The sequence below is a fragment of the Centruroides vittatus genome, unplaced genomic scaffold (genome assembly GCF_030686945.1).
Source record: "Centruroides vittatus isolate TY-2023 unplaced genomic scaffold, ASM3068694v2 scaffold_1152, whole genome shotgun sequence".
In the NCBI taxonomy this organism is placed as follows: domain Eukaryota; kingdom Metazoa; phylum Arthropoda; class Arachnida; order Scorpiones; family Buthidae; genus Centruroides; species Centruroides vittatus.
In genome coordinates, this window is record NW_027122670.1 from 2944779 (window position 1) to 3008938 (window position 64160).

Below are 64160 nucleotides of genomic sequence, written 5' to 3' on the forward strand. Positions count from 1 at the left end.
ATTGTACAATATATTAAAAATAAAACTACGTTTTTGTCTGTTTTAGTCAAATAATTCTTCATTTTTATATACAAAACATTGATGAAATTTTGAATTTATTTGATTAAACTTTATATAAGAAAAATAAAATGATAAATAATGACTATAAATATAAAGTTAATAATAAATTTCTTACAAGAGTAAAGACCATCTTACAATTCAGCCAAGACCGTGTTTCTTCTTGATTAATAATACCATGATGTAAGATGTCATATATCAACTCACTAATGACTATCCTCAAATTCAAAGTTGCTTACTTGCTGATGAAAATTTCAATTTATAAAAGTTTTATCGATCAGAAGAACGTTTTTGTTATTATTATTATTATTAATTTCAATGATGAAATGTTGTCAAGCAAATATGTTTTATTTTTGTATCAATTTAATAAAACAGTTAACCACGACATAAAACAATCTACGGTCCTATATGTTGAACAAAATAATAAATTTCTTTATTCTAAAATTTTATTTCAAATAGTCATTAATGTATGTCTACAAAGATTATATAAATTTCGACTTTTTAAAGGCAATTAACACGTTAAATATTTAACGAATAAAATTAGATGGAATCACATTATTGTAAAAAATTTGCAGACTTTGCTCTTCTGTATATATTTTGAAAACAATGAAGAAACCTTATATTTAATTATATATTTATTTTAAATGTAAACAAGCTACAATGAGGAATCGTGAGCAGAGATATACTGTAGATACATATTCAGTGTATTTTCCGGAATTATCTTATATTCTGAGATCGCAACTGTAGATAAAGGAATCGAAGTTCTGATCATAGAAAAAATACGTCCTGCAGATTTATCTAGCCAGCAGCCCACCAGTGGTGGAATGGATAAAATCACTGAACACTGGTTTGCGTCTATCAGCGTGGAGTTTTCCGAGTTTTCTTTACGTGTTTAACACTTAAATACAGATCTTTTTCTCATAAAGATCCTCCTTAACACATTGCTCGTGTGTTGTATTATCTTATCCCATCAATCCAATCCAATCCTAGGTAACATTTGACTATTTCCTACACGTCTTTGTTGAATGATATTTTTCGAAACTAGTTCTTTATTTTAGGAAATATTTTTCATCCTGTAAGAAGTGGGAATACTGTATGTTCCAATCTTTGTTAATCCATCTTCCAACCTGTACACTGCTGTGCATACGTTGCGCAGTCAATACACCAAGGTTCGTCGAGAATTCACGGCAGTTTATGATAGATCCTAACGGATTAGATGTTTTTTCCCTAGAAAAATCAAATAAGAGGTGTGACTTATTTGTTTGTTCGTACATTCAGCGTTACTGTCATTGTTAAACTGCCACAGCTCTAACATATGTCTTCGTGGATGCCCCTGTCATGTAAAAATTACTGACACTAACGCCACTAATGCTGTGGAATTTAGATTAACGGAGATTATAATTTTGCTTTTATTTTTTACATTCTCTCATATTAACTACGCTTTCTATGACATAACTATATTTTATATTGAAAAACCTATAACTTGAGGCGTTTTACGGCACATATCACAGATTATAATATACAGAAACCAAACTTCACGTAACTGAAGATTACTACGATCATCTGTCGATTGCAGCGCCGCGAAACTAGGTCATATAGCTTATAGGCCTATACATATACACGTGACATTACGTTAGATTTTGAGTAAATTAATTTACTTTTTAAATACAGTGATTGCGTTACAGTAATTAGAGTCAATATATTGTGTTAATTTTAAAATAATTCGAATCAAAAACATTTAAATTCAATCACTTTTAATTAATTAAAGTAAATATTAAGAAAATATAATTAATGATATTTTCGTTTATAATTTGTTAATGTTAATAAGAAGGAGCTCTAAAATTGGGAAAAAAATCAATAGAAATAAGTTTGTTTCTCAGCATTTCAATTGCTGAATGAACGTTTAATTCTAAAATAATTCAATATAATTAAGTTAATTGCGTTTATTTTTATTATTAACAAACATTAACATTTGTCATATTAATTATTTATAAATTCATTGCATTTATAATTTCATATTCTTGTTTGCTTTATTTAAATTTATAATCATTTTTTTTTATTCAAAAATTTTATCATTACTTTATTGCAAATTTATTTTATAAAATAAACATTAAATTAATAATAATTAATTATAATAATAAAATAAAAGCAGAACAAATAATCTTTTTTATCATTTTAAGTAATTTTTTTGGTATTAATTTTTGTAAATAAATTTAAATCTGTATTATAACGGTCACTTAACATGAATTAATATGATTTGTAGTAGGATTTATATTGTTTAATTAGGGTTTTGGGGTTATATGTAATAAGGTATTATGTAATTATATTGTTACTAAGTATGGACTTTATGATATATGATCAATTTTGAAGTAAAAATAGCCTGTTTATTATGTTTCCACAATGCCTTACAGCATTACCAGTTTATGTTATGTGGAAAGTGGATAGAAAATATTAATTTCACTTAAAAGTAGTTAAGACGAATACAGATACATTATATATTATTTTATCACTACATAAATATTTACAGTAAAAATTTAAAATAAAAATTAAACAAGGAATCAAAGTAATCTCAAATTTTATATAAAATATAAGAAATCAAAAATTTTTTTTTTGTTATATTTTATGATTGAATCATTTTTAAAAACTTTTTCCAAAAGTACATTTTTATATTTAAGAATAACCTTGAGATCAATCAGACATAAACAAACGAAATAATACAACAAGAAATAAAAAGAAAGCCATTAGAAAGATACTCGATTGTGAAGAGTTGGTTTTTAAAAAGAAAATAAAACTGAAATAATTATATATTTGATAGAAATCAACTTTTCTTAAGAGCAAAAATTATTATAGTTACAATTGAAAATAACCAGTTTGATGAACTTTTTATTATTTTATCAATATTAAATAATTGAAAACTGGAAATTGCGTGCCATTATAAATATTTATCTATTTGTTTGGCTTCTCAAAGTTTCTTCTAATATCAAATAAAAAATAAAAGATCATTATTGTAGTCAAATCGAAAATAATGAATCATGAGATTAAAATGAAACTATTTTCAATAAATAACTATTTAAAATGTTTTTATCTATTGTTAAACATGAATAAATTGTCTTCTCATTTAAAAAATTAATTTTACATATAAGTAGAGAAGATAGAACTTTGTATTTCCTGATGAATTTGTTATTTAAATCGATGACTTCTGGACATTTGGAGTAAACTAGAAAATATTTTTTTTGAGTTTAATTCATGAATCCATTATAATTTTAATGCAGATCTTGAAATTTGCGAAAATATTGCATATAAAACACATTGTAACATATTGTCGACGAGTTCTCACGATGCAACGAAAGGAAGGTTATTAATTTTTCTGATAATTCTTGTTTTCTTATTGTAAGAAATTATATTATTAATATGGGTAGAGACTACTGAAGGGTCTACTGAAAGGAAGAAAGTGTGGGGATGAGAAAGAGAATAAGAAAGAGGAGAGAAGGTTCGAATAGGGTACTGTGTAGATATAGCGAATGAGAAAGTATAAAAATAAATATAAGTTTTGTTCGGAAATGTTTACGTAAAACTGTAATTACCTCAAGCAGCAGCTTCACTATAAACTTGTTTATAATACGTTCCAATTTATAATTTAAAAGATTCTTTAAAGATTATCAAAACTTTTTGAATATTTTCACTTCATTTCAATAATAACATATTAACTAAATTTCCCATTTTATCTCTGGAATTATCAAAACACTATCCTATTACATTTTGTAAAATCTTTAATAATTAATAATAATTATTATATTTATTCAATGCTGATAATGTCGAGAGCCTTCTAATAAATTCTTAATATATATTTTTCGTTTTGAAATCCGATAAATTTTATTCATTAAAATGAAATACAAACTCCGATATTCTAAACTAATTCATTGAAGTGCTCTGTTAATGAATAAATAATAGTTTAAAATTATATAAATTATTTTATTTAAAACTAAATCTTATTCTCTTATTCTATAACACAAAAATATAACTTTATAATATTATTAAAATTGATACTATTTATAAAATAAATATCTTCTTTAATTAATTTAATAATAATAAATTAACGAAATAAAATGGAATATTAAATTTAACGTAAGTAAATTAAAAATTAATAACTTAACACACAGCCTATATTTGTTATATAAATTAATGAATATAAATATAATAAATAATACAAATGTTCAAATTAATAATAAGTACACTTCCGCATCAGTAAAGTTATGTACAGTACAAAAATATTTTTCCTATTTTAATAAATATTTGATTTGTATCATCCTTTCTTATTTATATATTTACGTAATGAAAGACATGTTTATATAAATCTTTAATAAATATTTTTTTTTATTATTATTATCTTTGCTTTAGTTAAGTGAACTATCTGTTTTCATATATCTGCAGCGATTTTCATCTATTACTTTTATCTACGATCTTAATTTGCGAGCATTAAAATCTTAAATAATTAATACTTTTACGCGCTTAATAAAGTTTATTTAAAAACGTATAAGATAAAATAACAATGTCATGAAAAATACAAAAAATTTACTTTTAATTTCTTAAAATTTTAAATAGTAGGGATTGAGGATTTATGAAAACTCAGAGATACAATGTAAAGGTAATAAATATGGTAAAATACTACAACTATTAATGTTTTTGAATAATTACTCCTAAATAATATTCCTTTGATTAATAATGTTTTTATTACAGTAAAACAATTTTTATTTTATAAAAAGAACAAACAAATATACGTATTAAATGAGCAGAACTTTAAAATATATGAGATTAAAGGCAAAGTCAAATTGATCATACTTCTTTTTCATATCCTTAGTTATATCAGGATGTTATCTATAAAACTTAATTGGAATATTCTCTATTTAGACAAGCTAAAAATACATGGAAAGTAATAAAAAAGTTTATAAGCAATCTTTAGTAATAAAAAGTTAAATTATCGCTAAATAAAAATTACACATTCTCCAATTTTTTAGTATATAACAAAGTTTCTCCGTTAGTATTCTACCGTATTTTTTCCTAGTTGACTTGAAAAGCCCCCATTTTGGGGAAAATCTTCAATCTCTGGTTTAATTTGCCACAAGAAAAGAACAGACTAGATCCCAAACGTGTTCGAGTGCTTGTTTTCGTAAATAAAAACATCCGCAGTAGGTAAAAATAAGGACAATTATTGATTAATCCATTGTAGTTAAGATGACAGTAGGGAAAAAAGTTACTATAAAACACAAAATCAAAAGTTTAAAGTTTCATTTCTTAGAGTTTAGTAGATTGTTTTTCTTTATCAATTTATTAATTTATAGAAATAAATATTCCTTTTTTCTTAATTGTTATTTATCTGCATAAACTTATTAAAAACTATTATTAGAGGAATATATTCTTTCGAGTTTTAATATTGCTAAGGAGAGAGAATCTTCGTGAGAATCTTTGTTTACTTAGGCGCTCCAAGGAACTAAACGCATCAATAATTCTCTATTACACCATTTTATTTTCCTATTTTATGTTGCAACTTGTGATATTAGTTAAATGCTATGTATCATAATAAAAATATTTGAAAAAAATAATATACTTTTTATTACAAAGGTTTCCATGGGCGCTAGTGACCCGCAGGGGTTGAATCGATTTATCTAGGAAGTGTCGAGTATAACGCATCCTTTGGGGATACGAAGGCAAGTTTATTTTATTTCTTTTATCATATTTAGAAATAATATAAAAATATAATAATTGAATATACCTTTAAATATCTGGTTGAATAAAAAGAAATATTGTTTATTTCTACTTGTTTTTTTTATTTAAACGTATTTGTAATTTATTCTTATTTTATATCAAAGTAGAAAGAGGTTGGCAAATTGAGTCTAAGCTTGAAAGTGGTTAACAAGCAAACCAGGTTAAAAATCCCTGATTTATAAAAATTTAGGTCTCACAATTTTAATGACTAAAATTATAATTATGGACATTAATATAATATTTTTAATAAATTACAAAAAAACAACAATATGAATCCTTTCAATTTGTCAACATTTTTCTCTTAAACTTGGTTCCTAAAGTTGGAATTCTTTTAATTAAAAACAGATTTTCTTTCGTTCAATATGATTATCTCCATCGTCGTCATCTTTTCCTTCGTCTTAAATCATCTCTTTTCTCATTAGGATAAATATAAGTTACCAACAATCATCATACAGCATGCAACTAAATTTCGTTTCATTTGTTATAATAATATAAGCGATATTTATTTAATAATTGAAGAACCCATTTCCAAAACGACTTTATCTCCAGAGATGACACAATGTAAAGTAATGGCACTTTCATATTTTGCTTTAACAGAAGTGTATAATATCGTGTTATTTCGTTTTCTAAAAGACTTATTTGCTATTGTTAGCGTATAGCTAATCCCCATGTTTATACCAAAACCTGGTATTCTTATACACCAATCAAGTAACCTCTTTCAAGTCATGTGACAAGAATTTTAATGTTAAAATAAAGCAGATACATTTATTTTCAGCAAATTTTTAACTAAAAAAAATCTAGAAATGTTAGTTTGTGAAGATCTAGTAAAGAAGAAGAAGGAAACAAATGCCAGTTAATCGGTTAACAGTGATAAGAGTTGTGTACTGAACAGTACATTAAATTTGGTTTCGAAGTGTTAGTCATTCAGTTATTTATAATTGCCTGGGGGTAGTATTATTAAAAATCAAGTGACGATAGACTCATAACATTACAATTATTTAAAAAAAACCTTATTTTTTCATAACTAGTAGTAGATTTCCCCAAATTAACGTACTATTCGATGCATTTGATTATAATATTACATATTCGTTAAAAGATACTGCTTTCTATTGCTACAGTACATCTACTGTTTGTTCCAAAAGGACTTATCTTCAATCAAACTTTTCAAAAATAATAAATTCTATTAGAGATAGAATTTTTTAAATTTCTAGTGTAGATAACATACAAGTATAATAGTTTTTAAGCACAAGAAATAATGATAAATGAGCTTAAAAACTGTTTTCTTGTTTTCTCAAAAATACCTCATGGAGATAAAGTCGTTTCGGAAATAGGTTCTTCGATTATATTAAATTTATATAACAACTTCTTTGGAAATCTTTATAAAAGTCAAATCCATTACTGTTAAAAATAAACATTTTTTAATGATAACTGATTTGCTATTTTTTTAGGCATTTTTTAAAAAAAAATTTAACGTTTTCTTGCAATTTTATTTTTCCACGAAATCAAGCATTTTATAATCAGTTTTTTAGTTTTTTTACCCTACTATTGAAGACTAGTAATTGGTTGCGGTTTTGTGAAACATCCAGCTAGTGGAATTTGCCGGGTGTTTTTTCACGCCTCTCTAACAGTTAAATAGAAATCAATTCCTCATAGAAAGTCCTCCCTGGAGGTATTTTTCCTTGGCAGATCGCCCATGTGTTGCCTTATTCCATTCATGTTAAATTTTAATCAAACAACTAAAACAACTTTTTTATTGTTATTACCATGTTCTTATTTACAAAATCAAAATTGCACTTTATTCGGCTGCAATTTTCGGATTGTAAACCAATACATTCTCACTGTCTGCTGTCTGTCCGTCTGTCCTTCGTTAACCTCGAGAAAGGAGTTAGATAGATGAAAATCAGCTTAGGGACAGGAGGCCCCGATTAACTATATACAAACTTCTGGTCTGGACCGGCATCACGCGATTTTTTAAAATTAAAATATGATTAACAGTTGTATCAATATGTTTTACAATAATATAAATTCGATTTTTCAGTAAGATTTACGTCCGTTCAATGGCCATTCTCATCTTATAACGATTTTTAAAAATTACATTTGCTGTTAAATTTATAATATTTATAATTAAAATAATTATTTTGCTTATTTCAGTCTGAAAATATTGTCTATTTTTCTGAAAATAAAAAATAAAATTCGGTAAAAAACAATTTCGGTAAAAATATGAATTAAAAAATTTAAAAAACTTTGATTTATTCGGATCAATATGCAGCATTTTTTCCAATTTTTTCAGTTGTTTGTGAGTTTTTGATGGGTAAGAAGTAAGAATCAATGTAAAACGCGATATTTCAAATAAGATACAGAAAGGCCAAAACATATTAGTTAAAATAACTGAATAGGGGATAATACACGCAAATATTCCAAACTGTTCTTAAAATAACGATAAAAATATACAAGGCAACAATAATGTCAACATAGATTTTTATCTCTCTAGGGACAAAACAAATCTTTCTAGCATTGCACGAGTGTATGCATGTGATGCATGCTTATTCCAGCGCTAAAATAACCGAAGGGAATCAATTTAAGACGATTTAGTATAACATACAAATAATCTCTGACTGAAAAAAATAAAGAAAGTGATACAAAATATGAGTTTTATTTTGTTAGAGAATACTTCAAAACGACCGCCTTCAGTGACAATACAAAGATGTAGACCAGACCGATGTTGATCCCTTAAGAATCTTTGCAAATATAAAAGTTTATTTTAAAATATTAAAGATTTTACATAATTTTTTTGTGTTCTCAATTTAGGAAGATACATTTTAAAAATATGTAGAATGACTTTTTCAAATCAAATATATATATATATATATATATATATTATTAGACCTCAATTTGAAAAAATTGTAGACATAAATTCCCACTGTCATCTGTTGTCTGTCTCCCACACAAACCTAAAGTCAAGTTATTTTAATTCAAAATTTTCACCTGAAAGGAGTGAATAGGTGACCGGCACGACTCTACTGCTAATAGGAAAAGTATGATGTACAGGGGCAAGAAACTACTAATTGGAGATGGAGAGCATATTTTAAATTAAATAAATTAAAAATACGATTAAAAATTGCAACCCGGCATTGTGACGATGTCACAATAAAATAATTACTCATTATATAAAGATGTAAATTTATAGTAATAAGAAATATTATGATAAATTTAATGTTTACGTATTGCATACTTAGGTACAGTACATTTATCCTCAGGTAAATTGTTTTTCGCGAACATTCTACACTAAACAACAGGTTTCATAGAATAGATTAATAGACAAACCTGTTTGAAGGGTCAATAAAAAAACAAGATCAATATTTTGTAAACGATCAAGAGTGGTAAAGACGTTGACAAATATTTACCATAAATCACATTAATCTCGCTTTATTAACACAATGTAATAAAAAGATCTGTACAGGATTCTGTAGAGAGGCTGTTCTATACAATATAATCGATCTTAATTTTGGTTATTGCGGGTAAGTTCGATACGAAATTAGTCGGCTAACATATGAGAATAATGGAGATAAAAATTTCAATTTAAATTATACAGGATGACTGAAAATTCTATTAATAGAAATATATTTTAAGTGGGGGTTAAAACCGGTTTGGATAATTTAGTTAATTTCAATAATATAATTCGGTTTACTGATTTTTTGGATCACTCTCTATTTAAATTATTGAAGCACCCAGATCGTATTTAAAATCCGAATTCTTTTTTCAAATGGAAAAATGAGCCAAATAACCTCACAGTGCATAAAAATCACCTCGAAAATTAACATCAGAATAAATTCATTAATAATTATTTAAACAATAATATCAGTGGCGTGCCGTGACATTTGATAGGGAAGCTGTGTTTCTGTAAGAAGCCGACTTTCAGGGGCAATCAGTTAATTGCGCGTCAGTGATGGTCTAGGGTCCATTCGTACGTGCGAATGACAAAAATAAACAATTTATGTACTTTAATTCTAAAATACAAATAATACATACATAATACAATTATAGAAAAACTTGTTTCTTTTTTTTTATTTTCTATAAATTAACTCTATTCGGCGATGTTTTCCCGCAAAGTCGTTAATTACTTTATCATAAAAGTCACTCGTCGTTGATTCCATCAACGTATTTAAAAGTTCTTTTTCTATAGAAAGCAACGCTAGCGACGACAATCTTTCCTCCGACTGAGTGTTCCTGGCGAATGTATGAATTCGCTTCATTGTTGAAAAACTACGCTCAACAGACGCACTGGTAGATGGTATTGTAAAAATTAATGATATTAAACCATATAATTCTATTAGTATTTGTTTAGGTCATCATTAATTATAATATTTCTTATGTCTAAGAGTGACTTGCCAATATAGTCCAGACACGAATATAAATATTGCAATTCACTACGTAATTTACATAAATCAAAAAATTCTCCATAAAATTTACGTAAAGCATTAAAACTCTCTTCGGGAAATTGTTTTTCATAATATTTAAAATTATTAAAATCTAAAAGTGATAAAAATTCTAGAGATTTTATGTCGACAAATCTGTCAATACAATGTTGTATCAATGTATCCATTATTTCAAAAAACAGACGTCTATATAAATCCTTTTTAGACTCAATATCAGTATGTCTCATTCCTCTTTTTGGTTAAATTTCTAAAAAAGTTTCGTCTTTTTTCAAAGCGTCCCAAATCAAATCAAAATCATTTCTTTCTGTGGTAAAAAATCAACAAAGTGATTCATTCTAGTAATACAATATGCTATATTAAAATTTTTTTTGTAATATATCAAAAAGGATATCTGAATGTGCAAATATTTGATGAAAAACTAGTAATAAAAAGTGAAAATCAAAATCTATTAAATAATGGTATAATCCTCTTGCGGCAATTGTAGTATCAGAATCCCATTGTTCTGGACTTTCAACCATATTCAACAACAAAAGTTTTAATTCTTCTTTATACTCCATAACGCAGTTTACAATCCTGCTATTGTAATTCCATCTAATAGGTGTGGCTGAAGGAAAACGCTTATTGACTTCTAGGTCTAAGGCGTGAGATCTTTTAGAAGATTTAGAAAAAAATGAAGAAAATCCTGTCATAGTTTGAAAAAATATTTTACATTCTTTTATATATCCAACAGACTGAGAGAAAACTAGGTTCAATCTGTGAGCATAACAGTGTACGAAAATAGCATGTTTGGATATTTCTTTAATTTTAGCTCGGACACCATTATGTTGTCCGGCCATTACGGCAGCACCGTCGTATGTTTGTGCCACTAATTTTTTAGTGCATCGAAATTCGTCTAAGTAACTCTTAATGTGAGTGAATAACGAATTTGCGTCTCTGTTCTCACTCGCATCAGTAAAGCCCACAAATCTTTCTTCGACGTTACCGTTTTCTTTCACGTAACGAAATACAGTCGACATCTGGGCTCTGTGGCTAATGTCCGTTGTTTCATCTACAATTATAGCAACAAATTTTGCGTTTTCAATTTCTTTTTTAATTTCTTGCAATAAAACGTTTCCTAACGAATTAACGAGCTCATTTTGAATTTTGTTCGATAAGCCAGTAAAAACTGTAGACTTCTCTAAATGCATTTTTAATTGATTATCTGACGTACTTAATAAAGAAACGAGTTCAATATAATTACCTCTGTTATTAGATTCAATACATTCCCTATGCCCTCTAAATGCCAAATCTTGCTTTGCTAAAAAGCATGTAATATCTATTAATTTAGATACAATATATCTATTAGCCGTAACTATCTTGTTATAATTTTCAATATTAATTTTATATTGTTTACTAATGTTAAATTCTATTCTATTTTGATTTCCAAATTGCTTCAATTTTACGAAAGAATCGATGTGACATTTACGATTTTCGTGTCTTTTTCTAGCTTTACTCAAATTATTTAAATCGTCAAAGCCATTCTTATTCCACACACTAATTTCATTTGAAAATAATAGGCAAGGCCAACAAAACAATTTTTGCATTTTTATGCATCCACAAAGCCATTTTACGTCTTGATAAATTTTATCGTGAAAATGTCGAACAAATTTTTTTGTCGAAGTACTTATATTTAATTTAGGCGTTGGTCTTTCTCTTTTAATAATGGTTTCTTTTTCATTATATGGTCTTGAGCCAAAACTTTTTTAAAGTAAATTTTCAATATCACAATTACAGTTTAAATCGCTAGCCATGATATAAGGGCTAAAATTAAAAATAAAATTATTAAAACTTACTTAGTAAAATAAAATTTGTGATAGATATACAATTATACATACCTGGTACAAAATATTCAATTGTATGAATATACTTTTGCGAAGAAACGTATATAAAAATAACATAAAATATTGTTTATTTTTAAATATTTAAACAATCCACTGAGTTAAAATTGCTCCCTGCGAGTGGCTCACGAATGGAAACAGAAACGATTTTGGTAGGTGTACAGTGAATGCATGCATGACAAATCCCGAGGGTGCCGATACCGGTCAATGTCAAATGCCTCTTTTGTCGCATCACTAGTATATCTCAAAGGACGCGACAGGGCCGTTGTAAATTTTAAACGTTTCTCACCATAGATGTAAATATGTTAATAGTCATTTGTTTTCTAACTACTGCAATTTGTTTTAGTACCAGGTGTACACGGAAATCAGTTTCCCACTGTACTGAGCAAGTTACTGGTTCGGTTAAGCTTTTGTTTAAGTAAAATTCTGGCTCTTTCAGTAGGGTTTTATTTATGTCCCCATTCCCTAATCTCTTAATTATTTAACTACTTCTTAGTAGAAATAAGTCAAAACCAGTTACTTTGTACTTGAATATCTGTAATCTTGGGAAAACATTGGAAAGACAAATTTTTATGACAACCGATACTTAGATCGTACATTTAAGGAAAATAAATTCTAGAGCTTTTTTTGTACCATTGTACGTCTCATTCATTAAATTTGGTTGTAAATGATGATGCCAAAGTAACAGTTAATTTTTTAACATTATACAAGAATTGTACACGTTTTTTCTGCATTCCCTTACAGATGGGACATACTATAATCGTAATATCACCGGTTTAACATTGAAACCCGTAAGTAATATAAGATGGGAGAGCAGACTAAATACAGAATAAATATATCAAATATTTTAATGGATTTTTTAAAACTCCTGTCAACTATACAGAACTATCATAAAAACATGCCAGTAAACTCCTATCGGTTGGGTTAAGTTATAAATCTAATCTAGGGTGGGCAACCTTTTTTATAACACGGGCCAGAATAAATTTTACGTTTTTCCGCGGGACGTAGTAGTTAATTGACGCCTTTTTGTGACTCGTAATTTTTTTAGTCTGCAAATATGAAATAAATAAATAAAAAGTTTATACTACATTTATTTCTCTTATCGTTTTCGAAAATTACAAAGAATTGGAAAATTAACTATTAATTAGTTATTTTTCCAATTTAATAATCTATTAAAGATCTTGCGGGCCGGATAGAAACTTTTCGCGAGCCGTAGCTGGCCCGCGGGCCGGGGTTGCCCGCCGTTGATCTAGTCTACTCGTGATTCACGTAATCGGGCGAGGGCGGCCGAATATCTAGGAGGCAGGCGGCTAAACAGCCCACAACCGGTCCGGGATATAAAATTAGAAGCTTTATGTGTGAAGCATCCACCAGCTAAACCGGGTGACGTTGGTGCTCTGTAAAGCGCATGCGCCAATGCCTATAATCTGGCTGCTTGGAAGTTGACAGGCAGGTGGCTAACAGCCCACAACCGCTCCGGAATATAAAGCTGTACTCTTTACTAGTAATGTAACGAATATTCGGTTACTACCCAGTATTCGGCCTATTCGGCCTATTTTTCGCTATTCGGCCGAATACCGAATATTTAAATCACTATTCGGCCGAATACCGAATATTTAATCACTATTCGGCCGAATACCGAATACCTAAAAACAGGAGTAAGAAATAACAAAAACACAGTAAGTTAATCATTTTGGAAACTTTTATTAATGTTAAACATTAAATTATAATTATTAAAGTTAATAAGAAATAGCGTCTAACTCTAGTAAATTATTTCGTAATTAAATAATAATATAGCCTTTATCTAGCCCGATATCTTATGGCATTGATGGCATGTAGGTTAGAACGTATCGGTCATCAGTGTTATTGTTTAGTTAATTATGTTATGTTATATTCGTATTCCTGTATATTTTAATATTTTTTACGATATTTTAAAATGATTTACGAAACGTTTTATTGAAACTTATCGTATTTAATGAAATAATTATTTATTTCTAGAAGATGAGTAACTACTACAGTATATAATTTATCTTATATATAAAGCAAAGAATGAGCATTTCTTATTATATGCAAAAGATAACATTTGAAATCATGTTAATTTTAAAAATATTGACAAAAACAATAGCAACAAAATATCACAAAACTTCACAAATAGAAACCCCCCAATAATATACTTGAACTGTTTCACATCTGGGGAGAAACTGGACCATATGTTCCCACTAAAGTATATATCCTTAGGGTACAATTCAGTCTACAAATACGTAGTAAAAATAAAATTTTACTGCTTAATTAAAGAGTTAAAATGATCGATTGCAAATAAAATAACTTATAAGTTATAACTTACATCTAAATACCAACAACTGCCTAATCATATCGGGCTATTTACGGCTATTACATAAATTATAAACTATTTTGGTACTAGAGGTAGACATTAGGTTCCATCTCATATTAACTTTAATAATTATAATTTAATTAATACATTTAAATAATTTAGACCTACTGGAAGAAAAAATCATAGTGACATCGGACCAATAGAGAGCAGGGTGCGCGATCCTTGCATAATGAGGTTTGCGCGCTAATTTTTATATGTGCGTTAATCAAGCCGAATAGTTTGGCCGAATATTCGGTATTCGGCTGAGGCCGAATATACTATTCGTTACATCACTACTCTTTACGAGTGTGTCGCTTCTACCAGCTAAACCGGGTGAGGTTGGTGCACTGTAAACCGCATGTGCTAATGCCTATATAATCTGGCTGATTGGAGACTGACCCGGTTTCGACATTCCTTCTGCCACCGAATTATTCGAATATACAATAGCAATCTTATCGTTTTTTTTCACATGTAGTATAGAAATTTGTAAAAGATACATAATGCAGTTATAATAAAATATTAATTTTAATTAATTCAAAGTACGTTAAAATATGAAAATTTATATTTTATAAAATTCAAGGGAAGGTCATTGGAAGGTGGAATCGGCGCTTCCATCGCTTCCAATGACGGCACGCCAATGAATAATATATAAACGAGCAATTATTTATTGAAACATGGTCACAATGCCGGGCTGCAATTTTTAATCATATTTTAATTTTTTTAAATTTAAAATATGTGCTCTCCACCTCAGGTTAGTAGAGGCTTACCTCTGTACATCATACTTTTCCTTTAATAACAGAGTCGTGCCTGTCATCTATATAACACCTTCCAGGGGAAGTTTTTAATTGAAATAACGTAATTTCCGGTTTTTATCGGAAGTTCGTATATAGTTAATAGAGACCTCCTGCCCCTAATCTTTCATATCTGTTTTCAACATTCATCTATCTAACTCCGTTCTCGAGATTAAGGAAAGACAGTCAGACAGAAGGGTGACAGTGGAAATTTATAGGTCTACAATTTTTCCAAATTGTAGCCCAATAATATATAAATTAATACTTAGAGTAATATCATATCAATTGAGGAAAAATAATTTACATATAGACTTTTACAGGAGTGTGTAGTGGTACGAATTGCTGGAAAATTAAAGTGATAACTTTTTCTATGACTAAAGATAATCTCATTTATTCTTTAAGTCTTTTCGTGTATATCGTATAAAGTATGGCCTATTTTGTTTAGCTATCAAAAAAAAGTAGAACTGAAATCAAAAGAGCTTTTTATATTATTATTATTATTATATAGTGTTTAAATTAGATTCCAATTCTTATAAAATATACCTACTTTATTTTATTTAGAAATTTTTATTTATACATATAATTTTATTAGAATATAATAAATAATACTTTTATATAGTTCTCGTATAAAAAAGTTATGACATGATAGAAAAAATAATTAGAATTTTCTTCTTTGATGTTGCTGAAAATGTAAATATACAATAGAAAAATTCTATTTAATGGAATGTAAATCTTAAAATATTCAATGTTTTGCTTGAAATTTTCTTCCATCTTCATACGCGCATAAGATTGAATATATATCAAGTAATACATTTGTTATATTACACGTGTAAGATATAAATATTGCTTTTTTGTTTTTAGTTGTAGTTTTTATAAAAGTTTTCAGTGAAATTGTTCAATCACTTTAAAATACATTATTCAGTTTGTTGTTACTCTGTTAACTACGTGTTATATTACGTATACATAGATTATTAATCTAAGAGACACTCGTATATATGTGAAACTTATCCCACAAATCTTATTTATTGTTGGTTATTATAAGAACTAAGAACATTTATGATAAATTTTATCTAAATTTTAGAAAAACGATTCGAAAGCGAAATCTCATATATCACTTGCTCTGCAGATTTAAAAATACTTCGGCAAGATTTTTATTCATAAAAAGGAAAGTTGTAATTTATCAATTGTATCAACAATTTGATTAGCTATATAAATAAATATTTGTTTATTTATAGCAATAGACAAATTGTCAAGCATCCACTTCAACTGTAAATAACCACAAATAAGAACAAATTTTGTTTTAATATTGAAAAGTCAGATGAGATTAGATAATAAAATATCTTTCACAATTTTTAATAGAATTCAAGCTCTAGGAAACATCTAAGTGATAAAAATAAATAAATATTATATAGTTTGACTAGTTTGACAAGCAGATATCAAAACAAAAGAGGTCAGAGGATTAAGAAAATATTTAATGGTGAAGCATTTATGTAAACGATTTCTACTCTGTTTCTTAGTAAATGGAGATAATAAAGTCTACTTTTGTTTACGTGTTGTTAAATAGATGTGAGATGTGAATAGCAATACACTTTACGTAACAGCTTTCTCCTTGATAAAAATTTAGTTTATGTAATGCTTTAAATATGCAAAGCATTTAAGTAACACTTAATGTAATCTTCTATATCTAATTTATTTTTCTGAAAGTGCAGATAAAATATACTAATTTGAACTATCTTACGTCAGTATTAAAGATGATAAAAATTAAGAAAATAGAATTGAAAACTTTCAACAGAAGTAAACAGGGAAGTTTAGAGCTCCGTGTACAAAGAACTAATAGACCAAATTCAACCAAATTTTGTGCACATACTTTTCGGACCATAGGATTTTGATTTCCCAAATAAAAAGTTTACTTTTAAATATTCCCAATGGGGAAATTTGGCGTTTATATCCCTGTAAGTTACGTGCTAGATAGGTTTTCGAAGGAATTCAGGCAATACGATGAAGTTGAGACACAAATTGAAATGAGTTTATTGCAATTCAGTGTGGCGATTACAGATTCCGTAAGTTGTAACTGTCTTTAGGCTACAATGTCACATATGGTAATTTTACACATGAAATTAACACACATGGAAATACTCATGTGATCAATAAATTAGAATAAAGGTTCTACTATACGTGTCCTCCTCGTCTCCCTGTTTAAAGCATGCATTCGATGAACAATGCACTCGATGGCAAAGTGTAACTGACTTGGATGCAATTGTTTCACGTGTAGCGAAATTCTGTCTTTTAAAACAGCTAAGTTAGGTGCAACAACCTGATAAACAAGGCTCTTCAAGTAACCCATAACCAAAAATCACAAACAGTAGCCTCGTGATCGTTGTGGCAATATCGTTAGAAACAATCAGATAATCATTCTTTTATTCGTGAAGTGCTGAGGCCAAATCTTTGCACGTTGATGTCCATATTAGGAGATGCTCCATCTTGCGTAAATATTGTGGTGTCTAAACAATTTCGTCGCTGAATTGCAGGGATGACAAAGTTTTGAAGCATGTCTCCTTACTTAATGACGTTGACAGAACACATCACTGGCCCAATTTCAATATTCCCTTTAAAAAATGGCGAATGATGCTGTAAACTCGTACTATACTGTAATTTGTGGATTTTCTCCATATCAAACACGGTAGCTATGAGTGTTCACCATGCAATCGAGTAAAAACGGGCTTCATCGGTCCATAGAATTTACCAGGGTCATTGATCATCTATTATCAGCTGAGCTATTAATGACTTGGCAAATAATTTCCGGCGAGCTTAATCGCTAGAGTAATTCGTGACTACAGGACATCTTATAGAGATTTAACTGAAATATTCATCATAAAATTTTCCGTACCGTAGGACAGGACATATCAAATTATCGTGATATCGCACACGCACTACAGCTGTCTTGAGAATTCTGCATTGCTGCTTCACCAAGGCGGTTGAAACTTTATCCGTTTTCTCCAGTTCCACCAGTTTTCTCTCTTCCCGGTTTACCTTAAATATTTTCCACATAAACCGATTACATAGATACAATAGTAAGATTTATTAATTACCAGCAGTTCAATATAAATATGAATACGAAAGTATAAATTTATTTAAAAGATAATAATTCTTCACTAAATTCATTTAAACGATTTTAAAAGATTTTTAAGAGATTGAGAGCTGCATCTCACTATAATGCATTTAAACACACACATCTGAATTATTATTTACAAATATGATTGATTATTAAATTACTTGATTATATTTTCGAGATTGGATAGTGGAGTGAAGTTACAGCCAATATACAAATCACTACAATGTCTTTACGTACACACACCTAAAATATCCATGTTCAACTGATACTACTAATTAAATTCTACATTTGGTTATGTTTATCGAGCTTCGTGGTGAAAAGGATAGTGGGCCACCCACTAAAACATCATAAAAATGCATTACGATTGGATTTAGTATGTGCTCTAAGTTCAACCCTCTATTTTATTTCGAAGTGGATGAAATTTCAATTGCATGATTTGAGGACATAAAACAAGGCAAGTTAAACATTAAAAATTTTTTAATAAAAAGTGTTTAATAATTAATAATTAAAAAATGGAAAGTACTGAATATCTGAATATAGCTTGTTTTATAAACAATTTATATTTCTTTTCTTGTTAATTTAATTAATCTTGTTACTTCATTTCTTATTAGTTAATATTGTTTAATAGTTGTTCATAAAACACAGATTAATTAATGACAAATTTTTCAAAAAACAAATCTCCTCCACTAATTAATGCCGACTCTTATGAAGGAAGACAGAAAAATTTTAACAAATTAAATATAAGATGCATCCGAACAAAATCAAACACTGATGACAATAATTCTTTTCTTTGTTCCTTCATAAGTTTTCATTATTTTAATTTAGTTATTTAAACTAAAATTTTTTAAATAAACATTCCTAATAATAATTTTCACCGAAAGTTATATACGAAACTTTATATAAAATATGTTTACTTAATGTCAAATTTACTTAATTAATAAGAAAACTTATATTTAATGTTGTAATTATTTAATCTTTCCTGAGATTTATGATAAGATCTTTTAATTTATTATATTTTTTATAAAATTATGTTGAACTATATCTAATGATCAAGACGTATTCAGGAGAAGAAGGAACAAAGATCACATATGACCTTCCTTAAGCAAACATTAAATAAATAAATATACTATAAGAAAAATAATTACGGCATGTTTCTGAAATATTTTTTATTTCTAGAATGCTTTTACACTTATCTACAAAGAAAAAATTAGTTACAAACCTATCCGAAACGTATCATAACAAAGATGGCATCAATCCCTTTTAAATACGTTACTGGTAAGAATAAATCTAAATTTTTAAAAAATTTATTATATAAGTATAAAATATATAATAACGAAGATAATATTAACACTTTCTGCAATTTATAAGCTTAAAAAATCTATTTAAAAATTCTTGAATTTTAAATGAATGCAAGCTTTTCTAGGTCGCATATACCATTCATCTATAGGTTATTATTATTTAAAGAATATTTATGTCAAGAAAATGTAGAAGAAATCTCATTATAAACCCTTTAATTTAATTGTTTAGATACGATAATTGAACTAAAAATCAATTTCTGAAGAAGGTTTTATAAAACAAACAAACTGACACTTGATCCTAAGTACTGCTGCACATTAGAAGCCACCTTATTACAGTAAATTGTAAATTTATAAATATATTAAATCATAAATTACATTTTAAAGAGATGACGTTGATTATATTATAAAAAGTGTTATATTAAATATAAGTTACTGTATTTTGATTTTAAAAGCTAATGATAAGCTACTACAGTTAATAACCATACCATTGATTAGAGAAAAGTTAAGAGTAAAAATACATAAACTTTAAAATTACTTAGTTATTTAAATATATATATATACTGTATAATTTACATATTAAAACAGGAAAACAATTAAATTACTGAAGATTGTGCATTACAATAATGACCAAAATTGGTTATAATTGACAAGTTCCTAACAAATATTGTAGATAATTATTTAAACTAAAATTCTGATTATAAAATGATGGAAACTGTCAATAGATTGACACTATTTAATTGATAAATATATTGTATTCAATACAAAGAGCAAATATTTATCTTACAAGATCAACTGGTTATATTATCCAGTTGAGAAATAGTCGATTATCAGGAAGCGATATTGAGGAGTTTTAAAAGTAAAAATCAATTTTCTCTTCCTAATTTTTACAAAAAAAAATATATCGAAAATCTCATCATACACTGTATAAATATATAAAATATGTGTGTAAAGGTAACCATCTTTTCTATCGATTATATATTTATATATACTAAAATCCAATAAATACTTTTATATTAGATAATGCATTATTTCAATTTATAAAACTATAGATAGAATTGTATAATTTAATCATTTTTTTTCTAAAGTTTAATATATGTATTTTCTATCAAAATATTTATCACACAAGAAAAAAAAGGAGGAAGAGAGAATCAATGACCTTTAAAGTTATTGGAAAACTTATTATAGTAAACAAGTTCGTGTTCAGTGTTCGTAAGAATTGTTTCCCCTGTGACCATTGAAATCGATCGATTTAATACTTTCTACTCTACTACAAGGAGCTTTGATACGTTATTATATATACTTATAATTAGATTTGATTATATTGTATAATACAGCGCTATGATTAAGATTCAATAGGGCGATGTGCTGCAGTCATTATGATATTTTCTCGAAAAAAATCAGATTTGTATCGAATGAAAGAAAAGAAAACCACGTTCCAATGTCATTGCCAACTGTTTTCCCAGGTGATATGTGTCTTCTCGTTTAGACATAGGATACGCGTTCGTTCCTCTTGGGAGCACAGACTAATTTTGTCATCAGGTTGTCAGCTTTCCTCGACCCCGGAGATGTATTCGAGTCCCTAGTCGATAAGCAATAGTATTTTTAGTCATACGGCAGAATAGTTTTCTTGTTTAGTCATTCGATAACATTATGTAAAGGCTGGATAGAATTACATTTCGAATTTTTCAATTGATAGAAAAATCTTAATTACTTTCACTGTAAAAACGACAAGACAACAGAAAAATTCAAATTGATTTTGTTTTACACTTTTCAAAAGATTCTCTGATTGCAAAATTTCTTGTTTTTAGAAAATTGCTCTTCAGTTTTACAATTTTTGTTTTGTAAATCTGCAGAATTCCTGGGACAATTTTTTGTACGCGGACAAAATATTATTGATTTCTACGAAAGTATGATTGTAAAGATATTGCAACGTCTGAAATTATTTCTTTAAGACCATTTGGCAAATGACCAGTTTTTCTGAATATTACTCAAGTAGAGCATTTTCCTAGAATTCTTGTATGCGAGCTTGAAAATTCCTGTAACACGTCACCAAACTTTACAATTCTACATTACATTTTACAACACTTTTCTTACGTTGTTAACTTTAAAACATTACAATATAATCTATTTATATTTTTATAAAACCAGAAACTGATCTGGGGTCGATTGTCCTCGTGTGATTTTTCCTATTGCTAACACGAGTTTCGTTGTTTCTGTTTAATATATTTTTGTCATTATTTTTTCAATTTTGTTTTATTATACGTTTCTATTGTTTATTTTAAGTAATTATTAAAGAAATAAAACATATACTGTTTATTTTATTGCACGAGTAAAAAAAGATCTCCTCTCCCAAATCTTCCTGCATGAAAAATGCTTTTATTAACATGAAATTTATCACTCTTTTATCAGCTAAATTTTATATTTGAAAATTTATAAATTAATTATTTTTATAAATTTAATAAAGTTCATTTATGAATCAATGTAGAAAAAACAAAGGAACAAATCAATATTTCTGTCTTGTGGTATCAGATTGCGACTCCATTAAGTGTATTACATACACACAAATAGGGAACATAACATATTTTTGATACGAAAAGTTTTAAGTTTCTGTACAAGGCTAACAGCAATCAAAAACAATCAATTTTACAGTAACGGACAGATACAAGCTCATTATGGATGTTTGTACCTGTAACTATTATCCATGACATAAACTTCCGATTCTAAAATTAGAAATAGATTTATTTAAAACAAAAGAAGATAAAAAAGATATCGATGACACGAAATAAAATGTAGGATAGGATCATTGTGTACTGTACAGTACATCTTTGAACATTGGAATAAGAAGAGAGATGGAGCTGCAATCGCTATTGGATATCCTCACGGTATAGTTTATCACTTCCTCTCATACTATTTCAAGCTGAGACGTGGCTTGGTGTGCACTACACCTATGGCAGGTGTTCCTCTTTTATTTCACTTTTAATCAACAATCATGGGGGAATTCCATTTAAATAACGATACAGGTGAATAATTATTTTTATAAATGATTTATTATATGTATTTAATATACTTTATTATTTTAAATATATATATTTTACATAAAGTAAAATAAAAACATTTATTTTATAATATTTTTTATGAATTATTAGCATTTTTTTGTCTTGGTATTTGCAATTTTTTTTTTAAATTTCTTTTCTTATTTTTAAGTTTTAAATCATCGATTTCTTTATTTTAAACATTTTATTAATTAAAAGTTATTTATTAACTTAATTTTTCAAATCCCTTAATTAATTAAGTAAAAATTAAACGATTTTAACGTTATTTTAATTATATATAAACTTATATAATTAATCTTATTCTTCTCTTCTTGCTATGAAATAGCATTATAATTAGCTAATGGGATATTTATGTAATTTTATTTCTATGCCAATAAACATAATAAATTAATTAATGCATTAAATATTTGAAATAAAAAAAAGAATGCTAAATTTTATCGAAATAGTTACTTAATATTCAATTATTTTAAATCAAAGGAAAGAGTTTGTCAATACAGGAAGATTTTTCTGCCTTTAAACACTTCGAAACACTTCCTCTATATTTCTTAATTATACTTCCTATTTACGTTTCCATAGACAAATATAGCCACAAAAGATATTACATTCATATTAAGCATAAACAAAATTTTTAAAAATTTTATTAATAATTTATTAGATATTCAAATTTTACCTTTTGTCTACTATATTTTTTTTTACTGTAAACTATTATGTAAATATATTATATAGGTCTATCACGTGTTATGAATAAAGTAGAAAGGTTAATTAGTTTATTTGAACGTGAGCGATATGTTAGAGAGCAGAGTAAATATGACTTTTTTTAATATATTTTTATGTTGATTTTTACCATAAACACTTCATTGATTAGACCTTGACTTTTTAAAATAATTATGTCAATAAACTATTATAACTTTTCAAAACATTAAAGGACTTGGTAAGTTATAAAAGATATTTTAGTAAGTGAAATCAGGTGTTCTCTCTGTGATTTTTCAGCTGTTATATAAAGAAGTGTAAACACAAACTCCTCCATACCGAAACTATGACATAAAAAATGACTTTTTTTTAACCAACTTTTAAAAAATCTATTGTTTATATAAAAAAAGTAGCTAAAAGTACAAAAGTACCGCTGTGTCTAGCAAGAACACCGCACTAACTTGGTCTTCTTACTGCATTGAAGGCAGTGACAGATAACACACGGTGCTTTGACACTTAATATGTAAACCAGCTGTTGCTAATGGTAGATCTTTTAGAATTCTGATAAAGTAATAATTATATTTATATAAAATGAACTGTCTTCATTACAAAATGTATCACAAATTTTTACAATTATATAAGCTTGCATGTAAACAACATTTAACTGTGGATTTTCATTTATAAAATTATGCCATTATTACATATATAAATTTTCTATACTTGGAATCTCAAATACAAATAAACGTCTGGATTGATAGTGTGCTATAATTAATTTTAAAGGAAGCATTTAACTGATTTGGAATTTAATTCAAAATATTAATTACTGTAAAATGATTTTATAAACATTTATTGTACTTCCTGTAAACACTTGCAATGTATTCAATAATCGTTGCATGTAATTATTTATTCAGATAAATGATAACTTTGAATTGTTATTCACTAGATAAATTTATATAGAAAGCAAAAACGACATCTCAATGATTATACGTCCTAATGACTTAGTAAACCTTTGTTATTTATTTAAAATTAAAATTATTGACTGACTCGCAGGCAACACAATAGATTACCTACGAATGAAATTACATTACAATTTAAAAGTTTTACGTAAAAGTATTAAAAAGACCGCTATATAATTCAACATAAAACATCAAATTTTCTATAATTCTACACAAAAGGAAAATAATGGCAGCTTATAATTGAAAATCAATTATTTAATATTAATTATTTTACTTAGTAACGTTAATTTTTACTAATTTTATCTGATTAGTTTTATTTAATCAATATTCTAGAACTTAATTTTATTTTAATTAAATAAAGTCTATACTTTTGACCTTATAATTATACATTAAACATTATGCAAATTCATTACTTAGAGAATTTGTATTATTTGTTAATAGTTCACAGAACAATCTACAGGTATTAATTTTTATACAGATTTTTAAAATAACTTTTTAAATATTTTATTATAGAAAGGAGCATCGAAATACTTAGTTTTAGCCAATTTAAAGTTTTTGACACGTATAAATTATTAAGAATTTAATAATGGAAAGGTGGTGAAGCGTTCATAGTTTGTTCCTTTCATCAATCATAAATTTATTAAAAAAATAAAAAAAAAAGATTAATCGTAAACTATTTTAAATTTTATTCTCTTTTATTCAAGCTTAAAAGGTTCGAGATGATAATCACAATTTATAAGTTAAATCATAATATGTTTACTTTTTTTTAACTTCTAATATATATATAACTCTGTATACTGTATTTTTTTTCAATATTACTGAATATATAGTTTATATATAATTCAGAAATAGCAGTATTTAAATGGAAAATTAAGTACAAAAGCCAATTTTTGTACACTAATTAGTAGAATGAATGTGGATTTAAAAGTACACATCAGTCAGCCCAATTCAAACTACTTCCATTTAAAAACTTATACTAAAAATGTACAGCTTTAAAATAATAATTTGTTGAATCTAATTCAAGTTTATGCTTAGGACGAACTATAAAAAATTAGAGTAAATGCACCCAGACTTAGAATTCATAACAAAGACACACTCTATTGTAAACAATAAATTATAATGTAAACAATACTTCTTTATTTAGATATGAAGTGTTTTCGGCATATTTCGGTCCACGTTTATTTTAAACCAAACTCCTTAATGCACGTTAAAACTATACAATTTCAATGAGAGAATTATATTTAAAATAAAATATTTTAAGAGATAAATTCGTGTCTTTTATATAGACATAAATGGCTCGGTTTGGAATTGATTTCAAATATTTATTTCTTAATAATTGATTAAATTTGGAGCAGATTTGAAATATTTGTGTGATTTAAATTTTTTCAATAAGAAAATAGCATTAATCTTATTCAATAATTATCAATTTATTTCTCTTAAAAATAAAATATCTCAATAATCCATTCGACATGCTTGCGATAATACTTTGGAGATTTAGCTTAATGAGAATTGTTGGGCTCATGTAAAATTTGTTAGAAATGTAGTAGATAATTACATTTAATATTCATCCTCATTCTAATATTTTACATTTCATTTCAGTCATATTCATACTATGTTATTATTATTTGAATAAATACAGATAATATTATGATGTAAAAGTGTACATTTCTTTATATTTTTTCATTTAAATCGTTTGATAAAAAATTATAACGAATTGTATGTTTATAAATAATATAAATAAAAATATATTTTGCATTTAAAACATTTCTTTAATATTTAACACGAAATGCAAAGAATCTAAAGTATTTCGTTAAAGAGATATGTAGTCATGATAAATTATATAAAAAATAATTAACTTATTAATTATCAACGAAATTCTGTTTACAAAAGTAAATATATTAACAGATTAAATTATTAAAAATATAGAAATTTGCTTAATTTTACATCAAGTAGGTAAAAACTTGAGAAACTCTTTTTGTAAAATTCACTTACATTATTAATTTATTGTAAAATTTACGAAAATCGAACGTTCTGTATCGTTGATATATTATTAAAAGTCGTGTTTGCAGTCGTATATAAACTTTTGAAATTTGAGAATTATTTTAATATCGTTCTAAGACGAGAGATTTTTATAAGTAAAGAGTTATGATTGATTACAAATAACGACTTATTCGAAATCTCTCAACTTAACTTTTAAGTTTTGTCAAAGTATTAAAGATGTTACTCTTGTGAATTTTTTTATCTCCATTCGTTTTCCTACGTTATTAAAAAAGTATAGTAACTAAATATAACTTTCTCAACTTTTTTTACGGGGTCATTACGTTAGAGTGACGTTAAAATTGTCATTTAATGAAAATTTATATGAATTTTGTACAAATTTTACTTTAAATATTTTATAAACTATTATAAAAGCATTTCATTTTTTTATAACACTGGATATTAAATTAGTTAAATACAATTATATTAAGATAATATATAATTAATTAATTTTTATTTCATTTGAAATTATGAAATATAATTTATCATCGATAATCCATTTATTTCTAACGATCATTTTTCTTTAATTATTATTCTATAAATAAAAGTTAAAAATACTTTTTAAGTAATTAATAATGTTTTTTTGTTTTTCCTCTGCAAAAATATTGGATTTATTGTTTAAGATCTGGATAAAGCCAATATGTTTTTCCTGGAAGGATACCTGAGATACAGTACAATAATTGGTCTGTATCATAAACAATTGATGATTTTAATAGAAAATAAATATCTACTTATGTAGTTATATATCTAATTAGTAGAATATTATTTATAAACATTAATCTACTTATGTAATTATATATCTATATAATGTTTACTTATATAATTATTTATTAATTATTATAATAAAGCGTAAAAACGGTTTCATTAATAATAAAAATTTCCGGTAAAATAGATAATTATAACATAAAATTTGATCATAGAAAGGTTTAGATATAAATTTATAAATTCAGATTTTATTAATTAAAATTAGTTAATAACTTTATACTTTTTACTCATTTAATTGTATTCAGATATGTAGTTTAAATATATTGTACTGTACATTAATGATACAGCATAACAAAAGAACTTGTATGTGACTCAGATAGAAGACATAACAGAAGACGTATTGTTTATATCTCGAGTATCCTTTCAGGAGAAACGTATTGGTTCTATCCAGAGTTAGATAAAGCCAATATTTTTTGTAGAAGAGAAAAGTTTATTTTTTATTATTTTATTTACTCTTCTACATAAAATTACTTATTTAAATTTTATTTATAAATAATTAAAGAAAATAATGGCTAGTAATAAGTGGGTTATTGAAGATAAACTATAAATTTGATAACTTCTTTCATAAAATAAAAAAGTAATATTTTATTAATTAATTTAAATGATAATTTAATATTTGAATAAAATTTAAATAATCAATATTAAATGTAGTGTCTGTTCGTTACTTTAACAGATACCTGATTTACTGAATTACATCTGAGAGTGATGTTTCTATTGATTTCTCCAATTCTCCACTAGTCATTTGAAATGAGATATCCCTGAATTTATATATACATTTGTATATCTTTATATTAATAATATATATTCATTACTTTTTATATAAAGATTGTTATAAAACAACCGTAGAAAGTAATGTACATATATTTTTATTTTGGCAATTTTTTAACAGTCTAAACAGTTCTCTACAGCCTAAAAGTTTTAAATTTACAAGATAAAATAAACTAAATTCAAAGATTTCTAGGTTCTAACTCTTAACTATATCTTGTCAAATTGCTTTTCTTTAAACAGAAAGTTATTATTATATCATCTATTTAATGCAAAAATAAAATGATTTCATTAAAAATCGAATCATAAACTTCATCTGTAACATCTTACACCTGCTTAATGTTTACTATGTATAACATGTGTTGAAGCAGATACGTGGAAAATATCAATATTACAAGCGTTACAATTTAATCAGCGTATTTATTACTACTCTATGACAAATACATTAATTAATGCAGAAAGTACGTTAGTGTACGCATACAACAATAAACGGTTAGTTTGGTAATTAATACGACAAGCTTTTACAAATACAGTAGAATCTACCAACGTGGGCGGGAGTGATATGGATAAGTGTGTGTGAGAATTTATAAATAAGACTGTATATATAAAACATGTTTATTTTGACTTTGACGCTTATTTTTGACAATTATCATTACAGTTAATTATCAAAGTTGTTTGTTTTGTTCTACTCAATTCGCTGACGAGTTGCTACATGCTCACACCAATGCATCAACATGTCAGAGTGGTTGATGCATTGTGCTCTTCTACAAACTTTAAGGCAACTTTAATTTTAAAAATTTTAAAATGTACACACTGCAGTATGTATGGAATGGTAAGATTCCGAGTAGTGTACAATATTTTATAAAATTTTTGATTGCCTTTGATTGCTCCGGATAAGGGAGAGTTCGGATGTGGAAGAGTCTATTGTAATTTAAAAGCTGATAGAGTTTTGCAATAAATTAAAATTACTTATCAAAATTTGAGCCAACTTTGAATCTAGAATAATAGAAATGTTCTAAAATCTTGTAAAATATATAAGAAATCACCCGATTAAGTTATCTGGTAAAGTTCTATGCGTTCAGCATTATAATGGATCTTCTTTTATAAGATATTATACATCTTATTGAAATATATGATAAATCAAATTTATATAAAGCTTTACACAGAGATTTCTACAGCATTACATGTATAGATAAAGAATTTTTCTGAAATCTAATGGAACTTAATTACAATTGGATAAAAGTAATATTGGTCACGTATTAAATCAGAATTGATCTAAAACTGAACTAATCGGATTTAAATGTTGATTTTAAACAGTCGACAAATTTAAATTAATATATACATTTGTTTTCATTATTTTCTTTATATGTATGATATATAATTGATAAATGGTAAAGAGTCACGCTATTATCACATTTTAGCATTATTTTTCTTCAAATAAGGCCCACCCCTAAAGGAGACGTCCATATTTATATAGATACGCGTAAATATTTTATTTACGAGCATGTACAGTACGTTATAGTTAGTGTATACATAACTTATAACAAAGAGAATCGTGTTCATGCATAATGCAACAATCATTAGTATGCTGTCGACACAGAAAATACGTAAATAATGCTCTACAACTTATTTATTAATTGAGAATTCTGAAAATTTTTTAAATGTTTACCTTAATTGGCATCTAGTAATTAAGTGGGGGTTGTTTATTCTTAAAGTTAAGGATAATAGCGAATGTTTTACAGAGTTTTATTATAAGAAATGTATTCAAATATATATATATATATATGTAGAAAAAGAGTTAAATAGACAGTTTAAGAAATATTCTAAAAAAAACGAGAAATAATAATAATATTTTTTCATCTTTTAGAATTTTAGGAAGTAATTAAAATGAGGTGATTATATATACTAAATCCACATATTTTGCAAAAGATCTTCTGATGCGGAAACGTGAAATTACTCGATTTCTTCTCGTGGAGAAATAAATATTCTGAGACTCTAATTAACTGAACTCTTTGTGGATACTCAGTATCATTTTTTCTCACGATGCATGTATTTAATAACTTTCTTGGAATGATAAAAAAAAAAGTTTGGCGTAACTTAATTGAAAACTGTTGACTGTCATGTTGCTCGCTACAATCATTTTGATTGCAGAATCATATTTCAAATGGCTTTTTAAGTTATAAACCAGTATTTTCTAAACTTTTCGGATTATTGTTTCCCTTTTAGTGTATTTAATTCTTATATATATATATATTTCAACTCAAAAATTCAAAATGACCACCCCTACAGATCTTTGTTTTCCAGAGCCTCTTTGAATCTTCTAGGGGACGATAGCGCCCATTTTGGTAATCACTGCTATAAACTAATAATAAATATGTTTTCTAATATAACATTTTGAAATAATTTATTTATCAATGGTTCTTCGCAATTGTATTAAAATAAACGTACTTGTATGCACGTGTATAGAAATATTCAGCAATTCGCTTCTTTATTTACGTTAATACAGAAAATGAAGATCACGAAACTATCCATGGGCAGAGGGTACTCGATATAATAAGTTCAAGTTAAAAGTACTGGCAATGTAGAATTAACAAGACCGTATTGTTTGGATAATTGTACATACCTGGGACCTGTAGACAACTCCGAGTTAACGCAATTAGACTTAGCGAGGTTTTAATGTATTAATAAACTAATAAAGTAAAAAAAGTAAACTCTATTTTGAGTTTTTAAGTTACTTTTTTTAAATACTCAAGTACAATAGATTAACAAATAATTTTTCTCATTCACCTACTGCAGTTGCCAAGCGGGACGGGCTGGCCATGTGGAGTTTTCCGGGTTTTTTCCACGTCTGTAACGCCTGAATAGGGTTCAGTTGCCCTTAAAAAGACCTCGAGGAAGGCATCTCCTAGGCAGATCGCCCAAGTTTTGCGTTACCGTAACTAAAGCTACCGCAGATTCAAATATTCGCAGATAGTATTCGTTTATCTCCAGTGAAAACAATGAGAATGAGGTAACACAATTATGCCAGTTTGCCTTTGTACAGATTATTTAGTAACTACAGTAGTACGTACTGTACCTAGTATACGAAAACAAGTTGATTAACATGTTGATAATTAGAGATTGAAGTAAACGATTAATTAGAGGATTAAAATTTCCCTGGAAGTCAGATCACGGAACAATTTTGTGTCTATTACTGTAATGTGATTAGTTAAAATCACTTTGAATTAACTTAGATTAAAGTTTTTTAAGCCTAGTAATAAACGTTCTTACGTATCTGAAAGTGATTTTGTTGTGAAAGAATGAATGTAACTGTACGGCATTTAGGCCTATCTAATGTAGTATACAGATGAATAAAATAAATTAAACTTTATTTTAAAAATTTCTCTAAATTATGAGATGAAACTTCTAAATTTGCCCTTTAAAATCTCTTTTGTGAACTATATTTAGTTTAAATTTGAAAGCTCTTAACATAACGTAAACGATAGTAAGAGAATTATGTAGGAAAATATTCGTTTCAGAAATTAATTATTTGAAAACGAGCTCAATTTATAAAAGGTTAAACTTATAAATATTCATAATGTACTGTACAGTACACTATAGACATATAATATTCATTTCATATACGAGAATTTATAATATAATTCGAATATCTTTCTATACAACGACACTGAATGTTGTGTAAAAATTATAACAATGTATTTCTATACTAAAGTAGTAAGTTCTGCTGTATCCATTTGCATTTCACGCAACATATTACCTTGATTTATTCTGTTAATCTTTCTCTAAAATCTCCCTGTAGTAAGAATCTCACTGTACACATTCTGCTGAAATAAATCACCGTAGCTATTTATCTTAGTAGAATGTGTGCCTTTTTTAGGACTCCCAAAGCTAAAAAGTTCTTAAATTAGATGATTGTGTAGTTTATCTCAGAGGAAACTGTAACGATTATATAATACACATGACTTTTATTAGTCATAAGTTCTTAATAAATATGTACTGTTGATTTTATAAAATGTCAACTTTCAAAAATTTTAATAAAAAGTTATTTTTACAATAAATAAATTTCGTTTTTAGTGGATATTTCTTAATGAGCAAACATTATTTTTCTTCGTGTTTTTGAAATAGTCAAAGAAACATTTTAAATATTTTGTACTTCATTATATAATTTATCTTAAAAATAATTTATTTATTTTTAAGATAAATATTTGTGTAAAATTGCTATGAATAAAGAAAGGCCAAAAAGAAACAAGACTTATTGCTTAGTGGTGTCTCACTAATGGGGTATATCGACAAAATTCTTATCCTAATGCGACTTGTTTCAATCAGCTAACTTTTGATAGAATTGTGTCCTTGAACAGAATCAATGATTTGGCTCCTTAATAGAAAAACTTGTTATTCCTTTATCACAGTGATAGGATTTTTAACAAAGATATTACAACGCTGAAGCACATATTTTATTTGTCAGACGTTGCGCTGTGATTTTTTCAGTTTGTAAATATTGAAATTTAAGTGAAAAGAAATTGATTCGAGGATACAGCGGATATTCAGAACACAATGATGCAATTAAAGAAATATCTTTTAAGGATTTCTGTTGTTATTTCTAATCTTAGAAAGCACAAAACAACATAGCAAATATTTTGAAGAGGGATAAATATTAAAACTGTTATATCTAAAAGAATAAATCATTTTAAAAATAATTTTTTCGTTTCATTTTCAGCTACTTCTTGCATTATTGTTTATTTTATAGCTACAGTAATAGTTATTTCCTAAGAAAAACAATAATATATTTTTTTTAATAAACCAAGTGATCTTGGGTTTGCGCCTCACCAACGTGGAGTTTTTCGGATTTTCTTCACATTTAGGTAGGGTATCACGAGTAATTTTAAAGTATCGATACTGGCCAATATCGTCATGTGACTGTTTAGTCTGTGGCATCGTCTTCCAGTTGTTTTTGATGCTGAGAAGGTACTTTTTTAACTCTTTTCTGTGGGCACTAAGAGAGCCTCTTTTAGCAAGCCCATTATGGGTTCGGCCAGGCCCACAATGAAGTGGCCGGATTATGGAACGGGTTCCGATGTATCCGGAAAATTCCTAGAGCTTTTTTGACTTGTCCGGATTCTACAGTATACTGGGTTTCCCAGAGCAGTAGGCTGCCACCTTGACTGCTCGGTCATCCGGCCGTCGCCGAGAAGGTACTGTACTCATTACAATGAAGGCCCCAGAGCAGCAATTAATATTTTATAATCACGACTATCTGGTTCAGAAATCATTACGTAAGTCAGTGCTAAAGTTTACACTCGTACGATGTCTTATGTATACGAAAGAAGCCCCAGATTTACAGTCCTGCTAATGGGCTCTATGGGTACTACTATACGTGGGGCAGGGGTGAACAAGAAATCGTTGTTGAAAAGGTAAAACAGTGTCTTTACATTAAAGTTCTTTATCATGTTCAAATTCTACAAATATCAGTGCAAACACCTATATACAAACTGTAGTTCATTTTAAACATCACCGATTATCCAAGTTGATTAAGAAACAAAAGTACTGTACTAAGGCTCTGGCCAAGTGGAATGCGAATATTTTTGTCACACGATCTGTTAAATTACTGTTGAAAATAAAAGAAAATTAGTCAATTTTTATCAAGTTTTGAGAATATTTATGATTTTCCTAAATTTGAAGCTAATCTCTAGACTTTTTGAGATTTATACTGACAAGTGACAAACAAAAATCTTAATAAAATCATTAAATAATTAATGATTTTATTAAGATTTTTGTTTGTCACTTGTCAGTATATATATATATATAAATTCTTGTTTCCTTTGTTGAATGTTTTCACGTACTGTACAATGTAAATCTAATTTGGTCACATCATAACTTTCTTCATACATTCGAATGCATCAGGACGTGACGAATTAAAGGTGACATTATCGGACTCATAACAAATGTAAATACGATAAACTTGATAGAAAAACTGAAGAAAAAGGGACGATAATTTCAGTTTTTCAGTTCAGATTTTTATTTTATAAAAATCGATAAATATTTTCATTTGAAATTCGAGAATTTTTAATAGCAAAATCATTTACAAAGCCCAGAAGCGCATCAAAACCATACCAAATCATGCTTATAATACTGTATATACTTCAATGAAATTTTTCTTATTGTCTTTTTCATAAGACGATTACAAAGCGATTATTTTATGGAAAAGATAAGATCAAATATAATATATATATTTTAAATAAAACCCATCCCTACCCTCAAAATTAAGCTTTTTGCCGTTTTATAATAGTTAAAAATATGAAAATTTTTAGAATAAAATATGATAACAGATGGCGCTACAAAAATTTTAAATGTTGCCGGGAAATTTGAGCAACTCGTTGCTGTTTTTATTTATTTATTTTAAAGCGGACACGAAATGTGATTTTTTTTTTCAATTAACTTTATCAATAGATTGAAGCGCCTTTAAAACTATTCCATTCGTTTTATTTAATTTTTCTGCGATTATTTTCAATTTTTACAATTTATTCCTTAAAATATGTTTAATAATGCAATTATTGTTTGAAACTTTTTATACGAATGTTCTATCTCAGGGATCGGGGATTCGTATATAAAGCGTATGAATGCAAGCGCATATATATACTTGTAATTTTATTTAATTTGATTTAGTGTTACTTTATGTACTGTACGTATTTTTAGTTTTCATTTTTTAGCTAAGACATGCTTGTTTAATCTTTGTTTTGTATAAATATACTGTACATATTTCAAAACGTAATTATTTTGTTTATATATTACAACATTGTGATTTTTTTTTTCATAAATAAAACAATGGTTTTTAAAATTTGCTGACCCCTCTTCTGTCTTATAAAATAAGAATTAATTCTACATTTCTTCATAATAAAACTTGACAAACTATAAATTATTATAAATGGTTTTAATCTAAAAAACCGAAGAGACTCGTATGAGTAAAGTATGTTTTAAATCGTTTTTAATTTAAATATTTAAAGATGTGTAAAAAGAAGAAGATCAAAATTTATCAAGAATCAGCATTTACTGAACTTTTTTTAATTTGAATTGTAACTAATTTGTTTGTAGAACTACATTAATTAATAAGGGAAATATTTAGCGATAAAAAAAACGTTTGATAGTATCAGAAATATTTTAGAAAGTTTTATAAACGAAACAGCTGTTACCTGGAATTATCACTCATATACAGTACACATAATCAACAATATAAGTTATGTGTATATAAAAACTTTAGCTAAAAATAAGTTTAAAGTTTTACTTTTAAGCAAAATTATAAACAATTAGAGGATTTTTCTACGATCATTACACATTAGAAAAATGTTGCAAGCAACTTTTATTTTTAGAAGAAAATTAAACAATCAATTCTGCACAGATTTCATAGCGATTAACTCAACAGAATATCAAATTTATTTTATTTTTTATAGAAAATATTGAATTCTAGATCGAGAGAAACCAAACTCGTTAACTAGTAGAGTAATCATCCTTAATCGTGAACCAGAAATCAGTGTATCTACTACAGTAAATACAGATCGTTTCTATAATTTATATATCATTAATATTATATATTATATAATATTCGATATAATTGAGACTATAATTTGTAATAATTTGTTATATAAGTTATAATTCATATTTTATAGATAGAAATTTCGATTTCTCTATATGCAAGCTCCCTTTAGGAAGTAAGAAAGGAGTAAGATACTATACGTTTGAATTCTATCCTGTAAACTCTCTAGACATTGATTTAAAAAAATTATACGATATCATTATTCCCATAGGAGTAATTAGTCACGGTTAGTAACTTCTCTCTATTGATTTGCCTTCAATATCAACTGCATTATAGTTTTTTACGTGAGTGATATCGTGTTCAGTGCCGTTCGTGTAAACAACAATCTTATAAAAAATATTCTAAATGACGATGATTAATTTTAAAATATTTTCTTAACGCATTTAATTTCGAAATGGAAGACTGCAGATTCTTTATTACAAGAAATGAGAAGTAATATGAGATTCTATATTCAATGAAAATGGGATGAATTAATTGCTGATCCTGTTTTGATGAGTTCTTTGTTACAAATCTGCTTCATCTTCTGATGGTATGCGAATCTATCCTGAGCAAATCCTTCATTCTAACCTTCAATAATGAGGATGAATCAATACGATAATGTTCAGGCAGAGTACTTCCCTTTCTTTCACAGATATAGCTACTGATATAGTGAAAATTTATATCACTATTTCCTAACTATCACGTTTATCTGATTTGGCTTTAGAGCTTTAAGAACATTGCCATTTAAGGATATTACAACATATCAATGAGAATTTATTTATTAATCTGACTTTTTATTAAATTCATTGAAGGTGTGTTTATAAAATTAAACGTCGTTTATAGTCTAACGTTTAGTAATTTCAGACTTGCTATACAATATTTAATAGGAATCGAAACGAATAATAATAAAGACCTTTTATTTTAAAAAAAACGGCACGAAAATATAAAATTTAAACTTGGTGGTATATATTTTCAATGAAATATGATGACAACGTTACTGGGGTCATACAGTTTTTGAGCCATTTTTGACCCCTCCGTGTTGTGTACAATGATGTACAGGATGGAAAAGAAAGTCATTTAACACCCCTGCTACAGGATATAGAATGTACCCAAAGTTAATTTCGTTATGTCAGGAATACATTAGATCAAGGGGGAAACAGATTGATGTGTGTTATACGCACGGCCGCCTTCTTATGACGGCCATATTGAATGCAACACCGAAACTGTAAATGAGAATGGAGTCATGTAACATCATTTAGGGTCAGAGTTTCACAAGGAATTGATTGCTGAAAGATTTTATTGACCTACCTCGAACGGTTAGCAGGAGTGTTAAGTGACTTTCTTTCTCATCCTCTACCTTTGACAAAACCCTTCCACGAACTGTTATATAACAGTTCGTGAACCCTGAACCCTATATTGAAGAAATGACTCTGAAAACTGCAAATGTTTTTCTGATACTTTATTCATTTGACCAGTAAATAGGCTTATAAGAACAAATTAGCACGCCACTAATACCGTTGAAAGTTTTCACATAGACAATGACTCGACTCCCTACCTCACCTTAGTATACAATGATGTACTTTTCTCAGCTCCCTTCTCTCTTAAACTATACATGTAATTAATGGACGGGAATTTTCTGAATCTCTAAGCTTAGAAATTGTAAAATTCTACAATTTTTAAAAATTTTAGTTAAAGGATTCTGTTTGTGTAGGCTATTTTGTATTATAAGTGAAATGATATTTTCGCTTCGATGCTGTTTATAAGCCTTTACATGAATATTTTTCATTATGAAATCGTTACATAAATATATTTTCAAATTTTATTTTTCAGAATTTTATCTGAAATTCATTATTTTCAATAAAGACATTTTAAAATCATTTACACTTGCCTAATTACGCAAGAAAGTAATCTAAAACTTGTTCATAAGCTTCAATTTATAAACTCTAATTAAAATACATTAACTTCATAAATCTTAAAAATGTAATAAAGATTTTAATAAATAAAACTTACTTTAGTAGGAAGTTCACTGACTTATAGATTACGTGGAGTCATGTTCAGAATATAAAGTCAAAAACCGCGTATCTATTCAAGTTGAAAGTCATCATACCATAAAATATGAAAACCTGAGATAAATATAAATAAACCAATTTAATAAATATATTTACAGTATATAATACTGTCTCTTACGTTTCTTATTTTCATACCGTGTTATTTATTATGGATATTTCCGTGCCAAATAAGAACATTGCAACAGAAACAGTAAAAGTTTTATTTAATTTTATTTTAAGAATATTTTAAAATATGCTTCTTTGTGGAATTTATTCGAGTATTAATTTAATTATTATTTTTCGAAATATTTAATTAAATAAATGATTTTATATATCTTTATGGATTCTAATCATTTTTATTCTGTAGGTGTTTATGCCACAAACAATAAAAGTACAAATAAACTTCGATTTAGCGCTACCATTCGTCTACTCCCGAAATTAGTGTGGTGCTAAACTGAGGTACTTCATAAAGTAACGAATTATAATGAATGCCATACAGTTTTAATGTTTGAAAATTGCGCAATTTAATGATATCAATGTCATTTACAATGTAAAATCGTAAATTTAGTAATTCATAGATACTGAAGGGTTCTCTATTAATAGTGAAGTAGAAAGGCGCTATATCGAGTTTAGTAAGTATTGGTCTTTTCTAAAAAAACGATCGATAGAGGTTACAAAACTTATATTTTGAAAAATATAATAGAAATAAAACATACAAAAGAATTAAAAAAAGGTTAGAGTCTGATAATGCATATCAATTTAAGTAATTTCTATAAGTGGTTTAATATTACATATATTTCCTGTTATTCTTTGCTACAAAAACATGATTAATAAATGATATATATATATTTTTTATCATTATTATAGAGTAAATTTTATTTATATTATATAAGTCCACTTCTTTTATCAGATTTATTTGTTCCGTTCTTCTTGTATGCTTTCTCGTAATTATACTTGATCTCTATAAATCGTTTTCTAAAACAGGTTATGTAATATAAACATACAATCGCTATAAACTCATACTCAATTGAATTAATGATAATGATTAAGATATATTTTGCCACAAGTACTTATTTTCAATGTTTAGTATCTAAAATGAAGTCCTAATCATGTAGCTTCATCATTGTAACCTTGAATTAGGAAGAATATAATGTAGATTATAACGTACTTTTTCACTATATTTTAAAAAGTAGCGTTTAAATAATGATTTCTTGAACATTTTTATCATGTTGAAATTCGACTTCTTCAACAGAAAAGCACATCTCGACTGAATCTTAACTCGATTGTTGTTTATGTCCTTTGTAAATACCTCTTGAATCAAATGGAATGTTGTTTTTTTCTTTGTCTTCTCGTTTGAAATCTCTTATCACTGACAGAAAAAAACGAATTTTACTTTCATTACATGAAACAAATATAGTAAATCCTTGTTTAAATTATGAGAAAATTAATTTTCTTGTTTTTTTAATTGTGTGTGCTGGTGATAAAGTTTAAATTTCACACTTAAACTATATTAAATGTCGAGTTTCTTTATAAATACGTTGACATAACGGTTAAATATTTATTAAATTGGAATGAAAACTTACTAGCGAGTGCTGTTCGAAACCAAACAAGAATGTTTAAGGTCTCTACACGATAAACAACTATAAATTTATTATTTATGATATTTATACTTTAGATCTTTTATAGGTGTATATTTTTCTCGATTTTATTAGAGTACTGTACGTGTGATCACACATGCCACTTGCTAGTAAACTGTATAAAAATTAAGTAAATTTCTGTATCTAGCTGAATTCTAACAGTCTTAATTTGAATTTTATAAGGTAAAATAATGTTTTTATTTCTAGTCTATATATATAATCGAGACGAGTTGATAATAATAATAATAATCAGCGCACATAAAGATAATAATAATCAGCGCACAGCCCAAACGGTTAGGAGTTGAAAGTTGAAATTTGGTACACAGTTAGGATACATCACGAAAATGCACACTAAGAAGGGATTTTTCGAAATTCCTCCCCACGGGGGAGAGGGACAGGATTAAGGCTTAACACTTCCATCAACAATGGAAGTGTTAAGTAACAATGGAAAAACAAGAGAAGGCGACGTGCAAGATTTACGGGCGCTGGAGGAAAAAAAAAGTAATATGTTAGAACATATTCGATTTTTAAATTTAAACAGATTAATTCGGTTTTTCTCGACTTTTCTTCTTTAGAACATTCGATGAAAATCGAACGATATAATCAGAACACGTCGTGAAAATCGAACAATATTACAATATTCGATTTTCAAATTCGACCTTTTATTAAAAATATTTAGTTTGTTGATGAAATTACTCTTTTTCTTCTGTGAATATAACGTAATAATCTTAATCTTCGCTATCATTACTTTTGCCCGAGCAACGCCGGGCCTATCTGCTAGTTTTATATAAACGAATGTTATTTTTTTTTACAGAAATCGACATTTGTTCACAAAATCCCAACATATGCGTGGATGGAGCGGGGTGTCGAAACAAGGGTGGATCATACGAATGTTTATGTACTATCGATTTAAAACCGGCTGACCCAAAACGTGGATGTTCTAGAGGAAAAGGCATGTTGACTTAGTCTCATATAACATTTTAATATTTTTACAGTAGAAATCGCCAACATTTTAATAACCATCGCCATCAAATGTTTAATTTAAGACTCGAATATTTCATCTTAACTTTATCTTGGCTATTTAATATCTCATAGCCAAAGGCGACGTACGGTAAATATTAAACTGTCTATCAGCCTAAATAATTATTAAATATTTATTTGTTCATTGCCTTAAATACTTATATTAAAATCAAGACGTAAAAAAACGGTTATCGATTGTTATTTATAAATTTTTAGTTAATTAAATTCGCACAAAAACAATAGCAAAACTTTATATAATATTTGCTTTTTTTTCTTAAATTTAATTCTAAAACTTTTAAAAATTATAATTCTATATTTTAACTTAAAATTTAATTTTTAATCATTCGCAAATCAAACGTTGAATTTAAGAATTTAATTAACAATTGATTATAATTAAATTTGTAAACACTCGCTAAGACCAGGGCTGTCAAGTGCATGTGTGGGGCCCGGGTGTAGAGCGGCCCTCCTCTTCGCTTTAGCGGGCCTCTTTTGCCAATTTTTAACAAACGAAATATGTAAAATGTTTCTTTATTAATTAAAGGTAGTCTTAAATATTTTATTTTTTAGTTAGTAAAAATAACATTAATGTAGGGGTTGCGATCACTAAGATCCCTGGATTTCCCTCCCTTCTCGATGGCTAAGACCGTGTGAATACTGTACAACAGTACAGTGATGTGTAGTCTAATTTATATCAATCTGCTTACTACGAAAAATAGAATAAAAATAAAAACAAAAACTACTCTTCGAATGTAAAAAAAAAAAATAAATTTAAATATTCGTCTTTACAAATTTATATATAACCCATCGATCACATAGAAAAAGCATCTGAATAAAGAGAACATTTTTGGGGTATTATCTCTTTGTGCGCCCAAATTTTCAGCAGATATCTAAAAACACTTTTATTGCTTTTCTATTGTAGGGTGATTTATAGAAGCACCCAGAACCATTGTTGAATATTGTTTACGTGAGTCGGCTTTTCAAGATTAAGTTTAAACGTGTGTATGTATCAATATATGGAAGTCTGACGTCTGATCTCCTTAGTTAAACTGAAGTATCTCAGACAATAATAATGAAAAAGAATTTTTTTGTAAAATTTCCATGCACGAAATTTAAAAGTGTCCTTCTTCTTTGTCCCTTCGTATATCATCAGGAAAAAACAATTTCACGGCAGAGTCGACCTTTATTTGGAGGCTTCTCGTCCTTCTCCAAATGCAGAACGTTACGATCTTCCCTCTGACGGCGGCATAAAACACTTATAAATTTAAAAAAAAACTACGAAGAGACAAAGAACACTTTGAAAACTCGTACATGAAATATTTTTTGTAAAATTCTGGCAAAGATTGACACACAATTTGAGTTTGAAAATTTGCAAGTTATGTGATATAATGGTGATAATTTGTCAGTTTGCATTGCAAAATGTGGCATACGATTCATGGATACTGAAAGGTTCTCTAATATTTATGAGAAAGTCCGTTCACAACTATTCATTGGTGATTTACCAGGGTGAAGATATCTAAGAGAGTGTTACATCGATGTTTGACTGTATATAAATTTTCATAACTTGATCTTTACTGTTCTCATATAATATATATTATTATTAAAATTAATATATATTAATAATTTAAATATATTTGAACAAATAGCCGCGGCAGCTTAAAAAATTACCTTTATATAAACGTAATTTTTAAGATTAAATTTTAAAAACAGAAAAAAAATAATTTAAAAGGAAATGTTAATAATTGATGAAATAACTCGATTTAATTAATTATGCAGATGATTAAAATATTAAATTGATTAAAGAAAGATTAAGTTTTCATCTTTAAAGCTTCTAAAACCATTATTGAAGTTAGTTCTAACAATAAATGTTTATCTTTAAATTTTAATAAATTGTATTATAAAATGACCGCTTATATAATTGAAATTTTAATATGTTTTTGAGAATTTAGGCATAGCTTCCAACATAATTTAACTATTCAACAGCTTTAAATATTTAACAGTAATCTAATTTTGAATCGGAATTAATTGAATGCTATTTGTTTATGTCGGTGTACTTACCAGTAAAAGGTAGGTTTTTAAGTTAATATTCATATAATAAATATCAATAAATCGAATTTAAAATATAAAAAATAATGTTAAAATTATACATTTAACCATTAAAGTTCATATTTTTCTTGTTTTAAAGTTTTTAAAACTGCATTAAAACTAAATCTGATATTTTCTAAATATTTTAATCACAGACAATTGAACGGACGTTACGAACATTATATTTTGTTACAAGAATTAAAAATAATTTAAATATATAGTTGAAAAATTGCAATATTAAATCAAACATTTAAGATGAAATTAATTAAAGTTGTTTTAAAATGTATTTATTACGTTTTTATGTATAAAAATATGCAAAAAAAATCAAAAAATATATATTAAATAAACTATTTGATATTTAAAATATTAAATCTTTTGACTTGAAGAAATGATAAATAGATGAAGTCGAACTTTTCTGGAAATGATAGATTTGTAATAACTCTTTATGCTATTTATCATTTTTCACTTGTGTATTATTTTCAAACATCATTTTCTCTATTTTTATAAATCAAAAACATGCAAAAAATTCATTTATAATTTTAAAATTCATCATTTGCGTAAAAAATATAACGTAGAAAACTTTACAAATTAATTAAATTTGATGTCTTATGCTTTACTGTTACAGGACTCAACATTAAAATGCGTGTTACAATTTCATATTAGCATTTTTTAAATAATTTCCTACTGCATCTGTAATATTGAAATTTTCAGTAGTATATATATATTTATTCCGAATAAATATCTGTATATTATAAACTTAAAAATCTTAAATATTTGGAACTTTTTCAAATGTAACAATTTGCCCTTTGGGGAAAGTTGTAACAGAATCGGGACAAATCGTTACACCGAGTTGTTTATATAAATATCAGACATGTAGACAAAATTTTAAAGGATAAAAATAATGTGATATATTAGACATGATATGTACAGACGTTCTGAGAAATCATCTGAAAATTTTTCTTTCCTTAACATATGTCTTCGTCTATTGATCCTTTGAGTTTATTTATCTCTTATGTTTGTACCATTCTTTAAAGAGAAAATCGAAAATAATGCTAAAAGTGTGGGGTGAGTTACAATGTAAAACAATGCACCGGCGTTGTACTAGTTCCGAAAGTCGCTTTTACCTTTAACCTAGTCTTGCTCGTAAACTAAACAAACATTAATCGGTAACCATGTGAAATTGAATCTGAATATTGGTACTAACCTAAACATGTACTGTACAGCATAATTTCAGACCTTCCAGCCAAAATCACACTTGAAACACAACTAAAAGAAATTATCTTTAGAACATAAAATGAGTAGAACCCTTACAACTTTAGCTCATTGGGTTGCAATTTAAAAAATAATTGTATACCTTTAAATTCCAACTGTCGTCCGTTTGTCTGTCTTTTCTTAATCTGGAGGCCTCGATTAACTACATATAAACTTCCGATGCAATCCGAAAGTTACGTTAATTCAATTCAAAACTTTCCCCTGAAGGCAGTTAATAGATGACTAGCACGACTCCGTTTGTAACGGAAAAGTATGATGTACAGGGGCAAGCCACTACTAATTTCAAGTGGAGAGCATATGTTTTAAATTAAATAAATTTAAAATATGATTAAAAATTTCTGCCTGACATTGTAACCATGCCACAATAAATAATTGCTATTTTGCCATTAAAAGCCCCAAATTTGACGTAAGATTCCACTGCTCCTAACTTTCCGTGAGGTGTTGCATCTAGCAGAAACAGTTAAAATCCTATCTAATAACTTATCCCTGTAACAATTAGCCTCAATCTCCCCTATTTATTTTGGTAATTATTTCCAGTACATAAAGTTACTTCGGCTGTAGATCCGTATAATAAGGCCGTGCACTCGGAAGGAGTTTTGAGGGTTTAACTCCCATTTGGAATAATTAAATAGAAATAAAATTTATATTTATTTTGTATCCATTCAGCTTTTCCTTACTTTACTATAATGTGCTGTTCTATATAGCTATAATGCATAAATGATAAACTACGCTATGAAAAAATGTGTTTTTTTAACCTTTATCCTCTTAAAAAGCTTACTGTATAAGTTAACTTAACATTAATTGTCATACATTTTTTACTTAATCCTCAATTAAGAGAAAAAACTCCTAAAATTCACTCTAAACGTCAAATTTAATAACAATGCAAATTCTCCCAGTTGTACCAATTAATGACAAATTGTTCTGTTCTCTGTTTAACTACACTTCCCGTTTATAACGATTATAAAGATAAAAATCAGTTTTGGGAATCGAAAATGATTAAAAAAAAAAATGGATTTAAGAAAACATTTTCTTACTTCATTTATTTAAATTACATATTATTTTAAACTTACTTTTATCGATACTTTCCCGCTGATATGTATAAATAACAAGGGAAAGTATTGGAATCGTGTCAAATTTGACCCTCTACAAATCTCCACATGTTGGAGTCTATTTAGTTTAATATCTCAGGATTGAATAAAAATTAAAAGAACGAAATTTGGCACGATATCTCGTGTAAGAGGGGCATTCGTGCTTTTAAAATTTGGTGGTTAAAGGCCAAGGGGATAGAAAGATAGAGAGGATTTTACACTTGATTGGCATTTACAATTTTTTTAAATAAAACTCATCCCTACACAAAATTAAGCCTTTTGTTATTTTATAATAATTAATATAATATAAAAAGTTTTTATAATAAAATTTCATAAAAGATGGCGCCACACGCAATTTTATTTATTGCGATTAATAATATAAATGTTATTTTTTAAATAAAATTTCATAACAGCCGGAAAAGTTAGACAACTCATTGCTGGAATTTTTTAAAATGATTACTATGTTTACAGAGTTTTAAAAATTTATATTTAGAAACATTAATCAGTAGATCTTTTTTACTACATCAGAAAATACAATGTATCTGTATCTACGCATTATTATAATCCTTAATACTTAATAATTAACGTAAAAAATTAAATTTAATTTATATTTTAATCAACTTTTTCATTTTTGAATGATTAAATTTTGAATTTCTTCTCTTTTTTTTAAAATCTGTTTTTCATTCATTACATTAGAAACTTTTACAGAAAATTAAAATTGAACAAGACTTCTAAAATCTCTATCAAATGTCAGAAAATACTTATAAATACCTTTACCATATTCAAATTTATATACAGATCCTTTCATAAATTTCAATTTAAATTTATTTCAATAATTTTTTTCTAATTATTATTCATAAAAATGTACTTTTTTCCTTAATAAAATGTCGGAGCTTATTAAATTTATTATATACACAATAATCACTTAATTGGATACTTTTATACTAAACACTTTCCCCCCACTCATGACAAACACATGCTAACACAGCTGATGTATAGTATCTGTATCATAAGAAAACGTTTGAATCACCCTATATAAAAATTTAATTTAAAACTTATATTATTTAATTAGGATATAAAGTAATCTTATAAATAGGAAACTTCTCATATGTTTCATTAATATGTAGAAAAAGCCAAAATTATGACAAAAATACATATATAAATTCAAGTGTCTCCAAAATGACACAAAAGTCAGTTAATCGAGATATATTTTAAGAATGGTTAAGACCAATTTGGACGGCTAAATGTTATTATTTATCATTCAGTCACTTCCAATAATAATTACCTCCTTATTAAATAATTTCTGGTTCACTCTGTAAATAAGAAAGAATATTTAAACAACGTTCATCTTGAAAGTAATGGTTTAAAAAGATCCGAATATAGACTTTAAGAAATAAAGACGTATTTTCGAAAGTTTCTGAAATGCTTCGTGATAATGTGCTGTACGTACTGTACAGACATTCTGACAGCTTTACATTCAGTATGAGTAAAGCTCAAGTGTTTTTTCCTAGTTTTTTTTTCCTTGCGTAAACAAGCGCTAAATACATATTTTTTTAATTTTAGTTTTAAACTTAAAATAGTTTATATACACAGTAAGTGCGAGTTTTTTTGTTTAAACAAGATTTTGTTTAGATTAGAAAACGTATTATTTAATAAAATAAAGAAATATATATTTGTCTTTTTCATTCTGTAAATACTTCCATCAATTAAAAAAAGAAAAAGAAATTTCTTTTTAAAAGCAAAAATCTCTTAAATAGGAAATTAAACTCTAACTACTAGTGAACACATAAGCTACTTCAACAGATATTTTTTTATTTTCTGTTACTAACATTTCTGTTTTTAGCACTAAATTCTTAATTAAATATATTTTTTTCAACTGAAAATAATTAATAACACGCAAAATTTCTAATAATTAAGATAATTTACAATAATCTTAAAAAAATAATTATATATTCCGGATAAATGATTGTCGGGCCACCCTATCTATCAGAAAGAATATATAAACAATAGGTGTACTGTACTTTGAGGTAATGTTCGTACAGGCATTCTGACAGCTTTACTTGAACTATATACTCAGTTTAAGTATAGCTCAAGTGTTTTTTTCCCCTTATGTATTATTATAATTCTATAATAATTCCATCTAACAAGTGATAATATAGAGCCTATGACATTACAAAGCTTATAAATTAATTTAATAAATATAAAATATATTATTCTGTTTTTAAATATAATTAATCCAGAATAGAATTAATTATATTTAAAATATATTAAAATACATAAAGAATTTTTAAAACAACAGCTAAAATAACGGATTTATAAACACATTTTTCTCTTTACAGGAAAAGAATATTTAAATGTTTACGGCATTTTCGAAAAATCCGTGCAACGTTTTTATATTTGTTTTGCTACGAAATACATATAAAAGTAAATTGAATAATGCAAAACGTTTTTATTTTATTTTTTTCGAGATTTTTTTTTGGGGGGGGCATTTTCAATTTTCAAGTTTCTGTTTTATAATCCTAGAATGTTTTGAAATCAAAAACAGAAACCGATTGATTGCGATAAACTCAGGAATTGGATTATCCGGATATTTAATAAAACTGGATGTGTTATCACAGTCATGAAGAAATACTTTCCTTTCTAAATATTGCAAAATATATTATAATGAAATATAAGATAATTACTGAAATTTGAATTATATTGATTTAATTTCGATAACTGAAAACGCATTATTTAAAAAAAAAAATACTGAAAACCGAGCAATTATTTATTGTCACATCGTCATAATGCCGGGCTGCAATTTCTAATAATATTTTTCATTTATTTAATTTAAAATATATGCTCTCCACCTCAAATTAGTAGTGGATTGCCCCTGTACAACATACTTTTCCTATAACAATAGAGTGGTGCAGGTCACTTAACACTTTCTGAATTGAAACAACGTAACTTCCCGTTTGCATCGGGAGTTCTTATACAGTTAATCGAGACCTTCTGCTCCCAGTACTTTCAAGTATTGTCTTCTCTTTCATCTGTCTAACACCATTCTCGAAATTAAGGAAGGACAGACAAACAGACAGTGGGAATTTATAGGTCTACAATCTTTCCAAGTTGCAGTCCAATAAAGGAAACTAGTTTGACAGGATGAAATCGGAAAACTTGAATAGTAGTAGAAGGGTTTATAATCATCGTTGAATGGATTTTATATAAGGTGAGGCATAAATAACACTTTTACGGATTTGTAGTACCGTTTTTAATTTTTTACAGGACTATAAACAGCGAAAATACATGTTAGGTAATGAAGAGCCATGATTTTTACTATTTACAGCTCTGAAATAAAAAATAAATAAATAACGAATTAACATTAGCTATATTAAAATCAGGAAAAAATGTTACTTATGCAGCAACCGTATAATAAATTCTAGTAATTTTATCAAACAAAAATCACTCAAATTCAGATTATCATTTTAAAATGGATTCGTGACTGATAATATTACTTTTTATTGGTATAATCTTTGACTGAAAATATACTAAATTTATATTTGAAATAGTAAATATCAAATAATTAATTAAATTTGCAATAAATATTTACAGTAAACCAATAAAAAATTTGTTATTATGAAAAGATAAGAAAAGAAAAGAAATCCTCAAGTTTATCTTTCGAGTATCGTATATAAAAAAAATCTATTCAATAAAGATTGTTGTAACTCTATAGCCTTTAATTTAAGTAGTGTGCACGTTATTTACTCTAATTTTTACTTTAATTAATGATATTCGTGAGGAAGATAATAAGTTATCTTCCTCAAGAACAAACGAATATATCGAGATTCTATCCATTTTTAAATAATAAATTAATTAATTTCTTATTTAAATTATGAATTATTTTAATTTTATTTATTTTTAACGTATATATAATACTAAATTTACATTAATATAATCATAGATAAGAATTTAATTTCACATATTTAAACATTTTACAGTAATTTTATCTCTTATAATTTTTTATAATAAATGTTATAATAAGAGATTTAAGATAGGATATTATTATTATTTAAATTTATTATTTAAAACAGGGTTTATAATCCTGTTATAATGCTAACTCCCAACTCCCTAGATAATTCAATTGATCCTTCAGGGGTGTCTAGTGAACACGTTAGAAACTTTTGATTTAAAAGTTATTTACAGTTGGAAAATGTTTTATTGTAACATCTTTTAAAACGATTGTCGAGAGGAAGTATTGAATGAAAATAAAAAGCAATACAAATTTTTATAAAGTTGAATATGGTTAGAGCAGGCGTTCAAAATGATTCTGTGTTTCCTGGAGAAGGCGTAGCTTGATTTCGAATGCACTCGAACACATTTAAACAGCTTGAAGCAGTTTATAAATTACGCGTATAACTGTAGTTTATTCACTAAAAATATATATATTTTTTATCGCATCCTATCACATAAAGCTCTATTATTGTAAAATAGAAATGGTAAACAAAATAGAAAATATTTCCATTCGAATTTAAAAACAAAATTGATATAGAGCTTATATTTATGATATTTTTCTCTAGAATTATTATATATATTTTTAGATATAGAGTCGATTAAAATCGACATTTATATATTAAATAAGTAAATGACTAAATTAATAAAAATATAATCAAAAGAAGATGTGAATGTAATTAATTCTCGATAAAATCTGACATCTTGGAAATAGTCTCTACTTAAATCAATTAAGCTATTTGTCTAGCTGATAATATTCTTTTTAATTTATTAATTAACAGCTAATTTATTATTCAGTGCTTAAATTAACTATTTTTCTGGCTCTTAATGGATAAATAAACAAATTTATATAGAATTTTTATAATTTTTTTGAATTCTTTACCATTTTACAAGCTATTCTTATATAACACTTCCTGAAATCGGTTTATCATGTTGAAGTTTTTTGGTTTAAATCTTTGAGAATTATCGATTGATAAGCGCTAAAGCATGTCACTATCATTTGTGCTAAAAAAATCAGCATTCAGTAGATCTACCAACCGCGGTGATATAATGAATGGCTTTAAACTACCGTATAATGGCGATGTCATGAGCGAAGTTGCTATCTATTTTTGAACTATTCATTCCTCTGAATGAAGAAATTTACGTTATAATTTTATTATTTTGCCTTCATGTAAATAGATCATATAACAAAGGTAACTAACAATTTAAACTGTAAAGAACTGAAACTACAAAGTATAAAAATTACATAGAAGGTAGTCAAGATTTTCGTAAATCTACCATATTAATTGTATAAATCAACGAATAATTTATAGATTTATATTAATAAAAAAAATCATAAACGATATTAAGAACTTAATAATTGTTTTCTGTTCGATGCTTTACTGTTATAAGACTAATTTTAGTTAATCTTACAACAATAATAAATGTTTTCCAATAAAATACTTGTTATTTGATACTTATGTCTAGAGATGTTTTAATCAGTAAATCTCTACTAATAAATATTATGTTTAATTAATTTCATTTAATTTATTTTTAAATTTGCTTACTTGTTTAAGGATTTTTACATGCTAATTAATTCGTTGTCTTTCGTTAATCTACATGTATTAAAATTTTTCCTAAGCTTCTTATCTATATGCATTCTTCTTAGAAATCTTTAAAAATATCACCGAAATTTAAATACATTTAAGTAAATTTAACATCTGACTATTATATATTATATATGTATGAGTTAATAGCTATATACTATATACATATATTTTTTTCTCTGATAGACTCTAGATTAAGCACTTTAATTGGCGTATCATAATATCAATTTCTGCTTATGCCACATACCAATGTTCATGTTCTGTAAATCATGATAAGGCCTATCTGTTCATGCACCCATGACATGGCTGGATTAACCCGCAAACAATTTAGAAGTCTCACAACAATTGTCACATTAATGAACACTAAATGAACAATATCATTTCACATTTTTAGTACACTTTAAACAATGAAAATTAAAGAATACAAATTATATCCAGAACTAATGTTTATGTAAATGTAAGTGTTTACACAAAAGGAAATAGAGAATAAAAATATATTTTAAAAACAATTATTTATATAGAATTAAATTAAAGAAAATTGATATAGATACAGATTGACATAATTATAGAATTGGGTACAATACAAATTGACATAGATACACGTTAATGAAGTTATATAATGACAATTATATAACTGCATTAATAATTATAATAATAATTAAAAGTATTTAATGAAATGAACCAACTAAAAGAGAAAATATATTAAGTTTATTCATCATCGTAAATTTCAACAATTTAAAATTTAATTTAAATTTCATATTTATAGAATAATTTTTTGTATACGTATATATATATATATATATATATATATATATATACGTATATATATGTGTGTGTGTATATTTATTTATAATTCGTTGTCCAATAAAGAAATTATTTAAATAAAGAAAGCATTATTTTGATAGCAAAATATTTAAATGTATTTAATAGAATTTACGAATAAATTAGAGAATAAACTTCAGCGAGAAAAATTGATTTTATTCTCTAATTTTTCTATAACAAATAATGGCTATACACCATTAACTTAGTTACAGAAAAATTAATAAGAACATTTCACGAAGAACAATTTAAAAGTAAATTTATTGTTCGTTTTCACGCTATAAGTTTGCAAAATTTAATGTACATTTTTCTTCTATATATATTTTTTTTAGATCACTACTTTTAATTATAATGCTCAATGCAAAGCCTTTAAGAATCATAGTAGATTGATGTTGACATTATTCATTAAGTTTTCTTCAAAGAAAATTTATCGTAGTATTTTAAACATATTAAAGAATTTCGTTAATTAATTAATAACAAACATATTTCTCCTATTTCAAGAGTGAATTAGTATATAAATATTGAGCCTTCTATACAAAAATAGAAAATAAATCCTATAAATTTCAGATTTCCAATGCTGAAAAGTTTTATCGCTTTAATTATATATATATATATATATATAATTAATAATTAAATAATAACAGTAATAATGCAATTAATAGTTAAATATGATATTTTTAAATGGTTTATTGTAGTATGATTACATTAATTACTCTTCCTCTTCTTCCTCCTCAATTTATTCTTATACAAATTCTAGAAATTTAAACTAAATGCGAGTACAGAAATGTAACTAATGATAATTAAAATTAATAGAATTTGTTATTAAAACATGCTTATTTTATTTTTAAATATTTTAAAGATTTAAATGCTATTAAATGCTCTCGAGATTATAGCTATTAATTGTTAATTTTTTTATTTTATCTTTAAAACATCTTTACAATATTAATATATTTTTTTTATAAATCTTTCTATATTTGACATAAAAATTTATATTAATTAAGTTTATATTTTATATAATAATATAATAATAAAGCCAACAAGTGATGACAACAAATATTATTACTAATCACACAGGCCTAATTGTAATGTTAATAATTTATTACTAAATTGGTGGAATATTTTATAATTATTATGTAAATTACTTAGATTAATTATAAAATAATTTACTTTGATTCTGAATTAAGTTTATTAAACGTTTGACGTAAATTTAAATTCGTAAAATTCGTCGAATATTTTATATAAAATGAAATTTCGTACTATTTACGTTGGAATTAATTAACTAAATTAGATATTAAAATAAATTAAATTAATCAAATCAATTTTTATGACAAAAAAATAAGCTTAAGTAAACCACAATTTGAATATTTCAAAAGCGTTAAAAATAGTTTATTACCCATGATTTTAATCATGTTTCTAATCGAATAAAATAAAAATAATAACGAAATTTAGTCGTATACACGACAACCTTTATTCAGTTCAAGGATATAAATATATTATAATGAAAATTGATTATTTGGGTATAAGACCTTGACAAGTTTCTTCGTAATTCTAATGAATGTTCGCGGAAATATTGTCAGACACTAGTTTCATACAGGCAATATTCCAAATTTAAATATTTCTTTTTTTATATCTACGTGCCTATTATTGCCCACGCAGGTAATTAAGTGCTGTTCGACATTCATAACACTATATTCTAGTCCACGCACCTGTGAATAATATATTAAGCGCTGTTTAGCATGTTTGTTAGTAATTTCAGCCCTTATCAAAGTTATTTTTTCTGAAATTTATTAATAATGTTATAGAGATAAAAGTAATAACTTATTTAGATCATTAAAGGAGATTAAAATACTCCTAATCTTAAATGAATTATTAAAAGAGTCCCTATCCTAAAGCAGCCATTTTTAAACCATTAAAGGTATTAAGAGTCCTTATTTAAATCAACAAAGAAAATCTATATTACAGCACTTCATTATAAATAATAAAATGTCATTTTTTTATTACAGTTAAATTTTAATTTTTTTTTAAATAAGAAGTTAAAACTTTTCAAGATATTTGCTTTAATTTCTATAACAGTAATGATGAGCTTAAGTATGAAAAATCACGTAAAAATTTTTAAAAAAGTCTTTAATTATTTAATTTTTTAACATTTTTTCAGCATGTAATAAATGAACTTATAGATATTTAAGAAAAATTAATGATCTGAAAAATTGTAAAATTGATATTTTATTTAAAACGCTTTTATATTTAAAATTTTAAATGAAATTTTATTCTTTACGCTTTAAAAGTTTATAAACATTAAACAAAAATTATTTTAAAAAAATCAATATTAAGAAATGAAACTAAATCAAGAAGAAATATATTTAAAAACTGAAAATTAAACACAAATAAAAGCTAAGTGTCTTCACAAACACGCGAATACAATTAAAATTAACAAGGATATAAACAAATTTTAATTATGATTGAAAAGTACCATTAATTTAAAAATAAAACGTATTCTATTTGAATAATTTTTTTATTATTTTTCTCATTCAGTAAACGAAGATTTATCGCCTACACAACGCAATGTCTTTGATTCTAAACAATTATTTAATATGATTAAAGGACAGTCCAATGAAAATAATGAAGTAAGTCTTATAGTAAATTATTATTAGCTTTATATTAATAAGAGTTCTATATCAAACAAATCGATGAAGTTTAGAATAACTAATGCAAAGATCAAATTATACGTAGCCATAATAATAGTCATATTGTTAAGACATAAAGAATTTTTTGTAAGATGAAAAGCTACTTTTCTCTTACAATATTTTCTCAATGGAATATAGCTTCTAGTTTTTCTTGCTATTGATCTATTACGCTGTTAAAGTATATAAAATGGCGAACTTTCTAACAATACATGTTGAAAATCACTAACGTTCGGTTTGATTTATTTTCATAAGTAACTCTACTTATTATTGTTAGGCCCTGTACTAAATAATAGTACTAATAATTTATTATACTTCGAAAAAAAATTATTTTGAAATATGCTAATTTTATATTTTCAACTTAAATTTACATTTTCAGACTTAATTGATTCGCTACACATTCCAGAAATTAATTATGAATTCAATGAATATGTGCTTTTAAATGATTTATTCATGAAAAATAATAAATTCTACTGAAAAATATTACAGAAAAATTTAGAAATTATAAAATAAAATAATTTTTTTTATCTTTATTTTTTCTGACAGAATCAAAGATACAATGCGACCAATTTTCCTCATGGAAGTACACTCGCTACTCATTATTTACCGACCATTTTATTTGTTCTGTTTTCGATTTTAATTATTGTGTCAGCTCTTTTAAGCGTATATTTTTGGCGCCAAAGAAGACAATGGTTTCTTTTAAATTCGTGCTTTAAGAAAGGTAGAAGAGCTGATGATTATGCAGGGTCATTAGCCAAATGTAGGCAACAGTATTTAACAAATCCAAATTATTATTCGAGTTCGCCAGATGGTTCCTCTTATCAAAATCTTAGGGATATGGAGATACCCCGAGAATCTTTAACATTTTTGGAAGTAATTGGAGAAGGATGTTTTGGAAAGGTACATAAAGGTAAGTTAACAATACATTTTTATTTGTAAGTTTTAATACTAGTTGATTGGTTTGATAGAGCAACCAATGGCGGATTAAGACCTGTGGGTGTCTCTAAACATAGAAGATTGGATACATAATTTTACGACATGATAAACTTAATAACGTTTACTAGTAACTATAGAATTATTTATAAATTACGATATGTAATCACAACGATAAATTGTTCGAGACTCGTGGTCCCTAGGTATGTGCCAAGTGCATAATCCGGCACTGCGTGTGCATGTGTAAATGCTTCAATCTCTTTAAAAAATTATCAAAATTTAAAATATTATAAATAATATTTTAGATTTAGGCCTATATGTGTAAATGCATAGTATTAATGTGCAATACTTGGTTAGGATGATTGAACCCCAACATTTTAAAAACTTTTTTTTATATATTTTATAATTATGTCCACGGATTCATGAATTCTTTAAAAAATAATCTATGGTGATAATTAAGTTTTGCATAAATTTATTAATCCTGAATTTAACTATTTGATTCTTAAATTCTGAATAATATATTGCAACTTCTCTACTGTAGCTATCATCTAAAGTCATGAATCCTAAGGTAATTATTAATTATATTATTGAATATACTCCTAAACTAAAACAGCATCAATTAAAAATAAATAAATAAAAAGACGAGGTGCTTCTATACATTTAAATACATTCGCATTTTTCTCTCATATGTAATTGAATTAAGAATTTAATCATGAATTAAACTATTTTTTTTTATAATTTATAAGTTCACGTTATAAAGTTAAAGGATTATATTTTAAAATAATTAAACTTAATATAATTCATTAATTTTTCATTAAGATCTTGTGCCAAGTTTTTTTAAAAACATTTTTATAATTAAATCAAAATTGTAACTTTCACAACGATTATTCTGTATTATAAATTCAACAATAAGAGAATTAATGTTGCAAGAATTGTACAGGGATTCACTAAAAGAGAAAAAGAAAATTTAAATGAAGTTAATTAATTATTTGAAGGAAGTTATTCTTCTGTAATAAAAATAGCATTCATAATAATCTTATTCAAAAATTCTTAATGATAACTTTTCGCTGAAATAAATATAAATTTAATGAATATATTTTTAAAAACTTTAATTTAAAAACCTTTATTTGAATATTTCGACAATCATTTTTTATATAATATTCTATCGATAACTTTATTTTAATGTCTTACAATAGGAATTATACAATAATATCTATTCTATGGAGAATGAATTATAAATTATTCTTGCATTTTAAATTAAAAGTATATATATATATATATAAATTTTTCTTACAAAAATACGTATGAAATAATTTAGTAAGTGCTATAGTTAATAAAACGAATAAATTTAGTGTAATCATAAATCAAAATTTTGTAGCAATTTCTCTTGATTTGCATTTGTTTGGGCCACTTGGGACCAACAAACAGAAACTTATTTATTTGATTTATCTCCGATACAATTGTGAAATTTAAAAAAAAAAATGTTTTTTAAACTAAAATATTCCAAAATAGGCTTTATTGATCTATGCATAAAAATGTTATAAGTTACACTATAAATAATGGAAAACTTAGTTAAAGATACATTATAGAATAATGGAAAGTTTTGATATGTTTTTCTAGATAATATATAATATTATCTGTATTTTTATCTGTATGATTTATTAATTTTTAAACAACATAAAAAATAATTAAAATTCTAATATATTGACAAGAAAGAACTTCTTAAAGTTGTCCTTTTATTTTAAAATATATAATAAATAAATTAAAGTTTTGGATATTTTTTTAAAATTTTAAATGTATATATATATATATTTATTTATTTATTTAAAATAAAATCTTTAAAAAGTTCTTATTTTAAAAAGTTAATCAACCTCTCAAATAGCACACAGTTTAATTAAGGATTTATTTTAAAATACTTAAAATAAATTAATATTTTATAATAAAAAATTCGAAATAAATTAAGTCTAATTTAATTTATATAAATTGTTCAATATATATATATATATATATATTTTTACTTAAAAATATTTAATAACTAAATTATAGTTTTAGTTATAATTCTCGATACATTTTAAGGATTTGTAATTAATTTTCTGTTTTTTGAACAATACATTAATATAAATATAAAAAGGTTAATAAAAAGTTATTTATAGCCTGTTTCTTTATTAATTTCTACAAAAAGAAAGTAAAAATAACCTATTTTTAATTCTGAAAAAGCATTTTAAATCCCGAACTTTCTCATAAGATCGATTTATTTTCGTTTCATTTGTTAGTTGTACAAAGCACGACACATAAAATCCGTCAATGTCTCGGAAACAGTTAACCGAGATAAAAAGATTAAGTCACTAATCATAACAGAAGTACAGGCATTCTATATATTACAGGTGTCTACGCTCCCAGTGAGGACGTGGAAATACCTGTAGCAATCAAGATCCTGAAAGAAGGAACAAGCTTAGAGATACAGGCTGACTTTGAAAGGGAAGTGGAAATTATATCTTCTTTTAATCACGAAAATATACTTAAACTTTTAGGAGTTGTTATCAAAGGTAATTCAAAGAACTATTATTATAAAGAAATTCACAATAAAAATCTTTATAAAAGCAGCTTTCATATATATAAAATATATAAAGGATGAGATAAAAGCAGCAATAAAGCAATATCTCTTGTAAAAGTTTAAAAATTATTTTATTATATTTTTAATGTATTTTGTGAATCAATAAAGAGACTTAAATTTTTCTCTAATGCGCTTAAATAAGTATAAAATTAAATAAGTATTTTTCCAGTGCATCTGAAGTTTTTAGAAGTTTATATTTGAAAATACCATTAAATACCTATAAAATAAACAAGTTTTAAAGTATAATTTAAGGCTATACGTTTAAAAGAAGTTAGAAAAAAGAAATGTTTTGAAGCATAACATTACAGTGACATCGTGACGTGGACGAAATATATAATTCATCCCGGATTTCTTTCTCTGCGTGACACTAATTCCAATTACATGGCGACAATTTAGGTGTATGTGTGTGAATTTTGTCAATTTTCTCAAACTTCCCGAGGGATTTAAATTTGAGTGCATTTGTTGAAAGATTTAAGTTTTTTGATATAACGTACTGTATTATACGTAGAATATGAAATACGTATAGTTTAGAATTTCCATATAGAATGATGGAAAATAATGCATTTATTATTAGAAACCGATAAAATCCCATGGATGGTTTTTGAATATATGATGTATGGAGATCTAGCGGAACTTTTACGAAGTAATAATCCGATTTTGCCAAGACCAACTGAACACATACCTTACCATTTACAGCAGGTAGGGAATTACTTTAACTATATTCACCCCTAAGTATCTACAGGAAACTTTGTTATTTCATTTAAACTTAATTTTAGTTTTAAGTATAACATCTAAGAATTCTTACGCTATTGTGCACTCTCTAATGGAAAAAAATCCTATAAATAAAAATATATAAATTATAATTTCTAATCTTTTCAGTCTGATTTGTTGAAAATAGCGATCCAGATAGCAAATGGAATGATGTATTTATCATCGCAACACTTCGTCCACAGAGATTTAGCTACCAGAAATTGCCTTGTTGGAGAAAATCTTAGCGTAAAAATATCAGATTTTGGAATGACTAGAGATATATATACATCTGATTATTATAAGGTTAGTAAGTGCCGTTATTTTTTAAATAAATTTCAGTTATTTCAGTTATTTCAGTTTAATAAATTTTTAGATTGGAGGATCGAGAATGTTGCCAATAAGATGGATGGCACCCGAAAGCATCACCTATGGAAAGTTTTCATTAGAATCTGATGTATGGTCATATGGAGTTGTTCTTTGGGAAATTTATACTTTTGGTAAACAACCATATTGTGGACATTCTAATGAAGAGGTAAATTCTTTTAAAATTACCTTTAACTTCGTGTAATTAATATGAAATATATAATAAAAGCAAGAACTCTGAAAGTAGATCTAAAAGAAGTTTTATATAAAATATCCTTTAAGTTATAAAAATGAATAATTAACGAATTAATTATGGAAAAATATACTTTACGAATTGTTGTTATTGAATTTGTATTTAATTTTCAATTGTGTTCAATTGTGAATAAAGTTTATTTAAAATTATAATTTGAGTTTTTATAGCCTTTGTATGGATTAATTTTAATTCATCAGCAGTATTTTCACTGCTTGTAATCCGACAATTGCGCTAAAAAAGTCGTTACACGAAATGCTCTTATCTTTATTGATACTTCTTTCAGAAAATACATTTGTACCACACCAAATGGGAATTAAGTTTACCATTTATTCAATCTTCTTCTGTTCGTTAACACGAGAAAGTTTCTTGAAGATAATTTCTTGAAAATGTGCAATTTTCTTTCGAAGAAATTATACTAAAATATAAAAATAATTACTTTTATAATCATTTTTACTTTAAATTAAAAATTTACCTAATTAACAGCGAATGTTTATTAATAAAAACTACATTTTTATCTTTGAAATAACAGATAAACTCATAATATATTTCACGTTAATTCTATTTTCACGATTAATAAATCAAAATACAACTTTCTTAGTTAATAATAGATATAAAAGAGTAGGAGTAAACGATTTGTTGACATTTGTTTTAAATTATGCAAGAGTAATTGCGTTTTTAGTTTACGAAAAAAAAATGAGGACAGACACATAAACAGACGAATTGATTGCGGGGCCTTGTTCTTTTAAACGATATACTTATATAACTTATAAATAACGTATTCAGACGTATTGAAATGCAAATTGTTAGTTAAATTGCAGTGCAATTTCAATTTATATTTTGTGACCTTTCAGAAAATAAAAATACTCCAATATTACTACTAATTTAACATTTATTCCTTAAAATTCTTTACATTTTAAGTAATTCTCTTTAAAATAAATCATTGGTATATAAATATCATGTAATATATAACTTGTATTTTAATAAAATTAGTTTAATTTTAAAAGTTATTTCTATTAAAAATTGCTTTAAAAACGTTAATTAATTAATTAATTAATTAAAAATTTAAAGTTATTTCAGTCTAAATAATTTTAAATGTAATTAAGTCATAACCTTTAAAGTTTTATAGACTTATAAATAGATTTTCGTGTAAATTTTCGATTTAATTAGAAATGAAATAAATTTAATATTTAAATATTAAAGAATAAATTGAATTTTTAATCAAATTTACATTTGCTAAAATATAAAATAATTTGGTTAATTAACTGAAAGAAAATGATTATAATTTGTGCTATAATTTCAGGTGGTGAGGCAAATACTTCAAGGCACCTTACTGAGGCCTCCCGAAGGGTGCAGTCCCTTTATATGTGAAGTTATGGCCGGTTGTTGGAGGAGTGAAACCAAAAGATTAACTTTCCCAGAAATTTATAATATATTGGTATCAAAAGATCCAGATAGAGAGACTCAAGCATCAAACGATATCGATGAGAGAGAAAGTGATAAATTATTGAGTGAAGACAATTATTTGGTTCCAAAAATCCCCTCGTTGACAGTTATATAGATTTTAGTATCTTAAAAAAACAGATTCAGCCGGTCACTCAGACCAAATGGTGCATTACTATTTTTGTCCAGTACTTTATCGAGGATGCTTCTGGTATACGAATGCCACCTTCATGATAATAATTCTGTGAATTACTTAAAACTTTCATTTAATTTTTTTTATCAATTTCACTCATTTTTAATTGTTTTCTTTTAATTCAATTTTCTTTATAATATCGAAACTAAACTCGTATTTATGTTTGAATATTTATGCCATTTTATATAATTTGTCTAACTTATTACTTTGGTGATTTAATAAAATGTTATTTTAAAACCAAATCTTATCATGTAATTTATTAAATAATATTTAAAACTTATTTTATATTAAATTTATTATTATGAAAAATTCACATAATATCGAACTTTTTACTCGTATCTGTTGCATTTGTTCAACAAGTTTTATAGATATTTTAACTAAATTATACATAAATGTATAATTTATTCAATGCATTTTCGAAATTTAATCGAATTGATCTTCCTAATCTTTCTCTTTTTTTTAAATTTATAAATAATCCGGTTTGGAAAATCATTAAGTTAAATGGTTATTTTATTGATAGATCATTAGATTAATGCAGTTCATTTCAATCGATTATTTCCTTGATAAATAATAGGATTTTATGAAAAATTCGAAGTTTGTTGAAAGAAACATGGCATCTGTTTCAGTCATTTTAGTCATGATAAATGAGAAAAGAGAGAGAATGAAAATTGTATTATTTTTCGGATTTATATTATCCAAAGTACACGAATTTAATATAACGCTGAAAATCTATCTGAAAAGTCTCTCAATAAACTCGTTAAAAGTTAAGAAAGTTAACAAATTTGATTATTATCATCGTTAGCAAATTGAAAACTTCACACAATTCCCTTAAAAACAAATAATTGTTTCTATTAACTTCGTTAATGTTATTATTACTCGATATATAAAAAACTAAGTGATTAATTATGAATAATTATAATACAGATTATTTAAGCAATTAACGCTTATATATTTTGTTTAAAGAAGTTTTATAGATCTTTACAAAATAGGGGCAAAGATAAGTCTTTATAGTTCCTCCACTTTGCATGCTCTTCGGCTTTTCTCTTCAGGAACTGATAACTTCCTTTTTCTTTTATATTATCGTCTATTTTTCTCCTTTTTGCAAACATTTTTCCTTTCACTATTTATTGCCAAAATGTGTCCTACAAAATTCTGTTTCTTTTCTCAATACCAAGTTTCTCAAAGTTATACGATCCGCAGATCACTTAAGTTGAATAACAGATGAACCGCGGATCTCCTATCCTTCTGTCCATTTCTTATCCTTTAAAAATCATCCTAGACGATGCCAAAATATCTTCCTATGCAGTAACCTAATGAAAAAGATAAAGTAAAGCGTAAATATATTCTAATTAAATATAGAATTACATCTTAATGTAACCAGGTCAGTCTGCGAACCATGTGGCAATGCTTGAAATCCATCGGCGGTCCATGGACTATGTCTTGAACACTATTCTTTTGGAAGACATTTTTTTCATTCACTTTTCTTAATACTTTTTCATACATCGATTTAGTTTATTCTCTTCGTTTTCCTTCATAAACATTCTATATTGGCTCAGACTAATCATTTACGTGGGAACCATAGCTCAGATAGATTCCTCCTGACTAGTTTTAACTCTTTAATATATGTTAAACATATAAAAATTTATTCATTTATTAACATTTGAGTAAAATTACATTTAATAATCGTATACTGTGTTAATTACTAGTTACGTATTCAAATTCTTCCTAAGGCCTAACACACGGCTCCTACTAACACCACGTGTAACTCATTAATAATCATTTTTGAATAAGAAGCCCTATTTGAATTTTTATTCATTAGTTTATAATTATAAAAATAAGTATACATAAATGAACTAAGTAACGTATTTTTAATAAGTATCCATCACCTTAAGCACTATAGAATAGTGTTTAAAGTGAAACATTCGTGTTGTAAATCATTCAGTGATGTATTTAGAAAATTGACTAATTTATTTTACGTGAGAAATGTTTTTGCTTCTGTAAAAAAGGAAAAACTTGTTATTTTTGAAGTTGATTGAGTTTCTTTTGGATCGGTATAAAATAAAATGATGCTGAATAATTTATAGTTTCATAAATAACTTATTCGGCATTACTTTCTCGAAAAGCAACAAAAGTACTTGTGAATATAAAATGTATAGGCCTAATACTCTACAATTATTAATTTATTTATATGTTTAATTATTTAGTATTTACAGTTACTTTGAATTTTCAAAGTGAATTTAACCAATGATGTTTAATTCGAGCAAAACTTTAAACTCTAATAACTTTTCAACTGAATGAGATAGAAATAAAATTTAAAAAGTACTATATAGTATAATGTTTACATTTTTAATGTCGATGATTGATTAATGTTAACAGTCATTTTCAAAATGGTGGCAATCACTTTAGAACAACGTGCATTTATTGTAAAGAATTCTAATTCTCCAATTAGTGTGCTGTCAGTGTTAGCGGAGTTATTGGACCATTCTTCTTCGAAAAGAACGTTACTTCTGCTGCATATGTTGAATTATTGGAAAAGAAGTTTCATCCCAAAATGCTTATTGGGCGTAAACATCGTCGTGCTTAGTTTATGCATGATGGCGATAGGCCCCATTGCACAAAGCAAGTATTCAAAAGCCTCTACAGCATGTTTGAGAAGCTTGTAATCGGATTAGACTATGAAAAATATGTTTGTGGTGGCGTGGAGTGGCTGCCTTATAGGTGATTTCCTTTTTATGGGGCTACCTTATAATATAGACTCTATATTATAGAGTATATCACAATGCTCCTACAACCATTAAAGAGTTGATAGATACGGTAAGAAAAGAAATAATGGTGATTCCATGAAAGACCTTTATTACCATGTTTCAAAAATCGGTTAAAAACTATTATTACGAGCGAAAGTAGTCATTTTGAACACCTAATTCATTAAATGGCAATAAATTCTGTTGGCAATTTTATCTCATATAGTTATTAAAGATTGAAGTTATGCGTGAATTAAAAATCACCCTGTGAATTAAAACTTACATAAAAAAATGGACGTTTTAATTCTTTTATAAACTATAAAAAATTATATTATTATTTCTATATATTTAATATTCTGTTTCAAATCATATAATTAATTTTGAAGAGAAAATTTATATATAAATTTTTATTTTATAAACAAATTTAACTTTGGTTTATAAAAATAATATTTTTAGAAATGTTTAAAGTAACTGATAAACCATGATAAGAAAAATAAAATAAAATTTTCTTAAAACTCTTCACATTTAAAATTAGAAAAATCTATTTAATAATAAAAAGAATTACATTTAAATTTTAAGTAAAAATTCTAAACTTATTAATAAAACATTTTCGAAGAATATTTTATAGTAAATCTAATACAAAAATAATCTACAAACCTTTTGAAAATTTGAATTATAATAATATTATGAGAAGTAAGATATTATTGATGTATAAATATGAAGAAAAAATGGATTCTTATAACATAGGAAGCCAGGATAAAGTTTGCCAAATTCAAGAAACTTAATTGAAAGTTCCTGTTTTTTTACTTGTTTAGCTTTAAAAAAATATATATGACAAGAGATTCACGTCTTTCAAAGATCCAAATCTTGTGTAACGCACTTGATACACTCGATTTGTAGAAGAAAACATATAAAAAGAAGTTATCAAAGCAAGAAACTACACTTTAAAGTATTTAATTTTAGAAAAATAAAATAAAAAAGACAATTTATTCTTTGATTAAGTTTTAATATACTTTCTAGTTCAGCAATTTTTCTTTTATATCCAATATTTGCAGTTTTAAATTTAGGATTGGATTGATGAAATAAATAAACGTAGCACCTTGGACCATCTGCCA

At 26.3% G+C, this 64160-nt stretch overlaps 2 protein-coding genes across 2 annotated transcripts; one reads left to right on the forward strand and one right to left on the reverse strand.

The window, feature by feature from the left end:
• Positions 1-10612: 10612 nt before the first annotated feature.
• LOC136986526 (zinc finger MYM-type protein 1-like) lies at positions 10613-11443 on the reverse strand. The gene has a single exon (XM_067284077.1). The coding sequence runs from the start codon at positions 11441-11443 to the stop codon at positions 10613-10615; it is 831 nt and encodes a 276-aa protein (XP_067140178.1).
• An 11176-nt stretch (positions 11444-22619) lies between these two features.
• On the forward strand, positions 22620-60367 carry LOC136986620 (tyrosine-protein kinase transmembrane receptor Ror-like). Its single transcript, XM_067284201.1, has 9 exons — positions 22620-22725; positions 40038-40175; positions 53610-53701; positions 54305-54668; positions 57076-57237; positions 57880-58004; positions 58185-58358; positions 58429-58587; positions 59972-60367. Exons 1-9 carry the CDS (start codon positions 22695-22697, stop codon positions 60227-60229), a joined length of 1503 nt encoding a protein of 500 aa, XP_067140302.1. The 5' UTR covers positions 22620-22694; the 3' UTR covers positions 60230-60367.
• Positions 60368-64160: the final 3793 nt, after the last annotated feature.

What these genes read in the sequence shown, in the direction of transcription:
- LOC136986526 (XM_067284077.1), bottom strand. Translation starts at nt 11,443, where the DNA reads ATGCATTTAGAGAAGTCTACAGTTTTTACTGGCTTATCGAACAAAATT.
- LOC136986620 (XM_067284201.1), top strand. Translation starts at nt 22,695, where the DNA reads ATGGGGGAATTCCATTTAAATAACGATACAG. An exon ending in TTTAGGAGTTGTTATCAAAG is followed by an intron (nt 57,238 to 57,879) that starts GTAATTCAAAGA and finishes ATTTATTATTAG; the next exon opens with AAACCGATAAAATCCCATGG. An exon ending in TACCTTACCATTTACAGCAG is followed by an intron (nt 58,005 to 58,184) that starts GTAGGGAATTAC and finishes TAATCTTTTCAG; the next exon opens with TCTGATTTGTTGAAAATAGC.